This window comes from Megascapheus bottae, chromosome X, assembly GCF_031878675.1.
Source record: "Megascapheus bottae isolate mThoBot1 chromosome X, mThoBot2.hap1, whole genome shotgun sequence".
Lineage (NCBI taxonomy): Eukaryota > Metazoa > Chordata > Mammalia > Rodentia > Geomyidae > Megascapheus > Megascapheus bottae.
This window is the reverse complement of record NC_143547.1, coordinates 81,229,940-81,302,028: the sequence shown is the minus strand read 5'-3', so window position 1 is coordinate 81,302,028 and position 72,089 is coordinate 81,229,940. Positions and strand designations below refer to the sequence as shown.

Here is a 72,089-nt window from a genome sequence, read left to right as displayed (position 1 = left end):
AATTCTATAAGCAAGCAAAAGTCCAGTGCAGATGGCACTTGCCACCTAGCTAGGCTATACAGCAAGCTGAGATCTGAGGATTAAGGTTCAAACCCAGTCCAGGCAGACAAGTCCATGAGACTCATCTCCAATTAACCACCAGAAGAAAACGGAAGAAGTGCTGTGGCTCAAAATGGTAAAGCATTAGCCGAAGCAACAAAGCTCACTGACATGACCAACTAAAACAGTAAAATAAAGGCCAGGGGACAAGGAACCTGGCGTAGTGGTGGAGTGCTTGCCTAGCAAGCATGAATATCCAGGTTCAATTACTTGGTACTACATACATAGAAAAAAAGCTGCAACTGGTGCCATGGTTCAAGGGTAGGGCTAGCACCTTGAGAAAGCTCAAGGACAGTACTCAGGCCCCAAGTTCACACCCCAGGACTGGCAGAAGCAAAAAAAAAAAAAGGGCAGGATTTTGGCCTAATGGTAGAGTGCTTGCCTAGCATGCACAAAGACCCTGGTTCCATTCTTAGGTACCATAAGAAAGCCCAAGGGCAGTGCCCAGGCTCTGAGTTCAAGCCCCTGGACTGGAAAAAAAGAAAACAAGATTAGGGTAGAATCCCAGGAAGTTAGACCAATAAAGAGAAGTTGATAATGTACTCATAAAATTCAATGCAGGAGTGTGTGGGGAGGGAAATGGGTACAAAAACATGAGAGGGGGTATCAACATGTGAGAAGTAATGCACCTACTACCTGACGAATGTAACTGTAACCCATCTATACATTATCCAACAATAAAAAGAAAATCAATGCAGGGAGGGAAAAACTGGGAGAAAGCAAGAGAAGGATAACACTGTCCAAAAAGAAATGTATTCTTTACCTAACTTATGTAACTGTGAGCCCTCTGTACATCAGCTTTATAATAACAATTTAAAAATTCAATCCATAAGCCAGGCACTGGTGGTTCACACCTGTAACTCAAGCTACTAAGATCAAGAGGCTAAAATCTGAGGACTGCAGTTCAATGCCAGCCGGGCATGAAATTCTTATCTCCAATTAACCACCAGAAAACTGGTATTGGCACTGTAGCTCAAGTGCTAGAGCGCTAACCTTTAGCTGAAGAGGTCAGGGACAGTGCCCAAGCCCAGAGTTCAAATCCCACGACCAACAAAAAGCAACTTCAGTGCATATCCTACAAAATTACGAAAATTGAGGGGAAGAACTGAGGGAATGGGGGAAAATAATGAAAAGAGTGAACATTGATCAAGCATTGCATTCGTAAATTGTTTTATGAATGGCAGCTCTTTTGTACAGCTACTGAAAGATAATAATTAAGAAACCAAGATAAAAATTTCAACAAATAGAAGCTTTTGCCGGGAGTTTGGCCTAGTGGTAGAGTGCTTGCCTAGCATGCACGAAGACCCAGGTTCGATTCCTTGGTACCACATACATTAAAAAAAAAAAGCAGGAAGTGGTGCTGTGGCTCAAGTGGTAGAGCTCTAGCCTTGAGAAAGTCCAAGGGCAGTGCTCAGGCCTTGAGCTCAAGCCCAGAACTGGCAAAAAAATCAACAAATAGAAGCTTTGATAATATGAACAAATGATAATAAATGTTGAAGCTGGGTGGTGAGTACAGGAGAATTCACTACACTATTTTAATTTTTGAGTGCATTTAGCTGTTTCCTTTTTGAAGACTTTGCTAAACAAAAGTAACTTTTAGATAGGCCTTTGGGATTACTACTAATATGAATTTCCTAGGATTAATAATTGAGCTTTCACTTTATCAAAACTCTTTTATCATAGCTGCTTAACTCTACTCTCCTAAACTCAGTCTGCCTATATTCAAGCTCTTGAGGCAGAGTAATTGGGATCCTACAGAGCCAGAACTTCAAGGGAAGTATAAGAGATAGGAACAGAGAAGCTATTGGACCAGGAGATGAAGGGTTAGCTTTGCCATCCAAAGCCTGTTTTGATGGTATCACCTGCTGTCACTTTTCTACATTCAAAATATAGACTGTGAGGCCGGAGTTTGGCCTAGTGGTAGCGTGCTTACCTAGCTGGAAATGGTGCTGAAGCTCAAGTGGTAGAGCTCTAGCCTTGAGAAAGTCCAAGGACAGTGCTCAGGCCCTGAGCTCAAGCCCAGGACTGGCAAAAAAATATAGACTGTCCTATATTTTCTCTTACCTAAGTTCTGTCAACCATCATCATAAGTAGGCCATGTTCTACCTAGAACAAGCTCAGCTAGATGGGAAACCTATGAGCAAGTGTGACTTCAGTACATTGCTTTACTATAATGAGGGAAATATTTTTCTGGTTCAGATATATCTTGCATACTGGGGCAATTCATGAGCACATTTCTCATTTCTCTTTGTTCCACAGAATGTCTTAGAGGAACTTGGTGGGACTGGGAAGTGGAATTTTGTTTGTTTGGGTTTTGCCAGTCGTAGGGCTTGAATTCAGAGCCTGAACATTGTCCTTGGGCTTTTCTCAAGGCTAGAGCACTACCACTTGAGCCACAGCCCGATTTCCAGCATTTTCTATGTATGTGGTACCGAGGAATCGAATCCGGGTCTTTGTGCATGCTAGGCAAGCACTCTACCACTAGGCCAAACTCCCAGTCCCAGGAAGTGGAATTTTGACATCTTTCTTTATCTTGTTTTTTAAATTTTTTCCTAGAGACTATTTCCAAGGAAAAAGTAATGACTCTTAGAAGAAAACTGTATTCTCCCCATGATAAAGTAAACTAAATTGAAGAAGACATTCCACAAATGACTTTTCTATAAACTCATATGGCACAATAGAGTTTTTCAAGACTTCATAACTATAAGAAAAAAATAGGAAATAAAAAAAGAAAATGGATATACTATCTATTGTTAACACATTCAAAAATAAACCCTTGGAAGCTGGATGACAGTGGTTCACACCTAGCTACTCAGGAGACAGATCTGAGGATCAGAGTTCAAAGCCAGCCCAGGCACTAAAGACTGTGTTGTTCTTAATGTACTATGTTATTTCTTTTCTCTTTTTTTGCCCTTATGGTTAATCTCATAGTGTTACTGTATCTGAATTTGTTACCTGGTATATTGTATATATGTTTATGTCTTCATTTGAAATAGGGAAGAGAAGGTGGAAAACAAGATGATTGGGAGGGGAGGGAAACGGACAAAAACATGAGAAGGGATATCAATATGCGAGAAGTAATGCACCTACTACCTAACAGATGTAACCCCTCTATACATTATCCCGACAATAAAATAAAATTTAAAAAAGACTGTGAGACTCATCTCCAATAAACCACCAGAAAACCAGAAGTGGTGCTGTGGCTCAAGGGGAAGGGCGGTAGCATTGAGCTGAAGAGCTCAGGAACAGCCCCCAGGCCCAGAGTTCAAGTCACATGACCAACAAGAAATAAATAAATAAATAAGCAAAGAAACAAACAAACCCCTGGAGTCACAGATCTCCATGAATTCAACCCGATCCAAAACCTTTCTCTTTTTTTTGCCAGTCCTGGACTTGAACTCAGGGCCTGAGCACTATCCTTGGACTTTCTCAAGGCTAGAGCTCTACCACTTGAGCCACAGCACCACTTCTGGCTTTTTCTATGTATGTGGTACGGAGGAATTGAACCCAGGTCTTTGTGCATGCTAGGCAAGCATTCTACCACTAGGCCAAACTCCCAGTCCCAGATCCAAAACCTTTGTAAGCATTAAAGTAGAACATATTACAAATACATGTCAGAAGGCATAGGAGGAAATCACAGTTAAAAAGAAAAGCATGCCCAACCATCTCAAATTAATCCTACCTCAACAGCACCATCCTGTCTTGTTTCATTTTTACTCTTCTTCCCACTGGATGACTTTCCTTCCTTTTAAGTAAAGAGAAATCTAAAGCTGACAGACTGAAATGAATCTAATGTTCATGACAGAAATTATATTTAAAAAGAAGTTTTAGGGGTACATTAGGCCAAATAACCTTTCATACTGTTTGCAACAATTTTTAGATGATCTATATGCTATTCAGCCAAAAAGCTTACTATGCATCAGATACTATGGTAGGCAATAAAGAAAATAATACTTAGAAATTTTTTCAAAAATGCATTCAACACAATAATAGGACTTGTCATTTACCATATTTTTCACATAACAGAAATAAACCTGGGGGGCCAGGTTGAATCTCTTCTTCCTTCTTTCTCTTCTTCCTTCTCTTCTTCCTTTCTCTCTCTCTTTCTCTCTTTCTCTTCTCTCTCTCTCTCTCTCTCTCTCTCTCTCTCTCTCTCTCTCTCACTCTCACACACACACACACACACACACATGCATACATACACGCACACGCACGCGCACACACACACGCACACATACACTTTTGTTCTGTTTTACTCTGAGCCAAATGATCCAGGCTAGCTATTTCACACAAGCCCTGATTTTGGGGAAAACATTGTATATATTTATTTAACTAAACTGTGAATTGTGGAGGGCAGCATACCCTGGACCAATATAATCATCCTATCCTTTGTTAATGGCACAGAGGCTCACTGGAAGCCTACCCATGCCATGATAATTTCAATAACTTATCTATGCTACTGTTAGCTCAAATATTTGCAACACTATATACTAGTAACTATTGTTTCCAACTGAGCATTGCAAACTTGCATTTTTAATCTAGCTTCAAAAAAGTAATAACAATGAATTATTGTAGCACATAAATAGATCCCACTTGCCATCCCTGTTTTAGACTTCTTTCACAAGTTTCTTCATCTATATGATCTCTTTCATATGGAAAAATCTATTTGTCAGGGTAATAGAAAACATGTGCTATTGTCTCTTTCCTATAGCTAGATAAACCAAGGCCCAAGAATGAATCAAGTTTCTTAAAAGCACCTTAGTCCTAAGTAATTGGCACAATTTTGTCCTTGATAAAACAGATATAATTGTCTGGAACTAGAAAAATAAAATGATACTTTGTTTGCAAAGAGCCAGCAGAAATTTTTCTTTGCCTTTGTACTAGATAGGGAAGCTATTTGAAAGAGACTCAAGGATAGTGCCCATGTCCAACACCCAACAAAAAAATAATGTAGTACACACACACAATGGAATTTCACTCATCCATTAGAAAGAATATAATACCATTTGTAAATAAATGATCCAGAAAGTTTTACGTTAAATGAAATGAGCCCCACAGAGACAAAGGATCCATGTTTCCCTTTTATGAGGAGGCTAGCTTTAGTTTATAAACTTATGAGTAAATACATTGAGTGGTTTGAAATGTACATGAATGTATTAATCAGTATGGTAGATTCAAGGGAGATCTCAAATAGTGCAATTCCCTAGAAAGGCAAAATCAAAGTTCAGCATACTAAAAAACTAGGAAGTAAGTACTTGAAAGGGGTGAGGTACAGTGATGGAGACAAGAGTAGATGAATGAAGAGGAGAGACTGTAGTCAAGAATCCAATGTATACCCTACAAAATTAAAGAGAGTGAGGAAGGGATGGGTAGGGAAGACTACTTTTTTGAGAATGTTGAAAGAAGTGACATTGATCAAGATATATTATTAAACTGCTTTGTTAAATGGGAACTCCTTTGTATTACTACTTAAAATTAGTTTTAAACAAGAAAAAAGTGATAAAACACCTACAATTTTAAATGCCATTTGATGTTCACAAATAATGTGATTTATATGGCCCAGATTTTCCATCTGCACATTGAAAAATATATACCTTTGTAACATAGCTTTCTAGAATCTTTGAATACTTGAAGACACAAGTATAATAACACTTAAGGCTATAAGCCTTAATATTGGGTTCTTAATTCTCACTTTTATCCTGTTTATTTGGTCACCAAGTCTTGCGAATTGAATTAACAGTTACCATTTGCTTAGACTATTTCATCAAGTTCCTTATCTCTCTTTCTACATCTGTTCTCTCTCAACTAACATCCACATTGTCAGCACAGTAATATTTGACACCACAACCTGGCTATGCTATGTGATGCTACGCTTCTAGAAACTCTTTGCTACATGATGAAGTCAAAACTCTCTTAGTATGATGTACAATATTAATGTCTGTCAGGCTCTCATATAATTTTTTGCTGGTTGGTCCTAGGGCTTGAACTCAGGGCCTGAGCATTGTCCTTGAGCTTTCTCAAGGATAAAGCTCTACCACTTGAGCCACAGTGCCACTTCTAGCTTTTTCTGTGTATAAGGTACTAAGGTATCAAACCAAGTGCTTCATACATGCTAGGCAAGCACTCTATCACTAGGCCATCTCATATACATTTTATAAAATGACATTTCACATCATTCCTTCTGATAGCCTATCTCCAATGCAGACAATGCTCTTGTCGGGGGGGGGAGGGGTGATGCGAGGAGGATCATGGGGCTTGAACTCAGCCTGGGCACTGTCCCTGAGCTCGACAGCTCAACACTACCATACTGCCCCTTGAGCCTCAGCCCCACCTCCTATTTTCTAGTGGTTAATTGGAGATGAGTATCAAGTTCTTAGCTCAAAATTTGAATCACTCCAAAACTAATCTCCAAAGAAACAACTATCCCATTAAAAGATGGGCCAAATACATAAAAGAGAGTCTTCTCTGAAGAAAAAATAAGAATGACCTATAGACACATGAAGAAATGCTCAACATCTCTGGCCAGTTAGAATGGCCATGATCAAGAAATCCAATAACAACAGATGCTGGAGGGGATGTGGCCAGGAGGGATTACTACTACACTGTTGGTAGGAGTGCAAACTCATTCAACCACTATGGAAAGCAGTGTGGCAGTTCCTCAAAAGACTAAACATAGAGCTCCCCCATGAGCCAGCAATTCCACTACTTGGCATTTACCCAATCGTCCAGAAACAGGGACATACTAAATCCACTGGCACAAGGATGTTCATTGCAGAACTATTTGCCATAGCAAAGATATGGAACCAACCCAGATGTCCCTCAGTTTATGAGTAGATCAACAAGATGTGGTATTTGTACACAATGGAATTCTATGCTGCTGTCAGAAAGAATGACATTGCCCCACTTGTAAGGAAATGGAAAGACTTAGAAAAAAATCATATTAAGTGAAGTTAGCCAGACTCAAAGGAACATAGGCTCAATGGTTTCCCTCATTTGTCATAATCAGTAGAAATTTTGGCTCTCCTAGCAGAGATTTACAACAGAACAAAACCTAGATACATAAGGCCATCTAGTTTGACGCTAAATGAAAGGACTTCCAGGATATAGAAACAAAAGCCATATATTGAGTGATTGTTGTCCTTAATGTGCTATGTTATCTCTCATCTCTTTTGCTCTCCCTTCGTTATCTCATACTGTTACAGTATTTCACCTTGTTATCTGATATATTGTATATATGCTTACTTGGTTATTTGAAATAGATTAGGAAAAGGGAGGAAACAAGCTGGGGGTGGGGGTGGGGAGAGGGAAATGGGGACCAAGACATGAGAAAGGGTATCAGTGGGTGTGAAGTAATGCACCTTCTATCTGTGAATATAATGTAACCCTTCTATTAATTACAATAAAAATATATGGGGGAAAAAAGAGTCTCAAGTTCTTTAGTACCTGGGCTGGCTTTGAACCTTGATACTCAAATCTCATCCATCTGACTAGCTAGGATTACAGGCGTGAGCCACCACGTCAGGTGGGAGAGGAGGTTTTTACCTAAGGATTTTGAAAATTCAAAATTATCATCTTGAAGGAAAAAAACATTTAGAGCCTTGTATCTACTTGTGGATTTAAAGAAAGAGCTTGACCATCAAAACCTATTTTTCAGTTTTGATGGCAATGAATCTCTCATTGAACTACTTTACTTCTATTTTGATTTAAAGCCTCTGATATTATATGGACGCTCCAAAAGTTAAGAGTCTATTTCCCTCTTTCCCCCTTAATCTGCTATTCCAAATTTATCCCCTCACCAAGGGTTGATTTTCTTTGCCTGTATTTAGATAAACTAACAACCCCATTATGCAATGTACAGCAGAATGCTGGTAATAAAGTAGGACCTTTTCCAAGGTCATTCATATATTCTCGAATAGCTGAGAAAGTACTGAGTGAAAAATAGGTAGATAACTCAATCTGTCATGTGGATCTAAGGAGATTGTACAAATACCTCATTTCCATAACAACATTATACTTGGTGTTCCAACATAACAAATGAATATGCTATGACTGAAGACTAAACAGAGGCTAATGGTAAATGCATTAATTAGGGACCTGTTTACACTTCTCCTGGGAAGGATAGCCATTTGTTACAGCTGGTGTCATGTAAGAATACTGACTGCAGTTGGATCCTCACTCTGGGAATGCATATAAATTTGTGAGAATCTCCCACATTATCATTTTCTGACAAGCATTAATGACACTAATGAAGGCAGAAGAGCTTGATTCAAACACACAAATGATTAGAGTTGATAAAAGATATGTGAAAAGGGCCCTTAATAATGAATTTATTGATGATGAGACAGAAGTTTAAAAGGGGGTATCTAGACACATATTTATAGCACCTCCACCCCCTCCAATCAAAGATAACCCTTCTGTCTCTTTTATTTATCCATTTTTAGTTATATGCCCAATAAAGCAGAATATTCGTGCTCTGGTAAGAGAAATTCAGAAGAGAATAGATCCAATTCTATTAACTTAATGACAATTATGAATGATAATAGTGTCTGAAATCAAAAGATCACCAGCTCTTGTCGTAGGAAATATGTGATGATGGATGCAAATTAGGTTTATGCAGAGCAGAAGGAGCATTTATTAATCATGCTTAAGCCTAGTTACAATCTTACACTTCAGAAAAATATGAGTCTATTATTATCAATTTGCCCCCTATATCACTGACTACTTAGGTGATCACCCACTTGACAAATTATCACATTTTAGTGGGAGAAAGAATATGTATTAACAATGTGCTTTCATTGATTTTTTTATTATGATTAAATGGGTAAATCTTCTATGTCTAACCAAAAGTAAAACCGAATGGCATTTTTTGGGCCAGGCCATGACTTATAACCATTCAACTGTTGGTAAGTATTCTCGAACAACTAGTTTGACCAACTTGTAAATGGGATTTATGGCAAATACAAATACAGAGATCCAAACCAACTAGTAGGAACAAACAAATAAAACAACTGTTTTGTTCAGTGTTTATGGCCAATCACACAAATTAATCTTAAGTAGTTACTTAACTGAAGGAACCCATTACTTTAACACCATAAAAGTTCTCAAATATTGGGTTCTGAGTAGGTATAATTGCATTAAAGTGTAAGCACATTAGTCTACCAAGAAACATTATCAAGACAAGAATACAGAATGACTAGGTATGTATGTAGTTATGTATCCTCGAGTCTAAGAAAAACAGGAGATAGCTGCCATCTTTTAAAACCCTTCAGTAATATCTTAAAACTTTTAAAATTGTATAATATTAAACAACTACAAAATGAAGGCAGAAATACTGTCTTTTTTAAAGAGGAAGAATTGTCATTTAGGGCATTAGGCTTTTTAGGGTCTGTATTAATAGGAATCTGGATTGAATTAGGGGTCAAATGAAGCCATAACACACATGAGGCCTCATACTAACCATGAATTTGGTCTCATCACTAAGAAACAAATAGTTTCTCATTGCTTCTTTGAAGTTTCTATGGTTTTTTTGTTTGTTTGTTTTTGAGTCTGAAAATGTAAAGTGCAATTTTTTTAAAAAATCATATACGTAACACAAATTCTGATTCATTTTAAGCTCTTCCACTGGTCTTTTACAGTAAAGTGTCGGTTTCCAACTGAATCCAGACTAGCTAAAGTTTCACCCAAGTTGGACATGAACCAAACTCTCTTCAACAGGTGAACAACAGCAATCTCTTTTCAGACTTGAATGATGTCATGACATGGCTGACGAGCAACATGGCTGCATTCCCAGGAAATTCAAAATGCCAGTTTCTTCATCTGCAGATAAACTCTGGAATCCACCTCAAATCCATGCAAGTTGTTGGCATCCCCCTGTAGTCTCATGAGCAGGCCCCCATAGGACACGTAAGCAGAGAGGCGTGTTGCTGCTTCAATAGAAGTTTCATCTCCCTCGGTCCTGTACACTTTCCCGTACATGACATATTCAAACTGGTCAGCCCTGGAAGGTCTGTCATCTGTGGGGTTGTATTCACCATCATCCAGGGTACCATCTTCATATAAGGTACTAGCTATGACCAATCAGAACTTGTTACCCAAGTCTACAGGGTAAATCTGAATGTTTACCTCTAAGATGTGGTCCATCTTGAAAGATTCACTCTCACAATGTAGTTAAGATACTCGGTCAAACTTTTTGCCCTTCGGGTCAATGTCTTTCACATCGAAAATGTCCTCAAACAGGAAGCCTGCCATCGTGGGGGGGGGGGTTCCCAAGAGCAGCAGAAGAGAAAGAGATAAGCCCGCGGCCACAACTAGGGACTCAAGCACCCCATCGTGTGGAGAAAAGGAGGAGGGAGGCGGAAAGCCTGAAGTTTCTGTTTTAAGCGTTGTTTTGTTCTGCTAAGATGATAATTGCTCTGTGATCAAATGACCAAGTAGTTCTCCCTCCCTAGAAAACATGCAAGGTGTGGATAGTTTCTAGTTGTTTTGTGTTGCCTTTGTATCACACACAGATCCATACTTTAAAGTCAAAATTAGGAATCTGTCCATTCAGGGTCCTAGCTCCAAGAAGTCACAAATTATCAGGAAGCATCTAGGGTTCAGCTACAATGATGTTGGGCTCAAAAGCAAGATTTCCACTCCAGTAGAAGACCACAGATAGAGGAAAGTTGACCATGTGAGCAAAGAGTAGCTAAGCACAATTCTAACTGCCCAAATTGTTTGCATCACTATTCCTATTTGCAAGTAATCTTATTGTTACGAAAAAGTTACCTGGTAATGGGAAGCTCAATTCATCCACCTACAGAGGCTACATATCATAAACCAAATTTATTAATTTATGTGTTAATTAATTAATGTATTTATTATGGGCCATCCATTATACTCAGTGTTAAAGACACAGCAGCAAACAAAACAGACATAGCTCCTGATTTCACAGGGTTTACTGATTTCACTGGTTTACAGCCAGACTACCAAGAATATAATGCCAGGACAAATCACTCCTCTCTCCTAATACCTCAGTTTCCTCATCTGAAAAGCTGATATAAAACAAATTTATTGTGTTGTAAAGAACCTAGAACAATGTCTGTCACATGGTAAGCTTGTGGGTTTCTTGTTAACTGTTCTATAGTGTCGGCTGATCATTCTAGAAACAACAGTCCATTACATCTCAGACGAGATGAAGTATTTAGGGAGTCTAGTACTTGTAGTTAAAAATACTGGATTTGCACACTGTGGCACATAATTGTAATCTTAGCACTCATGTTGCTGGAGCAGGAGAATCAAGTGTAATTTTTTTAAAAAATCATATACATAACACAAATTCTGATTCATTTTAAGCTCTTCCACTGGTCTTTTACAGTAAAGTGTCGGTTTCCAACTGAATCCAGACTAGCCTGTACTACATATTGAAATCCTACCTAAAAAAAAGTTTGAGTATTGGCTTTACAACTTCATAGCTTTACGATCTTGCACAAGTTAATCAAAACAGCTATTTGGGGTCTTCAGGACACTACAATTTCACCACTTTGTGTTTAGAGCAGATTTATTTACTTATTTATTCATTCATTTATTTAGTCAAGTATGTGGCTTGAACTCTGGGACTGGGCCCTATCCCTGAGCTGTTTAGCTCAGGGCTAGCACTCTACCACTTGAGCCACAGTGCCACTTCGAGTTTTCTGGTGGTTAATTGGAAATAAGAGTCTCCTGGATTTTTGTGCCCAGGTTGGCTTTGAACTGTGATCCTTAAATCTCAGCCTCCTGAGTAGCTAAGATTATAGGCGTGAGCCACCAGTGCCCAGCAGTAAATTTAGTTTTCATTCATTCTACTCAGCTTCCAGTCTACAGCCATACCACCCTGAACGCACCCAATCTCATCTACTCAGGTTCCATGCTTCTGGGATCTAGACTCCTGTCATTAAACAATTTCATTCAGAAATTATCTCTTTAAATTCATCTGTCCCTCATCTCCCTCTAGTTCTTCCTTTAGGGACTCATTTTAAACACATATGAACTATTACTCCCCCTTAAATGTCTCTTACCCTCTCTTCAAGGGTCTCAAATAGTGATTTAAATGACAAACTAAAATATCAATATTTAGGACCCCAGTAACTTTGATTACAAATCCCTGTCAATTAACCTAGCCAAACAGACAATTCATGCAAATACTCTGGATATTATTTTTAATTTTACTGATGAACTAAGTGGCATTATGTTGTTTTAATGTCCTCAAGGTGACCACAAAAATAATATTCATCCATGCATTTCTGAAGTTATCCTCAGATCAAAAGATACTCTTCATTTTAGAGAAAATATGAGATTCTAAGCAAAATGGGGATGTTTTCATCAAGACTACTGAATTGGGCTGGCAATATGGCTCAAACCTAATAATTACAAGATCCTAATTTCAAATTCAGAAAGCAATAAACAAAGAATTACTAGCAATCACATTAGAAAATATTCACTAATACACTGAGAAACACAATCATACTGATGTCATATGCTACAAAACAGGACTAACATGGTATCTTTTCAGCTAGTTATCTACTTCCAAAACAGATAAAAAAACCTCTTAAAATATTTTGAATATTTCAAATTTATTACAAAAAGATTCATTAAAAGCAGCACCAAAAGTTTTAATAATATGTCTCACAATACATAGGACTCTGAAGCATGTTTGTGGGGTGGGAAACTGGGAGAAAAACATGGGAAAGGGTATTAATGTTTAAGAAGTAATGTACCCATTACCTGATGAATACAACTGTAACCCCTCTATACATCACCCTGACAATAAAACAAAATTTTGGGGGGTTGTGTATGGCGTTTTTTTAATTTTTATTGTCAGGGTAATTAGAGATGGGTCTCAGTTACATTTGTCAGGTAATGGGTATATTAATTCTCGAACTAAAATACAATTTTAAAATTTAAAAAAATCACATAGCCTTTGTCTTTGAAGTATTTACAGTCACTTTGGGGAGAAAAAAGCAAGCCACATGAAAAAAAAAGAACAAGAGGGAAATATTTTTATTAGTATTTGCTATGTGCTAGGCATGTTTATGTGTAATCTTCACTATGTTCCCATAAGATGAACTTTCTATTCATTCATTCATTCATTCATTTACTTATTCACTTAAATGATGGAAGTATGCCCAAGGTCATACCAATAGCTTTATAACAAGCTCAGACTCAGATCTGAATTCTAGAACTGTTCAATAAGACTACATTCCAAAAACTTTAATTACATCACCCAAATTTGAGTAATTTGAGTAAGTAAGTAGTGTTGACAAATGGGACAGTACAGTATACAGCTGAATTCATGGAATTTATAGCAAGACTGATCTCAGTTCAAACACCAACTGTATGACTTTGTGCAAACTATTTGAGCTCCATGAACCTTCCTCATCTGCACAATAATTCCAGTAAGGAAATTTACTTAAACTGATTTATGTAGTGTTCCCATGGTAAACAATAAACAGCAAGTATTAGTACAATGCTGATTTGGAATTTATTTGTAACTCTAAAAGTAATCTTTCCACTTCTCCGTGTGTGTGTGTGTGTGTGTGTGTGTGTGTGTGTGTGTGTGTGTGTGTGTGTGTGTGTTTGCCAATCCTGGGGCTTGAACTCAGGGCCAGGGCACTGTTGCTTAGCTTTTTCCTCATGACAACACTCTATCATTTGAGCCACCAGCTCCACTTCTGACTTTTTTTGTGCCATGTTTAATTGGAGATAAAAGTTTCATGGACTTTCTACTAGGTTTCCTTGAGAACCAAATGGCTTTCAAACATGCTTAGATTTACATCTATGCTCTGAGTCTGTCTTCCTTCTAGGTAGATTCATCTGGTATACTCTATCTAGAAACTAGAAAATTAATCTCTTGGCAACTTTTCAGATCTTCCTAAGAGTGCTTTCCTCTGCAGAAATCTTATCTTCAAACTTCCTATATTTAACACTCATTTATATGAGGTTTCTATAGCTTAAAAATAGAGGCTCCTCCTTAAATCTCTCCTGAGACCTCCTATAGAAGCTACATAGGATTCTCTAGTGTTCTGCCAAAACAAAGATACTAAAAAGTGAGATATAGTGGAAGGAATTACACATATCAAGCAGACAGGAATGGATATGCATATGAAAAGTAGGATTATATTAAGGTAAATGCTTAGCTCTGAAAATTTTAACTCCCCATCTGTATAAATATCCTCATTGGGTAGGTATTTCATATCATTAGGTCTCTAAAACTGGAATGATAATCTCTTCCTCAAATACTTATTGGTAAAATTAGATACAATTTTTAAATTTCTGTAAAAGCTATGTATTATTTACCAAAACAATACTTGGGAAATCACGATCATGTCTCAGGGTAAAGTGATAGTCTTCAAGCTGGCCCCAGTGATAAAGGAAGAATCTGTAGCTATAGCATTTAAACACAAACTCTTTTACATTGTATTTTATTGTTGGGGTGATGTATAGAGGGGTTACAGTTACATTCATTAGATTGTGGGTACATTACTTCTTGAACATTGATATCCCCTTCCATTTTTTTCTCCCACTTTCCCTCCACACACCCCTGCCCAATCATCTTGTTTTTCCCTTCCCTTCACTATTTCAAATAATCACAAACTCTATACAAGTGGAAATTTCCTGCTCAGCCACTGCCTCCTGAATTCTATGTCTGAAATCAGACTACATTGAGCTCAATAAAGCTGTCTAGGTTTTCAAAGGAATATAGGCTCAGTGGTTTCCCTCATTTGTCATAATCACTAGAAACCTTGGGCTCTCCTAGCAGAGATTTACAATAGAGCAAAACCTAGATACATAAGGCCATATAATATGACGCTAAATGAAAGGACCTCCAGGATATAGAAACAAAAGCTATATAATGAGTGATTGTTGCCTTAATGTACTATGTTATCTCTCATCTCTTTTGCTGTCCTTGGTTACCTCATATTGTTACAGAATTTCACCTGGTTATCTGATATATTGTGTATATGCATATTTGGTTATTTGAAGTCAGATAGGGAAGGGAGTAAAACAAGATGAGGGGCGGGGGTGGGGGGAGGGAAATGGGAACCAAGACATAAGAAAGGTTATCAATGTTTGTGAAGTAATGCACCTTCTATCTGGTGAATATAATGTAACCCTTCTATTAATTACAATAAAAATATATGAAAAAGCTATCTAGGTTAGTTGATCTTTTGGAACAATTTTTTCCATTTGAAGTAACTGATCAACTGGAGGCTAAATAAAGTAGAGATTACACAAACTTAAATAGATGACTTTATGACAGTACTTATGAAAACCTTAAAATAAATGAGTTTATAAATGGGCTTTGTAGAATAGAACATCATATAATATACTTCACAACAAAATACTCCTTTTCATTAGAACATTTTGTGTAACACCTACAAAGCACAATTTGGAAAGTGCTACTTCAAAGAAATGCATAGTACAGACTAGTTTTATTATTACCATATATTAAAATGTCCTCCATTTCTATTCTACTTAATCTTAACAGAGCATGAGAGATCTCCAGAATGCTTCAGAATGTGCCATTAGAGAGCTTTCTAGAGTATCACATGGTCTTCCCTTAACTGAATTTAAATACCAGCTACAGCTGTACTACAACAAACTTAAAGCTGAAATATTTCAATTAAAAATAGAACACATAGGCATAGTGGTGCATGTCTACAACTTAAACAATGGGAAGAACTGAGACAGGAGCATAAAAAAATGGAAATTCAAACTTCATGAAGTAACTAAGAGATTCTTCACAAAGGACATCTTCTAGAATAATAACCTTATGTTTCCTCTCAATCATAGTACTTGAGTTTGGAATGTATTCTAGCATGGAGCTTTTTTTGCCAGTCCTGGGCTTGAGCTCAGGGCATGGACTTTCTCAAGGCTAGACCTCTACCACTTGAGCCTCTGCACCACTTCCAGCTTTTATTTTTTTATGTATGTGGTACCGAGGAATTGAACCCAGGTCTTCATGCATGCTAGGCAAGCACTCTACCACTAGGCCAAACTCCCAGCCCCAATGGAGCTATTTTTGTAACCGATTTCTTTGTCTGATCTTGTTATCTGGCATTCTAAAAAATGCTTAATGTCACTTAAGCAAACAGACATTCTCAACCTGACTATATTCGAAGTGTGGGGAACTATTTTTCCTTAAAAGACAGTGTTTAATTCCTCAACAAAACTGCCCACTTCAAAAGCACCAAGGAGGGGGGAGGGCCGGGAGCATGGCCTAGTGGTAGATTGCTTGCCTAGCATGCAGGAAGCTCTGGGTTTGATTCCTCGGTACCACATACACAGAAAAAGCTGGAAGTGATGCTGTGGCTCAAGTGATAGAGTACTAGCCTTGAGAAAGCCCAAGGACAATGCCCAGGCCCTGAGTTCAAAGCTCCAGGAATGGCAAAAAAATCAAGATTGCTGGATCAATGCTACCTATACATATACATGACTCCGTAAATCCTATGTTCCATACCTTTGATGGCCCTTGTGCTTCAAATTCCAAGTCTTAATCATCCTTATAATCCCTGAATTCCCTAGGAAGACTTCCCTTACCTTTCTGTCCCACATTACTTCTCTTTCCTCCTCTTCTACAATTCCTATAATCTGAATCATTTGATTTAGCACTATATATTTTAGTGATAGTAGGATTCAAATCCATCACTTGCTAGGCAAGTGCTTTACCACTAGATCCATACCTCTAGCCATTTTTGTTTTTAGTTATGTTTCAGGTAGAATCTCATGGGTTTTTTTTTGGGGGGGTGGGTCCTGGAACTGACATCAGACCGTAATAGTTTTACCTTTCTCTCCTGTATAGCTGGGATTACAGATGTATATCACCACTCCTACCCTGTTCTTTGAGGTAGTATCTAAATATTTTCGCTTAGGATAGACTTAAAACAAGATTGTCCTATTTCTTATTCTCCTTCAAAATAGCAAGACTAGCACACCACATTTTTCTCTATGCCATTTTAATTAGCATATGTTACTTGTATAAAGGCATTTTTCCATATATTTTATTGTAATTAATATAAGGGTTACATTATATTCACCAGATAGTAGGTGTATTACTTCACAAACATTGATACCCTTTTTCAGTCTTTGTCCCCATTTCCCTATATAAAGGTATTTCATTGAGATTTTTCATACATGCATGTAATATACTTCAGTCAAATTCACTCTCTATTACACTGTTCTGTCTCCCTTTCCAAGTATACTAGTTCCTCTTCCAAACAGTTCACCTTTTGCATTCATGTCACATGTGTAGCTGTGTGTGCACATGTGTGTTTTTAGATTCCTCATATAAGAGGAAGACATGGTTTTCCCAGTTTATTTTGATTAACATGATTATCTCCAGTTCTACCCATTTCTCTTGCAAATGACATAATTTCATTGTATATATATATATATATGTATATATATATCACATTTTCTTTATCCATCCATCTGCTGTTGGCCACCAAGGATTATTCTATCATGAATAGAACTGTAATAAACATGAATGTATAGATATTTCTACTGTATGCTCACATACATTCTTTTAGATAGATGCCTAATAATGGTAAAATATGATTCTTCATTTTTTGAGGAACTCCTTTATCAATTTCCCTAGTGACTGCACTAATTTACTTTCTGACCAACAGTGTTTTAATAATTTCCTTTTCCCAACATCTTCAACAGAATTTAGTTATTCGTTTACTTGATGATAATCATTCTGACTAGAGTCACATGAAATATCAATGTCTTCACAATTTTTATTTTCCAAGCTGGGCACTCACGAATCATGCCTGTAATCCTAGCTACTCAGAAGGATAACATCGGATGATTGTGATTCAAAGCCAGCCTGGGCACTAGAGTCTGTGAGACTGTTATCCCAATTAACCACCAGAAAACTGGAAGTGATGCTGTGGTTCAAGTGGTAGAGCACTATCCTTGAACTGAGGAGCTCAGGGACAGCACCCAGGCCCAGATTTCAAGTCCCACAACTGACACAAAAATTATTTCCCTTATAACTAAGGCTCATAAACTTTCATTTATATTCTTATTGTATGCTAGGTTTTCTAACTCTTCAACTAGCTCTTGATCTTAGGAGCAGGTATATATTTCATATTGTTTTCAAGTACCTCCTTATTCCATGAATACCCAGGGTATTTATTGTTTGAATGTGAATGGTACCTACATTGAACACAATCTAAGAGGCACATCACAGAAATTCATGAAACATAAAATAATCCGTAATAGGAAAACTAAACTGTCATATTAAGAATGTAGTAGTTCAAGCCCGGTGCAGTGACTCAGTCTGTAATCTTAGCTACTCTGGAGGGTGAGATCTGAGGATCACCATTGAAAGCCAGCCCAGGCTCTAAAGTCCAAGTGACTCTTATCTCCAGTTAATCCCTAGAAAACCAGAAGTGGGGCTGTGTCTCCATGAGTAGGGTGGTAGCCTTGAGCTGAAGAGCTCAGGAACAGTGCCCAGGCCCAGAGTTCAAGAGTGAGAGAGAGCGAGAGAGAGCGAGTGAGAGAGAATGTAGTTGTTCAGCCAGAGTGAAAAGAGAAGTAATCTGTTTAAGACTGCTGCCTTTAGACCCAAAGAATCACACTTTCCTTTCCTTCAGCAAATGAGAATACAAAAAAGGACTCAGCCTGGGAATGTTGAAGAAATGCTTGATATCATGAGTAACCTGTCAACCAACTCTAGAATCCACATTACTTTGGGATCATCACCTTAAGAAATAAGGTAAAAATAAGGTAGGGAAATGTCATTTTCCTTTCCTCCTGACATGGATTCTGAATGGCCAACGCAAGAGAAAGACTCTGATCCTCTTCTCTAAAGATAGTTGCTTTTTCAGGGCAAGACCAAGTCCTCTTTCTTTCTGAAAGGCCACATTTTGATGTAGAATTTTAAATATCAAGGGATTTTGGGTGATCTAGCTACTAAGAACTTCCATAAATTATAGCATTTTGATGCAAGAAAGTCTGACTCTACACAGTGTCATTTCCAAAACTGATAAAGGACCCATACATCAGCAGTGCTATTTTGACACTCCATTATGAGTCATAAAATTTCCATTCAACACCCACTCCCTGAGCCCAGGGTATTATTTATTCCACGGGTTTGGAAAGAGGTCTCAACTAAGTACAGAATAATCTGCTTCTGAAAACCAGTTAAGAAAAGGGCAAGTTTCTTGTCATCCTCAGAAACTGATATGCAAAAAATAAATCTGACTAAGAACATGTGGGTGGGAAGGTACATGGGAAAAAGGATTTAAGAAAAACTTCTCCCATGTTACCCACTCAGAAGTAATTGCTATGCTGTGTCTTATTTTTTCTTGCTATCTTGTTTTTGCTTACAGCAGATAAAACCTTAGTGGCAATGATCTTAATCTTTTTAGTCAGCTTTCCAAGCTCATGGTCAGAAGATGAAGGAAGAGCCTGTTCCTGTCTTCATGCAGGAAACCAAAGTTCAAGAAAATTGGCTCCAGGAGCAGATAAAAATGGGCCTGGTCCCTGGAGGCTCCTATGGACACATCTGGAACACTTCCAGATATGAGATAGGGAAGGCATAGAGTAAGGAATCTAGTTGGATCCAAGCATGTTCCCTAACATCATAGATCTAGAAGATGGAGATTAAAGATATTTATAGAAATAAAGAAGGACTTACTTTCACCTAGCCAAACCCAAGGTATGCAGTCCAAAGTTAAGAAGTTAGTCCTAGCTGGATGCTGGTTGCTCATGCCTATATTCCTAGCTATCAGGATGATAAGATCTGAGGGTCATGGTTAGAAGCCAGTCTGGGCAAGAAAGTATATGAGACTCTTATCTCCAATAAATTACTCATAAAAAGCCAGAAGTGTTGCTATGATTCAAGGGGTAGAACACTAGCCTTGAGCCCTAAAAGGCTCACAGACGATACCCAGACCCTGAGTTCAAGCCCTAGGACCAGAAAAAAAATTAGTCTTTTCATTTGTTTTTTTTTCCTGTATTTGGCATGTTTTTAAAAAGGCAAATACTCATAATTCATACTAATATTTAATGTAAATTAATCTGCCAAATTTCATTGTGTGAAGTGTGGGGAAGGAAAGAAGGGGAGGAGGATTGTAAAAATTCATCCTTTTCTATTTCTTAAAATGAATTTACCTGGGGCCAGTAGTGTGGCCTAGTAGTAAAGTGCTTGTCTAGCATACACAAAGCCCTAGGTTCGATTCCTCGGTACCACATACACAGAAAAAGCTAGAAGTGGTGCTATGGCTCAAGTGGTAGAGTGCTAGCCTTGAGAACATCCAAGAACAGTGCTTAGGCCCACAGTTCAAGCCCCAGGACTGGGAAAAAAAATAAATGCACCATCATCTCTGCCAACTTATGAACACTGGAATGGATGTCAAAAATTTTGACCACCTTATTTTCTGGTCAATGAACCTAACAAACAGCTTTGAGTCCTTATATACTGGAGGAATGGACACTGATATAAGGAACTCTAATTAAAAAGCTACACAATGCCATCTTTTCCTTCTGTCTGAGCTACTATGTCTATTTTATTTCATCAGCCTAGAATTCCAGTTAATTGATTCATCACAATTCCCTGTACCAAAAAAAAAACAGGATTCTTCCTGATTTTCACGTAACTCACATACTGTACCCACTTCCCAAACAGGCCTTCTTTATCTATCACATCTGCCTAGCACAATGACAATTTCTCTTTTTGTTAACACTAGTGAGACTGGTTCAACTGAGCCTTTTTATTTATACATTTAATGTTTTCCTTCCCCTGAACCTCCAAGTCAAATTTTTCAGAGTATGAATCATATGTGTTTTGTTCACAGTTGGTTCTAGAACAATGTCCAGTTCATAAATAGCACTCAGTACATACTGTTTGAATAAATGCATGAATGGATAAATAATACTTGAGCCTTCTCTCCACTCCAACCATAAATGGACACCCTTTTGATGTGTTTTATTCTTTATTCTCTTTTTCTTTTTGTCAATTGTGGGGCTTGAACTCTGGACCTGGGTGCTGTCCCTATGCTCTTCAGCTCAAGCCTAGTACTCTTCCTTTTTGAGCCACAGTATCACTTCTGGTTTCTTGGTGGTTAATTGGAAATAAGAGTCTGATGGAGTTTCATGCCCCAGCTGGCTTTGAACCATGATCATCAGATCTCAGTCTCCTGATTAGCTAGGATTACAGGCATAAGCCACCTGATCTAGGATATTTTTTAAATTATCTTTAAGTAGTCCAAAGGAGTTGCCATTTGTCAAAGCAGTTTATGAATACAACGTAATTGGTCAATATAACCCCTTTCAACATTCTTATTCATACCTTCTCTACCCACTCCTTCCCTCACTGTTCTTAATTTTGTAGGATATACAGTGAATTCTTGACTACATTCTCCCACTTTTCTTCTCCTCACTCATTTACCTCTTTCCCCTTGACCCCACCCCCATCACTTTCAAATGCCCACTTCCTGGTGTTTATTTTAAAATACTGTTCAGTCAGCTGCCAGTGGCCCATGCCTCTAATTCTAGATACTCAGGAAGCTGTGAGCTGAGGATCACAGTTAAAACCAGCCTGGGCAGGTAAGTCCATGAAACTATTATCTCCAATTAAGCACCAAAATAACCAGAAGTGGAGCTGTGGCTCAAGTGGTAGAATGCTAGCCATAAGTACAAAAGCTTAGAGACAACACCTAGGCTCTGAGTTCAAGCCCCACGACCAGCAAAATCATGATGATGATGATCATCATCATCATGATCATCATGATCATGATCATCATCATCATCATCATCATCATCAAAGATTGCTCAAGAGCAGATGTATAGCTCAATGGTACAGCACTTGCCTAATAAGCACAAATCCCTGTGTTCAACAAGCAGAACAACCAAAATAAAAAATACCAATATTAACAAAAACATTGTTCAAGATGGCCATCCTCAAAATACTTACCAAAAGCCAGTTCATTGACAGTGGAAAGAGCAAATACCCTGATATCAAGCTCCTGAGTCATGAATACTGCCAGCTTCAGTATGACCTCCAAGGGAACACAGATTAAAGTAAATTGTACTTATTTCCAACAACCTCAACTATAATACATAACAGGAAAAGGAAGTAATATATCACAACACTGGGTATCAAATTAATATAAGTATAGTGATGTTATTTCAGAGCACTAGTTTTGGATGGAACTCATGTTCAGTTTTATAAATTCAATGGTGCTACATAAAACTCTTCCAATACATACTTCCAAAAACAATCTGATAGTGCTAAGACCAAGACCAAGAGTATAAAGGGAAGATTCAGAAACCAGTAGTATGTCAAAAAGAAGGCTGTAGACTAGGAAATGGGTTCATAACTGTTCAGGGAAATTATAAGAGATCAAGTAGCACAAGTGAACCTAAAATCAAAGCAGAAAAATTGAACACAAAAGTATATGCTCTCTACAAAAACCATTGAGAAAAAAAAGAAAGCAAGCTGAAAGTGGCAGGCTCAGCACACTCAGATTCATAGAATAATTCCTATCCAAACCAAGAAGTTTCTTAGGTGTTCTTTGCAGCAAAAATACCTTATATGAAAAAAAATATATTAAGTGAAGTAACCCCGACTCAAAGAAAAGTAGGTTGCATTGTTTCCCTCATTTATAACTAGAATACATCTATGATATTCTTTTTTGGGGGGGTCATGGGGCTTGAACTCAGCCTGGGCATTGTCCCTGAGCTCTTCAGATCAAGGCTTCTGCCCTACCCTTGAGCCAAGCCCCACTTCCCATTTTCTAGAGGTTAACTGGACATAAGAGTCTCAGGTACTTTTGTGTTAGGCTGGCTTTGAACCTTGATCCTCAGATCTCATACTTCTGAGTAGCTAGGATTATAGGTGTGAGCCTCCACACCTGACTCATCTATGATATTCTTAACAATGGATATCAATTACCCAATTGCTAAGATCATAGGACCATGTATAATGAATCATATCGACATGAACTCCAGGAAATGCAAACAAGAGGTTCTTATTAAATCCTTTTGTTTGTTTGTTTCTTATAGTTTTCTATACTTGTGTCTTGTATATAAGTGTATTCAATCTGTGAAATGGAAAGGGAATCACACAAACAGCAGGACAAAGGATGAACCAATGCAACTTAGCCACCCACTTGACACTACATTGTTAATGACCTGTACAACTACGAGAGGAGGAGACTAGGGAGGGGTAAATCAGGAGAAAATGAAGGATGGGGTAACCGTGTTTAAAACAAATGTTCTGGGAGCTGGGAGTTTGGCCTAGTGGTAGAGTGCTTGCCTAGCATGCACGAAGACAGGGGTTCAATTCCTCAGTACCACATACATAAAAAAAAAAGCCACAAATGGTGTTGAGGCTCAAGTGGTAGATCTCTAGCCTTGAGAACGTCCAAGGAAAGTTCTCAGGCCCTGAGCTCAAGCCAGGGACTAGCAAAAAAAAATGTACTAGGGCCGGGAGTTTGGCCTAGTGGTAGAGTGCTTGCCTAGAGTGCATGAAGACCTAGGTTTGATTCCTCATTACCACATACATAGAAAAGTCAGAAATGGTACTGTAGCTCAAATGGTAGAGCTCTAGCCCTGAGGAAAGTCCAAGGACAGTACTCAGGCCCTGAGTTCAAGCCCCAGGACTGGCAAAAAAAATATACTAATTACCTTACTTATGTTTAACTGTAATCCCACTCTCATCTTTTCAATGAAGATTTTTTATTTTAATTTTAAGTGTTTTATATGAGGAAAAAAAGGAAATGAGTCAGACTAATTTGAGTAGGAAGTAAAATGGCCAGAGTCAAAAATAATAGGGCTAGATGCCCTATTGCAGATGAATAGATACAGAAAATGTGGTATATATACACAATGGAATGCTACATAGCCAACAGACAAGATAAAATAATGGCATTCACAGGGAAGTGGATGAATCTAGAGCGAATCATGTTGAGGGAGACAAGTCAAGACCCAAGGAACAAAAGGCGCATGGTATCCTTAACATGTGGCTATTAAATCCAAAGAGTACAAGAGCGAGGACTCAATATCTGCATACCCAATGCTATGGACATGGTAATGGAAATATAAACATAACTATATAGATATAAAAACCTATGACTCTATAGACATAATGTTTTATTTCATAAATTAATATGTTTCTATGACATATAAACCCTTAGCCTAATTTTTATTAAGTTCTAAATACTAAGTCCCAGTGACTATAAATAGAGATTCCCTTCTTGAACACTCGTTTGTTAAACCTGTCATTTAAAATATGATGTAAAAATCAACGTTAATAAATTCTTTAAAAAATAATAATAGGGCTGATTCTGTAAATAGTATCATTTCACTCTATCTAAACTCAGCCTAGAGAAATAGAGGAATGCTCCTCAGAAGTATTTAGCATGTAGAAACCATAGCTACCATTAGTCAAGCCATGACTGAGTATCAAAAGAAAAGGGCCGGGCTGGAAGTTTGGCCTAGTGGTAGAGTGCCTGCCTGGCATGAACGAAGACCTAAGTTCAATTCCTCAGTATCACATATAAAGCCAGAAGTGGTGCTGTGGCTCAAGTTGTAGAGCTCTAGCCTTGAGAAAGTCCAAGGACAGTGCTGAGGCCCTGAGTTCAAGCCCCAAGACTGCCAAAAACAAAAAAGAAAAGAAAAAGATAAAAAGGCCCTCTATAGGGCCATCTCTCAATCTTCATGACTGCACCTATATTTCTACAAAGAGCACAGAAAAAGCTTCAAGCACAGCCTGTGTCTTGGTGTAAGGCTAATGATCCTTCTGGATCATGAGAATACTGGAAGCCTATAAGGAGCTTCTATAAGGTCATCTACCTCCTGTCTCCATATATCCCCTGAGAGAATGCCATGAAAGTGTCTCCTTGCCTTCCGAGTTCTAATAAAGTACAGAGCTTTCTGCTATGCCTTCCCAGAAAATGAAACTGCTTTCATGTATAATGTATAATATACAAATGTGAGTTTAAATTTATAAAATATGAATAAAATTTATAAATCTAAATGTACATAAATGTGCGTGTGTGTGTGTGCGCACATTTATGTACATTTATGCACTAGGCAGAATATACCGTTACAAAGAATAAAACTGCTTATCAGCAACCTAGGATAAGCTTCTCAACAACAGAATATCCCACAAGGCAGTCTCTTTTGTCTCCCTGTCATCCTTTTAATGTGTGGACAAGGACCACAGAGAGCTGGTACTTTAGGATCATTCTTTTTTTCACTATCTAAGTAATACACTGTCTAATTCTAGAAATGGCTCAATGTATCTTTCCCAGCTGAATCACTGGGGCCTTGGCCTTGCTTGTCTTCTCCTGTATGAGTGGGAGTGACAGTCCTCAGGCAGAAAGGCACCATTCTAATTTGCACCACAATGCCATGTAAAGTATTTCCCTAATAGGCAATTTGAGTTAAAATGCTCCAATCTTGGGGCTGAGGTATAGCTCAATGATAGAGTGATGCCTAGCATTCATAAGGCCCTGACATCAAGTCCCAACAGTAGGAAAAACATTTAGACACATATTAAACCCATCTAACAAAACCCTAATAGACTCCAAAGCCATTACTACAACCCAACCCAGACAGTTCCTTGCTGACACTTTACCTACTTTAAACCTATAAGTCATTTGCTATAGGGAGCAAGATATGCCAATAATTTGGTCTAATGGGACTCTTAGCTACTGTCTTTATAAACTTATTAGACTTCGGTCTGACCATATACTCACTTAAGGCAAGTCTCTACTTCATTTGTCACAGCTTAATAAGGACATAAGCTATAAAGCAAAGATTTCCAGAAAGGCTCTCCTCCATTCTATATCAAGTATTCCACCAAGTATTAACATTTCTGATCTACTTACGTCTTCTGATTTCTTACACTCTGGTGGTGCTCAGCAAAGTCCCTCTGCCAAGACTATGTAAGTCCTTCACTGAAGCACAGTGCCCAAAACTGAGCACTCAGAAGTTACTTGTATAGCATAGTCCCTCATGCCCTTCACTTTTCAAGGAGAAAGTCAAACTTAAACACAAAATGAGTATAATATAATATACAATATATAGTACTATATAATAAAAATGTATTAACAAAGTGTTATAGAGGTAAAGAAGGAATATTTGCTTCAAAATATGAGGATTAAGAATGAATTATGGTGAATATGGCATTTGAACTGAGCCTAGTGGAAAAAAATAGATATAAAGCCAGACGTGGTGGCTCACGCATGTAATCCTAACTACTCAGGAGGTGAGATCTGAGGATCAAGGTTCAAAGCTAGCCCGGGCACTAAAAAATCCATGAAACTCTTATCTCCAATTAAGCACCAGAAAACAGAAAGTGGCACTGTGACTCAAGGGGTAGGACAGGATCATTGAGCTGAAGAGCTAAAGGTCAACACCCAGGTCCAGAGTTCAAGTCCTATGATTGACCAACAAAAAAAAGTCAATAACCAGAAAAGAGAGTATAATTGAGAAAATGGAAATAAACAAGAAAAAAAAAACCAAAGACCCTGGAACATAAATAGTTGTGGTAATAATAGTTCTTTACTTATAATTAATTGGCTTGAAATTGCCATATCTATAAAATTTAGAAAAGATGATACAAGGAAAAAATTTTAAAAGAAAAATCTTTGAAATTTAAAATACAATGGCTAAAACAAGAAGAAATATAGTAGACCTAAGTTAATAAATGAAAAGATAACCCAGTCACTAGAAATCTTGAACATTCTTGCCTGTAATCCTACCTACTCAGGAGGCTGAGATTTGAGGATCCCAGTTTGAAGCCAGCCCAGGCAGAAAAGTCCATGAGATTATTATCTACAATTAATCAGGAAAAAGCCAGAAATGGAGCTGTGGCTCAAGTGACAGAGCACTATCCTTGAGAAGCCTAAGGAGAGTGCCCATCCCTGAGTCCAAGGCCCAGGACTGGCAAAAAAATAAAACAGAGCTGGATATAGTAGCACATATTTGTAATCCTATATACTTGGGAAGCAGAGGTAGGAGGATCATAGTCCAGGGCCAGCTCTGGAGAAAATACAAGACGCTATCTAAAAAAGAACTCAAGTAAAAAGGGCTGGGGCGCTTAGCTCAAGTGGCAGAACATCTGCCAACAAGTGTAAGACCCTGAGTTTAAAGCCCAGGATCACAAAAAAAGGAAACTGAGGCTCAGTGAAATTAAAGAACTTGTCTCACAGCAGATTAGAAGTAAGAGGATGAACAGAGTAGAAGCAACAAGAAGTTAAAGGTGTCAGACTAGGTGTTGATGGCATATAGAAATAGGGTCCTTCAGGGGTTATGGAGAATAACTTGGAAAGTGATAAGGGGACAGAAAATGACAATGAGAATAAAGGGTCTTTCTTTCCCAGAGTAGGAATGGTGTAAAGAAAAGGCACAGGGTGGTTAAAACAGTGAAGTAGTGACAAATATATACCAGATCCAAGAGGACCTTGAAACTAATACTAAGTCTGTCTTCAAGAGCAAACTGCTAATGTCTCATGACTCATTCTCCAGGACAAGGCTAGCATTTGGCCAGCAGCCACTATGGATGTTAAAGCAGGGCACGGTTCCACAGCAGTATGTGCTATCACATCCCAACCACCTCTACTAGTCTCCACGAAGTGTGACCGAAGTCTAAAAGCTGCCTTTCACTGTTTATTATTAAGACATTTTGTTCCTTTTAAGCTGGGGCAGACAGGATGAAAGGAAACAAAGAAGGAAATGTCATAATTCCAAATCAAATGCCCTCTTATTGCACTTGTGCTGCCTGATTATAAAAGGCAACTGGGAAGCTGGGTGCTAGTGATTCATACCTATAATCCTAGCTACTCAGGAGACTGAGATCTGAGGGTTGTGGATAGAAGCCAGTCTGAGCAGAGAAGTCCCCAGGAGACTCTAATCTTCAATTAACCACTCAAAAATCCAGAAGTGGAGCTATGGCTCAAAGTAGAGCGCTAACCTTGACTAAAAGAGCTCAGAGAAAGTGCCCAGGCCCTGAGTTCAAGACCCATGAATGAAATAAAAAAGGCAACTGTGACTACCCTCCCTTGACTATTGTTCTTTGGTGGTTGCTCCTCTGGTTTATATTTGAAAAGGCCTAATCAGCCCAGCTTTTCAATCTCATTGATTTTATCCCCAGCCTTAATTAGAATGTGGTACACATTCCTTCCTAATCCAGGATGGTGATAAGAAAGCACCAAATTAAGAATTCATCTTCCCTAGAAAAGGGTGAACTTCTCTGAGTACAACAGACACAATTGGAACCTAATTGCTTGGCCTCTTGAAGCCTTTGGTAAAGTGCAAAAAGAAAGAGGACTGAAAGAAATGGTTTAGTTTAGCCACAGTGTAGCCATTTTCCTTTTTAAAATGACACATCAAGTTACTGTCATTTATGGAAAATAGCAATCTCATCTGAAATAAGAGCAGCATCCTATATCAAAAGAGAGAGAGAGAGAGAGAGAGAGAGAGAGAGAGAGAGAGAGAGAGAGAGAGAGAGAGAGGAAAAAGAAATGCCATAAATACCTTGTTTCTAGGGCTATTGAACCTGGACCCCAAAGAGCCCTTGCTCCTTATTAGACTTGATTAATATTACAGAAATGGGAGGACAGGAAGGCTGGTCTGGAAAAATAAAAGCATCTTTGTGAAGAAAAACAAGTATGTGGCCTTCAGAGAGCTAAGCACATGTTTAATTTTGTGTTTTAAAATTCTCAGCAGACTGCAGATCTATAAAGGGAATCACTGACAGTGAAGATAACGGAGACTGTACCCATAGCATCAGGCTGATTTTTGCAACATGAGGCGAGAAGTGAGAAAGCAAAATCTTTGCTTCACTTACACAAACTCCCTCTCCTTTACAGACCAACTGCTAGCTGAACCAGGGCCAGATGACAATGCAGCAGGCTCAGTAAATAACATTGTGCTTGTCAAACACTGACATCTACTGGCTAATTCTAAAATCTAGTTGTATTTCAGAAAGTGAATTATGAAAGATTTTTCTCCTTCATCCCTTTGGAAAATAATAAACAGAAAGTTAAATTTTGCTTCTGTAAAATATCATTCTTTAATTCATACCATTTTCTTTAACAAAAAAAAAGTTATAAAGTCAGGTGGCGGTGGTTCACACCTGTAATCCTAGCTACTCAAGAGTAGAGATTTGAGGATTATGGTTGAAGCCATCCTAGGCAGAAAAGTCCAGGAGACTCTCATCTCCACTTAACCACCAAAAACTGGAAGTGGAGCTGTGGCTCAAGTGATATACTACTAGCACTGTACAAATAGCTCAAGGATAGTGCTATACCCTGACTTCAAGCCCCAGGACAAGCATAAAATGTATAGTTTGTTATTAGATAGGGTGTGGGGTGAATAGTGGGAGGAAACAGGAAGTGAAGTGGGAAGTTGCTGGGCAAAATATTTATCTCCTAGACAAATAAAGTACTAACCAGTCCAAAACATGACCAGTTATATTATCCCAATATATCTTCAACAATTCTTTGAGATGTGAAGATCAGTACCATTCTATTTTATAGGAAAAAGATACAACGGCCCGGAAAAATCTAGCTAATAAATCCAAGGTTGCAGAGGAGAAGTGGATCTGGTTAGGAAAAGAAGGTTTTCCAATTTATAAACCAGGAGTCTTATCACTGAGGCACATTTCCCTTTGTGGAAAGAAATAAACTGCTATCACTGGTGAATGAAGAGGAAAAAGGCAAATAGAGACACATAAACACACACACTCTTTTTGCTGTGTACCATTAAAGCCCTGACAGTAACTAATGAGCAGTGGGAGAAAGCTGCTGTGCATGATAGCTGCACTTCATTTTAGTACATCAAGAAAGACTTGGCCGAAGGTAATAAACCCATTAGGTATTATTAACCGTCCCCTCCAGTTTACCACAACCACCGACCACGATGAAGTGCAAAAATTAATCTTTAAAGACACACTGAACTGTCATTTCCAGAGACTAAGGGCCAGTTACCTCGAACAAGGGCAAACCTTTGCCTGTTGTTGATGTTACTAAGCTTCTTAACTATCATCAGGTTATGGGGCTTGAACTCTGGGCCTAGGCGCTGTTCCTCCTGAGCTCTTCAGCTCAAGGCTACTGCCCTACTCCCTGAGCCGCAGGGCCACTTGCTGTTTTCTAATGATTAACTGGAAATAAGAGTCTCATGGACTTTGGTGCCCAGGCTGGCTTTGAATGGCAATCCTCAAATCTCAGCCTCCTGAGTAGCTAGGATTACAGGTGTGAGTCCCCACACCAGGCTAACCACCATGCGGGGCTACATCCACTTTATAATAACAATTTTAAAAAAAATAACATTTAAATTTTTAATTTGAGGTACACAGGAAACATTGGAAAAGAAAGGCACTGCATAGGGCAGAGAAAATGGATCATAAACTTAATTTCTCCTTTTAGAAATTAAAAACCTTTACCAAAGGTGTCATAATTTTACATTTGGATTTGTCTTTCCTCTAGAAGAATTGGCTGGTAAAAAAAAAGAATTGGCTGGTGTTTTAAAAGAGATATCAGACAATGAGGTTGCAATGTAAGGTTGGAGGTTAAAACATAAATGAGCACATTATAGATGCTCTCTTGAATATTGCCAAGAGATTCCCACAGAGGTCATGGGGCTTATGCTTCAAAAGCCTATGACCAAACTTTAACTATTGCCACTTTACTATAAGTGAGAAAGAATTCAAGCATGCTGTGTGTCAAGATGATAAAGGAGTTCGGACAGGCAAGTCAATCAGGCAGTAGGAGAGCACTACCTCCGAGAGTTCAAGTACTTCTGTCCTAAAGCAGCTCCAGCTCTAGAAAACCAAGGTATCTATTCCTGGTATTCACTCAAAGGTCTCAAAGTAAGCTGGGCATGGTGGCTCACACCTATAATCCTAGCTACCCGGGAGGCTGAGATCTGAGAATCGCAGTTCAAAGCCAGCATGGGCACAAAAGTCTGTGAGATTCTTATCTCAAATTAACCACCAGAAAACTGGAAGTGGTGCTGTGGCTCAAGTGGTAGAGCACTAGCCTTGAACTGAAGAGCTCAGGGACAGCACCCAGTGTTCAAGTCCCACAACTGTCAAAAAGAAAAAAGATTTCAAAGTAATCTTACTATAGAAATACTTAAACACCCTTTTCATTGTAACACTATTCACAATAGCCAAGCTATAGAACAAGCCCAGGTGCTCTAAAACTCATGAATTGTATATTTACACACACACACACACACACAGACACACACACGCAATGTGGGATTTGTGTGTATATGTCTATGTGCATGTGCATGCAAATGTATTTGCATATGCACGCTGGTCCTGGGGTATGAACTCAGGGCATAGACACTGTTTCTATGCTTTTTCATTTAAAGTTAGTGTTCTATCACTTGAGCCACAGATCCATTTCTGGCTTTTGGTAGTTACTTTGAGACGAGAGGCTTATGAACTTTCCTACATGGGTTCATTTTGAACTATGATCCTCAGATCTCAGCCTCTTGAGTAACTAGAATTACAAGTATCAGCCACCAGCATCTGACTACACAGTCATATTAAACTATAACTTTTCCTGGAAAACAGATGGAACTGGAAACCATAGTACTAAGTCAGTCCCACAAAGACAAGTATCATATATTTTCTTTCATCTGTCTAAGTTAAGGGAGGAAGAGAAGGGAAATGAAAGTAAAATGACAGCTATTAAGATTATGTAGGCTGGGGGCTGGGAGTTTGGCCTAGTGGTAGAGTGTTTGTCTGGCATGCACGAAGACCCAGGTTTGATTCCTCAGTACCACATAAACAGAAAAAGCTGGAAGTGGTGCTATGGCTCAAGTGGTAGAGCTCTAGCCTTGAGAAAGCCCAAGGACAGTGCTCAGGCCCTGAGTTCAAGCCCCAGGACTGGGGAATATATATATATATGTATATATATATATATATATGATTTTGGAGGAGCCAGGTGCGGTGGCTCATACCTGTAATCCTAGCTACTCAGGAGGCTGAGATCTGAGGATCAAGGTTCAAAGCCAGTCCCAGCACCAAAGAATGTGAGACTCTTCCCTCCAATTAACCACTAGAAAATGGGAAGTGGGGCTATGGCTCAAAGGGTAGAGAGTAGCCTTGACCTGAAGAGCTCAGGGACAATGCCCAGGCCCAGAGTTAAAGCCCCATAACTGACAAAAAAAATTATGGAGGGGCTACAAGTCTCATAACTGTAATCCTACCTACTCAAAAGGCTGAGATCTGAGGATCACAATTCAAAGCCAGCCCAGGCATGGAAGTCCATGAGATTCTTATCTACAATAAATTACTTAAAAAGACAGAAGATGTGCTGTGGCTCAAGTGGTAGAGAACTAGCCTTGAGCAAAGGAATCTCAGGAACAGCACCCAGATCCAGAGCTCAAGTGTCAGGACTGGCACAACTAGCACAACGATGTTCATTGCAGCACTATTTACCATTGCAAAGATATGGAACCAACCCAGATGCTCCTCAGTTGATCAACAAGATGTGGTATTTATACACAATGGAATTCTATGCTGCTGTCAGAAAGAATGACATCGCCCCATTATTGTTAGGAAATGGAAAGACTTAGAAAAAATCATATTAAGTGAAGCCAGACTCAAAGGAACTTAGGCTCAATGGTTTCCCTCATTTGTCATATTAGTATAAACCTTGGGCTCTCCTAGCAGAGATTTGCAATAGAGAAAAACCTAGATACATAAGGCCATATAGTATGATGCTAAATGAAAGGACCTCTAGGATATAGAAACAAAAGCCATATAATGAGCGATTGTTGTCCTTAATGTACTATGTTATCTCTCATCTCTTTTGCTATCCCTTGATTATCTCATATTGTTACAGTATCTTACTTTGTTATCTGATATATTGGATATATTTGTATTTGGTTATTTGAAATTGAATAGGGAAGGGGGGAAAACAAGATGAGGGATGGGGGGAGGGAGGAGGGAAATGGGGACCAAGACATGAGAAAGGGTATCAATGTACGTGAATTAATGTACCTTATATCTGGCAAATATAATGTAACCCTTCTATTAATTACAATAAAAATATATGAAAAAAAGAATATGGAGGTAGTAATCAGAAAGAGTAGAGAGTGTATTGTATTCATTTATGTAAATATAATGAAGGCATTTACTTTGTACGATTAATATATTCTATAAAATAGACAAAACAGGCGCCTGGAGTTTGGCCTAGTGGTAGAGTGCTTGCCTAGCATGCACAAAGACCTGGGTTTTATTCCTTATTAACACATATAAATAAAAAGCTAGAAGTGGTGCTGTGGCTCAAGTGGTAGATTCCTGGCCTTGAGAAAGCCCAAGGACAGTGCTCAGTCCCTAATTTCAAGCCCTAGTACTGGCAAAATAAATAAATAAATAAAACAATAATGCAGTGTATTTTCAAAGCTAAAACAAGATTATAAATTTTCTCATCACAAAAAATTATAAATGTTGGCAGTGATGGATATGCTAATTACCCTGATTGGATCATTATCAATAAATACACATCAGAACATCACATTAGACCCCATTAACGTGTTGAATAATTATGTGTTAAACAAAAATAAACATGCTCTTAGTTCTTTCTTTTCTCCAATCCTGTGGCTTGAGCTCAGGGCCCGAGCACTGTCTTTGGGCTTTATCAAGGCTAGAGCTCTGCAACTTGAGCCACAGTATCACTTTCAGCTTGTTCTATGTATGTGGTACCTAGGAATCAAACTTGGGTCTTTGTGCATGCTAGACAAGCCCTCTACCACTAGGTCACACTCCAGATCCACATTCCTTATTTTTTATTATATAGAGTTTCAAGTTTTTGCCCAGGGTCAGTCTCAGACTGAGATCTTCCAACCTATACCTACTGTATAGTTTGTGGTTACAGGATGCCCTACCAAAACTAGCTTATTGATTAAGATGGAATGTCACTGATATTTTGCCTGGACTAGCCTCCAATTTTTTAATTATTTTATTGTAAAGGTGATGTACAGAAGGGTTACAGTTATATAAATATGGTAATGAGTATATTTCTGTCGAAAATTGTTACCCTCTCCCTTTTTTAATCCCACTTCCCCTCCATTCTCCTCCCCCACAAACTATAAAGTTAATTTCCAAAATAGTATCTAGTGAGTATCACTGTTACATTGTTTCATCCTTTGTCCCAACTTTTTTTTGTGATTCCCCTTCCCTTCACCATATCGGATAAACATATATAAGACAAAGGTAACCAAAATCAGAAACAGTGACCACAGGTAATGAACCAGATGGAAAAAAATGAAAGAAAAAAGAAATAATTGCAAAGAGCACACTAAAAACAAAACATAAACAAAAACTTCTTGTTTGGGAGCTAAGAGTTTGGCGTAGTGGTAGAGTGCTTGCCTAGCATGCATGAAGATCTGGGTCGATTCCTGGGTACCACATACATAGAAAAAGCTGGAAGTGGTGCTGAGGCTCAAGTGGTAAAGCTCTAGCCTTGAGAAAGCCCAAGGATAGTATCCAGGCCCAGGCAGGACTGGCAATAAAAAAAAAACTTGTTTCCATATCATGGAGTTCATTTCCATTAGTATCGTTTTATGTGGTCATATGTACATAGCTATTGTGTCCTCCAATTTTAATCCTCCCAATCTCAGCCTCTGGAGTAACTGGGATTATAAGTGTGGATCATCATAATGCCTAAGTTCTACTGTCCTAATCCTTTAAGCAGCAAATGAAAGTGAAATTTTGTACATTTCTATAGCAATTTTTTGCCACTCTTACAGATCTTGTCTCAATTAGGGGCCTTACCGTAACTGTGATTCCTTAAGAGATCTTTCTCTTAACAATAGTAGCAATTGACACTAACATAGCAGGCACCACTCAGTGTGGGTCCTTCAATCTTAATATCTCCACTTTACAGATATATAAAGTGAGATACATTCAGTCATTTAACCAAGATTGTGCATTATTTAAGTGATGGGACTAGAATTGAAATCAGATCTATCTAGTTTTCAGTACTCACTAACCACTTAACCTTATGGTCTATACCATTTACATTATCTGTCATCAAAATTTGTAGCCTTCTTTCCTGACAATCTTTTTTAGACATGCCTACTGAAACAAAAGCTCCATTTTTTTCATTTTACTTTCTTTGAAATTTTTGAAGATGTCATTTCTTTTTTCTGCTCAGAAAAGAAAAATCGGATCAAGCAGCACTAGAGCCAGGCACACTAAAGGATCATGTCTGTAATCCTAGCTACTCAGGAGGCTAACATCTGAGGACTGCAGTTCAAAGCCAGCCCAGGCACCAAAGTCCATGAGACTCTTATTTCCAATTAACCACCAGAAAACTGAAAGTGGCACTGTGGCTTAAGTGGTAGAGGGCTAGCCTTGAGCACAAGAGGCTCAGGGATAGCACTGAGATCCCAAGTTCAAGCCCCACAATCAACAAGAAAAACATTAGTGCCTGTGCATACAGAGGAACTGGAGCTGGAAGGGCTCCAACTATAAGGTAAATTGTAGTCAATGTGGCTGTTTATGTCAGGTTACTAGCATAATCTGTAATTCATTGAGCCACATAAAACTACAGGGGAAAAGCAACATATTAATCATTAGAAACAGCACTTCTCTGGTTTTCATCCAAACCTCTCATTACAATATCTTTAGGTCTTATTTTTCATAACCACAAGCCTACTCATAGAGAAATATTCTTTGACTTCTCAGAAGAAAAGGTAATAATGGTAAAGAAACACATGAGGAAATGCTCATCATCCCCAGCCATAAAAGAAATACAAATCAATACAACTCATATCACCCCACTAAGAATGGCCATCATTGTGAATTCAAACAACAAATGTTGGCAAGGATAGGTGGGGAAAGGAACTCTATTGCACTGTTGGTGGGAATGTAATCTAGCAAAACCACTCTGGACAGCAGTCTGGAGGTTCCTCAAAAAAATTGAAGATAGATCTTCCACATAATCTAGCCATACCACTCCTGGGAATCTACCCAGAATACCACAACGCCAGGGTATCATAAAGACACTTACTTGCACATGCATGTTCATTACTGAAATATTTACAATAGCCAAGTTGTGGAAACAGCCAGATGCCCTACAATAGATAAGTGGATCCAAAAAATGTGATTCCTATATACAATAGAATTTTACAGAGCCAGTGGAGCTGTGGCTCAAGGGTAGGGCAGTAGCCTTGAGCTGAAGAGTTCAGGGACAACTCCCAGGCCCAGAGTTCAAGTCCCATGACCGATAAAAAAAATTACAGAGCCATTAAAAAGAATAATATTGCCTAATTTTCAGAGAAATGGATGAACTTATAACAAATCATGTTAAGTGTGGTAAGTCAAGCTCAGAGGGACAGATGACCCATGATTTCTCACATATGTAGAAACTAGATCTAAAATACACCAGGATGTAACAAATTACACAGACTTCTAGGCATTCACACACAGTGAAACCAAAAGAAGATACTCTTTTCTTTTTGTCAGTCATGGGGCTTGAACTTATCCTAGGCACTGTCCCTGAGCTCTTCAGCTCAAGGCTAGGGCTCTACCACTTGAGCCACAGCACCACTTCCAGTTTTCTGCTGCATAATGGTCTCATGGACTTTCATGCCCAGGCTGGCTTTGAACCAAGATCCTCAGATCTGAGCCTCCTGAGTAGCTAGGATTACAGGTGGGAGCCACCTGTGCCTGGCTCTATATCCCTTTTTTTAAGGGGGGGGGATATTTTAACTTTAACTGACAAAATAAAGATCAAGGAAAGGTGCAAAAAAGTAGTATTCCCTGATTTATGGACTTTATAGATCTCCACTACCTACAGCAGCCACTTGACAAACATCTCATCGCTGCTCTCAGTGCTCACTTTGAAAGATGAGAACATTAATATTTCTACCAAGGATATTGCTTCTTTCTGTTCCCAAAACCTCCGAGGCCGCATCATACCACTGATACTGGTAGGAGCAGTTTTGCACTGCTCCTAAACTCAAATGGCTCCAGCTATTAATACTGAGCCAATAACGGTGCTGTAACCCTCCAAATGCCAACACTGATTTCTGTTCCACAGGTGCCAAAGGTAGTTTCCCTGTGCTCTAATATGCAGTTGGATAGGCTTAAAAGCCATGCTGCCTTCTCTCTCTTCCAATGTCTCAGAAACATCTAAATAAACTAGTGTTTCCCCTACATATCTACACAGAGATACTTATATGTGTATATATATTATATAAAATGTGTATGTATATATACATGTGTGTATGTATGTATGTGTGCATATATATATATAGTGTGTGTGTGTGTGTGTGTGTGTGTGTGTGTGTGTGTGTGTACGCAGGCACTCTGGTTTTGGGGCTTGAACTCTGGTCTGGGTGCTATCCCTGAGCCTCTTTTGTTCAAAGCTTGTGTTCTAGCATTTGAGCCACAGCTGTACTTCCAGTTTTTATGCTGTCTAATTGGAGAAAAGAGTCTAATACATTTTCCTGTCTGCGCTGGCTTGAACCATGGTTTTGAGATCTCAGCCTCCTGAGTAGCTAAGATTACTAAGGTATGAGCCATTAGTCCCAGGCCTTACTTATATATTCAGTTTATTTTCAGTATCTCCTTCTGTGAGATTGTGACACAAATCCCTGAGGAAATGGACCAGTGGAGCACATTGGAATGGTAGGTAGTAAGGCTAATCAACCTAATCACAACTAATCTTCTGCTTAGCATGTGTGCATGGATGTCTTTCTCGGGAGACTTCTTAGTCTTAGTGGGGAAGTAGAATGAGAAGCATCTTTCCAGCAACCATACCCATAGGTATCTGAATCCTACTGGAGGACTTAGCTTAGGATTTCACTTGCCTCTCTTCCACCAAAAAATAAAATCTTTATTCCCAGCACACAGGTCTTACATATCAATTCCAATTCAAAAGACTGCAGGAAAATTCACTGGACTAGATAGCAAATAATAAACATTTAAATTCTAGCTCTATCATTTATCAGCCACATCAGACCAGGGTAAACATGAAATAATCAGTTTCCTACCTACTCCCAGGGTATGTATTGAGCTTTCTTCCAAAAGATAAAAGACTCAGTTTTGGCCTGTTGAAGAAACAATGAATAGTCACAGATTTTACTAGCTCATAATATACAAACTAGCTACACTTTTCTTTTCTTTTTTGTTGGTTGTAGGACTTGAACTCTAGGCCTGGGCATTGTCCCTGGGCTCTTCAGCTCAAGGCAATCGTCCTACCCCTACACTTCTCTTTTTTTGCCAGTCCTGGGCCTACCACTTAAACCACAGCACCATTTCTTGATTTTTGCTATGCATGTGGTACCGAGGAATCAAACCCAGATCTTTGTGCATGCTAGGGAAGCACTCTACCACTAGGCTAAACTCCAAGCCCTACACTTCTCTAAGAAAATGCGCAAGCCAGGCACCAGTGGCTTATGCCTATAATCCTAACTACTCAGGAGACTGGGTTTTCCTAGCTACTTGGGAAGCATAGATCTCAAAACCACAGTTCAAAGGCAGTCTAGGCACAAAAGCCATGAGACTTTTATCTCCAATGAACCACCAGAAAACCAGAAGTGGCACTGTGGCTCGTGTGGTAGAGCACTAGTCTTGAGCTGAAGAGCTCAGGGACAGTGCCCAGGCCCAGAGTTCAAGGCCCATGACCAACAAAAAAAAAGAAAGAAAGAAAATATTCACAGCCTCTATCTTTTAAGATTCTGTCCTCTCCCTTTCGTATTCCCATTTTCCTTCTCCTCCTCCTCCTCCCCACTATGAAATTCCCATGGCATTCTGTTACTCTCGTGGAGCACACAAAGGCCTTTATAGTGTGACAAGCTTTCGCTCATTTATTATCATGTTCCCATTAGTTGCTGAAGTGAAGACATGCTGTTTCTATTTTATCTGTGTCCTCAGCACAGGACAAAGGGTAGTACAGATGCTTTAAAAATAACATTTTATTAAATGATTAAATTCAGGTTCTTTGCCAGCATACAGTATGGACCTGGCATACTCTACTATTGATTACTTTACAAACAGCTAAAGCTGAGGGTGTGGTGCTACTTTCCTGCATACAGTGTGCTAGTAGCACTTGGGAGAGTGAGGCAAAAGAGTGAATAGTTCAAGGCTAGCCTTGGCTACATATTGGACCCTCTCTAATAAAACCAAAAGGATTAACAGATTTGTTCTCCATAACAGCAGCACTGTCAGCAAATGCAGGACACTGAGAACTGCAACTGGCTGGCCTCCATTTTTTTGCCTCTACATTTGATACAAGGATGCTACTTGTTCTTTGGTTTTGGTAAACACAAGGGACTAAAAGTACATGTTCTGAAGACAAATTTTCTATAGACCTTTATTCTTCCTCTGATGAGCTGTGAGCCATTGGGCTGGCTCTGGGCCTGGGCACTGTCCCTGAGCTCTTCAGCTAAGAGTACTGCCTTAGCCCTTGAGCCATAGCCCCACTTATCATTTTCTAGTGGTTAATTGGAGATAAGAGTCTCACAGACTTTAGTGCCTGGGCTGGCTTTGAACGGTGATCCTCTGACCTCAGACTCCTGAGTAACTAGGATTATAGGTGTGAGTCACCACATCCAGCTCCCAGACTTTTTTAGTTACATTTTTGGCATATTTCCTCCAGGGCTTGCCTCAGACCACATCTTCCTAACTATTGCTACACTAAAGCTGAAATTATAAGCATGTACTATCACACCTGTGTACCAGGCCTCAATTTCTTCAGCTATAACTCCAGAATAACCAGAACCCACATGTTGCAGTGGGTGTTGTGTGTGTGTGTGTGTGTGTGTGTGTGACTTTTACACATACAGAAGTGTGCTTCTAAGTACCTGTGAAGCAAAAATTGCTCAGAGCATTAACAATGATCATCATTATTGACTTTTTACTAAAATTTACTGAAATCCAAGCATTTTAGTCCTTGGCACATGACTCTGGGCCCTTGAAGTGCTTTCAGTTATGCAACATAAAAGCAGTTAGTTACAGAGGTTGCTGGGAATACTTATGTAGAGACATTTACTAGGTGCTTGATGCATGGAACCCAGAACTAAAAGAAAATGACCTGATTTCTACCTCGGAGACCTGTGGCTGCAAGAACAAACCAGAGGCTGGGCCTGACTGTATGGATTCCAGCACTGATTTCAGAGCCTAGCACCATGGCTTTCATCAACTGTGATTTGTGTCACTGTACCTATTTTTCTAATTTGTAGTCTGGGGTTCATTTTAATACACTGGGGAGTTTTAGGCAGCCCTCCTTACTCTAGGATGCCAAGTCCTTTATGTGAAATGGTGTGATACTTGCATGTAACCTACACATGTCCTCCCATGTACTTTAAACTGACTCTGGATTACCTATAATATCTAGCACAGTGTATATGTGATATACTATATATCGTTATACTGCATAGTTTAAGTAGTAGTAATAATAGTCTGTATATGTTCAGCACAGAACAAAAAAGAAAATATTAGTTGAATTCTTACTAATTGGCCTTTCCTGATATGTTAGCTCATCCACACAACAACTCTGCAAGATAAGCAGGATTAAGCCCATTTTAAAAATGAAGAAAATAGGCTGAGAGTTTGCCCTAGTGGTAGAGTGCTTGTCTAGCATACACAAAGACCCAGGTTCAATTCCTCAATTCCATATTCATAAAAAAAGCCAGAAGTGATGCTGTGGCTCAAGTGGTAGAGATGTAGTCTTGAGAAAGCCCAAGCCTTGAGTACAAGCCCCCAGACTGGCAAAAAAATGAAGAAAATAGATACTTGGTGAGGATGATAGATTTATTCAAATCACATATCAAATGTTGTACATCTGGGATTCAAATCCAGTTCAGTTTTTACTCCAGAATTTGTGATTTTTGCTCATGTTAATAAATAGTTGTAATACAAGACAGAAAGCCATTCATTCCACAAGGCCATAGATGAATGGCAATGGAATCAAATGATGTGCATCTGAAAGTGTTTATAAACAGCCACACTGACACAATTGTAAGGTTTATTGTCATTAGGGTAAGTGCTCTATAAAATATGCTGACTGTAAAATTCCATCTGTAAATAGGAACTAACCAAGCTTTGTAGAAATAAAGAAAGAATGGAATATTTAATTCCAGTTGTAATAGTTTATAAGAAAGCAACTGGTACCTCAAATGCAAGCATCATTCTAAATAGCCCAGCATGTGTATTTGTGCACTAGTAACCTGGATCAAGAGCCCCTAGAGCTCAATGGTACCACCTGAGCAGAAGGAAAATGAATTTAACACATTGCAAGATGCTGGATAGGCCTCCTGAGAAGACACATTTAAATGGGTATTAGGATTACTTGGTGAAGCATAGCCTTGTTTAGGATATATTTTCCACTGTGACTGCAATGAGCAAGACTATGGACCTAGCAGGATATGAGGAGGTGGATTTTGAATGAAGACTGATTCACAGGCTCTTTGTTGTGAGTTCAGGGTCTAATAATTATGGCTTGCATGTATTGTGTAGCACTATTTCTCAAGCATAGTTCAAATACATCTCAAGGTCACCTACTGTGATGAAGCCAGTTTTATATATGTGATGTGATGTGGTGTGTGTGTGTGTGTGTGTGTGTGTGTGTGTGTGTGTGTGTGTGTGTGCCAGTACTGGGACATGAACTGTGGGCCTCATGATCTTTAATAGCTTTTAGCTCCAGGTTGATGCTCTACCACTTAAGTTAATCCTCCACTTTGGCCTTTTGCTGGTTAATCAGAGATAAGGGTCTCATGGAGTTTCCTACCTGCACTGGTTTCAAACTGCAATCTTCAGATCTCAGCCTCTTGAGTACCTAGTATTACAGGCATGAGTCACCAAGACCCAATTATTTATGTGATTTAAGAACATAAGGGTATTTTTGGTAGTACTGGAATTTGAACTCAAGGCCGTATTTTTTCCAGATAGGTTTTCTTCTACATGAGCCATGCCTCCAGCTCTTGTCACTTTTACTATTTTGGGATAAGATCTTGTTTTTTGCTGAGGTCTGCCTGGATCATGATCCTAATATTTGTGCTTCTTGCTTTAGCTGAGAAAAAAACAGCACAACTAGTTTTTCTGTTGAAAGGGGGGGTCTCATGAACTTTTTGCCCTCTCCCCAAAAAAATTAAAGCAAAAGAGATTAGGAGTGTTATTCAAGTAGTATAACAGCCTAGCAAGTACAAGCCATTGAGTATATATACCAGTACTACCACTAAAAAATAAGTCTGCTACCACATTGGAAAAGGTAATAAATTCAAGAATCAGAAAGAAAGCATGTGTTTGAGGAAACAGAAAAGGTTTGTTTTGATTTGAATATTACACAATAAACAAATATATCCAAAGATCACATGAAGAAAAAAGATCACATGGTACCACATAGGAATACATGTTTTATGTGTTAATTAAAAAATAAAAGAGAAAGCCAGGCTCATGCCTGTAATCATAGCTGCTCAGGAGACTGAAATCTGAGGCTTGCAGTTCAAAACCACCCAGGGACTAAATTCTGTGAAACTCTTATGTTCAATTTAATCACTAGAAAACTGGAAGTGGTGCTGTGGCTCAAGAGATAGAGTGGAAGATTTAAGCTGAAGAGCACAGGGAGAACGCCCAGGTCCAGAATTCAAGTCCCACAACCAACAAAAATAAATAAAAGAGAAATATCAAGAAGGGTTTAGAATATAAAGATTAAGTAAGTACTTAAAGTTTGTTATAATAAGTTTTGAATATTAGTGTTACAACTAGTAAGGAATGTACTTATGTTGCTTTAGAGGTTTTGTTTGTTTTGATAGTAAAAGGATTATATCCTTTGATGAATGTTTAGCCCTCTTAAGTTCTCTTAAGTTCACTTTGTTATAAAATTTTAATCAATGATCATATTAATTTTACAGATGAGAAGTTAAAAACACTCAAGCTCATCGCACGGCCACTGTGTTGCTTCGTGCGCGCCTTCTTTCCCTCTACTTGGAAAGGGAAATACTTCAGCTCCGGAAATGAGCCAGCAGAAAACAACTGGGGGTCGCAATGTTTCGGCACCTTATGTACAAAATAAAGTCTACCGGACCCATCACTGTGGCCGAGTACATGAAGGAAGTGTTGACAAACCCCGACAAGGGATATTATATTCACCATGACATGCTAGGAGAAAAAGGAGATTTCATAACTTCACCTGAAATAAGCCAGACCTTTGGTGAACTAGTAGGGATATGGTTCATTAGTGAATGGATGTCCTCTGGAAAAAGTTCAGCTTTTCAACTAGTAGAACTAGGCCCAGGTCGGGGTACACTGACAGGAAACATTTTGAGGGTGTTTAGTCAGCTTGGATCTGTGCTGAAAAGCTGTGACATCTCAGTACACCTGGTAGTCAAAAATTAAGTGAATTTCAGGCACTGACACTGACTGATGAGAAGATATCATTAGAGAGAAATGCAGAATCCTTTGTGTATATGAAAGGTGTGACCAAGTCTGGGATTCCAGTTTCCTGGTACCGTGATCTGAAGGATGTTCCAAAAGGATATAGCTTTTATCTTGCAAATGAATTTTTTGATGTTCTTCCCATACATAAATTTCAGAAAACACCACATGGATGGAGAGAAGTATTTATTGATCTTGATCCACAAGTTTCTGATAAACTGAGATTTGTCTTGGCACCTGGTTCCACTCCAGCAGAAGCCTTCATACAAAAGTGGTGAAACAAGAGATCACGTTGAAGTATGTCCAGAGGCTGGGGTTATTATTCAAGAACTTTCTCAGCACATCGCACTCACTGGAGGTGCTGCACTGATTGCTGACTATGGTCATGATGGAACAAAGACAACTTCAGAGGGCTTTGTGGCCACAAGCTTCATGATGTGTTAACTGCCCCTGGAACAGCAGACCTAACAGCTGATGTGGATTTCAGTTATTTGTGCAGAATGGCACAAGGAAAAGCAGCTGCACTGGGGCCAATACAACAACAAACATTTTTTTTTAATATGGGCATTGATGTCTGACTGAAGGTTGTTTTAGATAAAGCAGAGGAGCCCTCAGTGAGGCAGCAGTTACTTCACAGGTATGATATGTTAATGAATTCTAAAAAGATGGGAGAAAGGTTTAAATTCTTTGCCTTGCTACCTCATCAGAGACTTCAGGGTAGAGGTCATCAGATGGGCACACATCAGTCAAAATCCTCTGCATCATCACCTGTAGCTAGATTTGGTGAACTAACTTGGAGGTGACAGTTCTGGAATTTTCACTTCCCAGCCTACTCAAGAAATTACAGGCAACATTTTAGACACGGAAGATAATGTCCGACTTCAAAGAATTTTAGCTCTCTACAATCAAGAAAAAGCCCCCCCCTTTCCCCACTATATGGGACCGTGAACTTGGGGCATTTGTGCTGCTTACACAGCTTGCTGTTTCATGGCTGGTGATCTTTTACTTGAGCCCTACCTCCAAGCAGATTTTTGCTGGTTAACGGAGTCTGCTTAGGCTGGCTTTGAACCATGATCCTTCCAGGTCTCAAGTGTCCTGAGTAGGTTTGATTACAGGTGTGAACCACTGGCACCCTGCAAAAATAGCCCATTTTATAAAGAATACAATCAAAATTGTAGTGTTTTTTTTCTTTATTGACGTTGATTTTTACATCATATTTTAAATGACAGGTTTAACAAACGAGTGTTCAAGAAGGGAATCTCTATTTACAGTCACTGGGACTTAGTATTTAGAACTTAATCAAAATTAGGCTAAGGGTTTGTATGTCATAGAAACATATTAATTTTAGAAAATAAAACATTATGTCTATAGAGTCATAGGTTTTTATATCTATATAGTTATGTTTATATTTCCACTACCATGTCCATAGCATTGGGTATGCAGATATTGGGTCCTCGCTCTTGTACTCTTTGGATTTAATAGCCACATATTAAGGATACTATGCGCCTTTTGTTCCTTAGGTCTTGACTTGTCTCACTCAACATGAAAATTGTAGAGTTTTTAAGGTTGTAACAGTACAAACATGTTCTCAACTTAGTTATTAAATTATGAATTTGAGTCTCCTTTAATAAAACTAGAGCTGTTTTTGCCTTATTAAAAAATACTCAAAATCAATAACAACAATGCAACATTAGAATCAAAATCCACCTTACTTCAAAATTTCTGTTCTTTCTATTAAACTAGTTTGTCCTGACACATTCAGAAAATTACTGTGGTTTGTTACAGTTGCTGTGTATATTTTAGTTTGGATCAACATCTCTGTACCTCTCTTTTAATTAAACACACACACACACACACACACACACACACATTTTTCTTACTGTTCACAACCAGTCATAGAATTTATCTTCTCAAAAAACTGGCAATAGTTAATTATTTAAAACTTTTACAGAATTATTTTATAAGTAGTAGTAAGATTTTTTTGTAAATAAGTAATACATTGTTCCAGGGGTACCTCGGATGCCAAGGGTACTTTTTAATTATCCTTCAAGTAGTTGTACCAAGGAGTTTCAATTCAACATTTCAGTTTATAAGTATAACACATATTGATCAATGTCACTCACCAGGGGTTTTTTAAATGCTTTTCTAAAAGTAGGAATACTAGTCCCAATTTCTTTTTATATTTCTACTTACTAGCAACCTCTGCATATGAAGGAAGCTAGATTTTCAGCATTAAAAAGTCATACATTAAGAGTTTAGTGTATAATCAGATAGTCATCAAAATTGGAAGATAAAATGGGAGTTTTGGGGGAGCAACTTACACTCCATTTCAAATTCATCTCTTACACAGAACATGTTTTGTAGGCATACCTCCAATCACCATAGAGCATCCAGTGCACACACAGGAAGAACTATCTTAATTAGAAACTGAGTTGAATACATTTTCCAAGACATAGGAGACCGTTGCACTGAAGAAACATATATCCAAGTGAGCCCATACTGCCAGATGGAGTCATTTCCTATCCAGATTTGACAGAATGAGTTCTGTGCTGCATCAGGATTTTCATGGGCATATGAAAAATATCTGTACTATACTCACCTGTGGCTTGGCTAGTAGACTATTTTGGATCTTGGGCATGATGATAATTGCCAAGACAGGATTTATGAGTTAGGCTAGAAACATCTGTCTGTATGACATATTTCCAGTTTTGTTTTAGGGACAGATATACATATACATATGACAGTTCATATCCCAATATTTCTGAAAGAACATGAAAAACATAGTAGCTACCTTTAGGGAGAGGGACTGGATTATTGGAAAACTGGAGAACTACAATAAATGAGAAAGGAAGACTTATTTTCCACTGTGTGATCTTTTGAATAATTGTAATTTATTTACTATCTAATCTTTTGGATAATTTTAACTTATTTCCTAGTTATATATAAATTTGATTAACATTTATTTGAAATAATTTCAACAAACAAAAACCAGGAGTTCTATTTTTTTTGCCAGCCCTGGCCTTGGGCTCAGGGCCTGAGCACTGCTGTCCTTGGACTTTCTCAAGGCTAAAGCTCTACCACTTGAGCCTCAGCACCCCTTCTGGCTTTTTTCTATGTATGCGTACCAAGGAATTGAACCCGGGTCTTTGTACATGCTAGGCAAGCACTCTACCACTAGGCCAAACTCCCAGCCCCAGGAGTTCTTAAATAGGTGTGCATATTAGAATATCCTTAGAGAGCGTTTGTCAAAATACACAGGTATATTTCAATCTTAATAGCTGGAGCTCTGAAGTCAGATTACATGGATTTTTGGTACTTCTCTTTTTATATAATTAAAGATAATTGTTTTCAACTCTTAAATATACCAAATATTTTGATATTTCTACAACTGGGCAAGACATAAAGCAAGGGATTTTTAATCACTCTAAGCCTCTATTTCCTCCTCTGCAAACAATAGCTGTGTCCAAAGCCTGCTTTACTAACTGAAAGGTGTTTTGGAGTGTTAGTCATTTCTGAGACCTGATAACAATAAGAATAAATAATGCCATTTTGTCTATGTATTTAAAATTAACAAGCAATAATGAATGTGACTTGTTTCCATGAGACCTCAGTTGTTCGCATCAACCTTATTGACTCTACTTTGTTTCACAATGTGTCTTTTCACTTAAAGAGAGTCTTCTTGAAGAAGAAATAAGAATGGCCTATAGACTCATGAGGAAATGCTCGACATCTCTGGCCATAAAAGAAATGCAAATCAAAACTACTCTAAGATTCCACCTCACTCCACTTAGAAAGGCCATGATCAAGAAATCTAATAACAACAGATGCTAGAGAGGGTGTGGCCAGGAGGGATCACTACTACACTGTTGGTGGGAATGCAAACTTGTTTAACCACTATGGAAAGCAGTATGGCAGATCCTCCAAAAACTAAACATAGAGCTCCCCTATGACCCAGCAATTCCACTTTTGGCATTTACCCACTCGTCAAGAAACAAGGACATACTAAACCCACTAGCACAATGATGTTCATTGTAGCACTATTTACCACAGCAAGGATATGGAAACAGCCCAGATGGCCCTCAGTTTATGAGTAGATCAACAAGATGTGGTATTTATACACAATGGAATTCTATGCTGCTGTCAGAAAGAATGACATCCCCCAACTTGTAAGGAAATGATAAGACTTAGAAAAAAATCATATTAAGTGAAGTAAGCCAGACTCAAAGGAACATAGGCTCAATGCTTTCCCTCATTTGTCATAATCAATAGAAACCTTGGGCTCTCCTAGCAGAGATTTACAATAAAACAAAACCTAGATACATAAGGCCGTATAGTATGACACTAAACGAAAGGACCTCCAGTATATTGAAACAAAAGCCATATAATGAGGGATTGTTGTCCTTAATATACTGTTAACTCTCACCTCTTTTGCTGCCCCTTGGTTATCTCATATTGTTAGAGTATTTAAATCACCTTTATATCTGATATATTGTATATATGCTTATTTGGTTATTTGAAATAGGATAGGGAAGGGGGGAAAACAAGATGAGGGGTGGGGGTGAGGAGAAGGAAATGGGGACCAAGACAAGAAAAGGTATCAATGTTTGTGAAGTAATGCACCTTCTATCTGGTGAATATAATGTAACCCTTCCATTAATTACAATAAAAAATATATGGAAGAAAAAGTGTCTTTTCCCCACTCCAAAAGGCTTTGCATAGCTGGGAGCTGGTGGCTCACATCTGTAATCCTAGCTACTCAGGAAGCTGATATCTGAGGATCAAGATTCAAAGCCAGCCCTGACAGGGAAGTCCATGAGATACTTGTCTCCAATTAACAACCATAATACTGGAGGTGGCGCTGTGGCTCAAAGTGGTAGAATACTAGTCTCAAACTAGTGTTCAAGCCCCAGAACCGGCAAAAATATGCTTTTTTTTTTTTTTACTAAATAGGTGCTTCATGTGTAAAACTTATAGAAACATGTCCTCCCCTAAATTAGTATGTGCTTTAATAGAACAAGTATCTAAATGTTGCTGCTAAGAACAAAGGAAGAAGTGAAATTCCTCACTCTCAGAGCTGCCTAAATGAAAAAGAAAAAAACTTAGTCACTTTGAAGGCTATAATTACATATGCTGATTGCAGCCATAATGACCCATAAAGTTTGGAATTTCACACTGTGCCAGAGCCTCCAGGTACAGAGCATTCTTGGATCTAATTTTATTCGAACCAAAAACTTCAAGAAGATAACCTCCAGCAAACCTTTCCACACTACTCTGTCCCCTCCACACACTCTGCTCTTAAGGAAATATAGACAGAACCTTGCAAATCAACCACTTCAATTCGACCTCTTGCTTGTATATAAATGCAAAAACCCTCAAGCTCAAAAAGTGTAAGTTATCTGTAAAGCCTGACTGCAATATGATTTTTTTTTTTTTGCCAGTCATGGGGCTTGAACTCTGGGCCTAGGCACAGCCCTTAAGCTCTTCATCTCAAGTCTATCAATTGAGCCACAATGCTGCTTCTGTTATTCTGATGGTTAATTGCAGGTAAGTCTCTCAGACTTTCATGCCAGGTCTGGCTTTGAACCGCAATCCTCAGATATCAGCCTTCTGGGTAGCTAGGATTACAGGTGTGAGCCACCAGCGCCCAGCTTACAGTATGAAATTTTGATGTCTTACTTTCAATTAAATTTTGCTTTAAGAAAAATATAATAAGAACTTCCAGAAAATATGAAAATACTTTGGACGTATATGTATGAATTGCAAGTTGAGGAGTTAGCATAATTGGTCTTTTTTCCCATTTGTCATTCATCTTTTAAAAAGTTAAGTCTTTGAGCCTGGCGTAGTGGCTCTAGAAAACGGGAACTAGGGCTTGGCTCAAGGGTAGAGCAGTAGCCTTGAGCTGAAGAGCTCAAGGACAGCACCCAGGCCTAGTTCAAGCCCCATGACCCACAAAACAAAAAAAGTTAAGTCTTCTTCTAGATGGGGAAAAAAGGAGAAGTATGAGAAATATTTTTTAGCTTTAATCCTTTTTCATTAGACTTTTGGAATTATAATTTGAAAATCAGTTTTAATTGTTGCATTTTCATAGGCATAGACATATATGGTCTACCTGCAGTTGACCAGAAAATTTTTCTTAGGTCATTTTCTTTAAAACAGGCATTGCTATAAATGCTTATTAGATGCATAAGAAATGCAGTTTTTTTTCCGGCCGGGAGTTTGGCCTAGTGGTTAAAGTGCTTGCCTAACATGCATGAAGACCCGGGTTCGATTCCTCGGTACCACATACATAGAAAAAAGCCGGAAGTGGTTCTGAGGCTCAAGTGGTAGAGCTCTAGCCTTGAGAAAACCCAAGGACAGTGCTCAGGCCCTGAGCTCAAGCCCAGGACTGGCAAAAAAAAAAAAAAAGAAATGCAGTTTTTTGCCCGCACATGTCCCTAGTTAATCTTAGACAAGAATTGCCTACCATTTTACTTGTTGTTGTTGTTGTTGTTGTTGTTGTTGTTTCTGTTTCCTTTTTGGGGGAATAGCATGGGAGATTGAACCTAGGGCCTTAGTGCTTACAAGGAAGGCTCTCCACCACTTGGGCTATGACTCTAGCAGTGTTTTACCTTAATTTAAAGGTACAGTCACAATTAATGCTCAGGTGGGCCTAGGCTACAGTGTTCCAGCTTGAGCTTCCCCCATAGCTAGAAGCTAAGATAACAGTCACCAATCACCAGGCCTATCACTGAGTGAAATAGAGTCCTCAGAATTTATATACCATAGTCTAGCCTGGAGCCTGTATTCTCTGATCTCCATCTCACAAGTAGCCAGGATTACAAGTAGCTCACCTACCATGCTAAATCTCACATTCACTTTTTAATATATATTCATGTCAGTCATTCAATAACCCTCTCAAAGGTTTTGTTCATTTCCTACAGGAAATACTATGAACCCCAAAATGATAAAAGAAATAATTTGTATTCACAGGTTTCCACAGCCTGTGTAAAGTTCACAATGAAAACTGTCTTCAGGCGGAATGATGTTTTTCCCTAAGCTCACTGTCCAATTCCTTCTAAGGCTAGAAGCTAGTGTCCTCTAACTAAAGATAATAATCTATTCGCCCATAGATGTAAATTTGTCACACTTTAAGGTCATGATTAATCATTTCCTATCCCTTTGGGCATTTTTCCCAATAACTAAATTATTTTTATGAGCTGAAACACAGAACTTTTTTACAGCCTACAGTACAAAATATCCTGATAATTGCCCTTTTAAATCTCCTTTTAGAAATTGTTTTTATTCATACATCCAAGTCTTTGTATGATACCTTGTTTTGGTTTTGGTTTTGGTTTTGTTTCTGTTTGTCTGGGGACTTGAACTCAGGGCCTGTCCATTTTCTCGAGGTTAATTGGTGATAAGACTCTCAGGTCCTTTTGTGCCCGGCAGGGCTTTGAACCTTGATCCTCAGATCTAAGCCTCCTGATTAGCTAGGATACAGGCATGAGCCACTTACACCCAGCTACTTCTGGCTTTTTCTGTGTATGTGGTATCAAGGAATCAAACCCAGGGCCTTATGCATGCTAGGCGAGCACTCTACCACTATGTTACACTCCAACCCCAATGATACATTTTTTGCATGTGTGTGCCAGTCCTGAGACTTGAACTCAGGACCTGAACACTCTCCTTGAGCTTCTTTTGCTCAAGGTTTATCCTCTACCATTTGAGGCACAGCTCCACTTCTGTATATTTGATGGCTAACTGGAGATAAGAGTCTTATGGACCTTCCTGCCCAGGCTGATATGGAACTATGATCCTCAGATCTCAGCCTCTTGAGTACCTAGGATTATAGTCATGAGCCACCGGCTTCCTGCTTGTATGGCAGCCTTTATTCTTTTACAGTTCATAATCATTTGACTTAAATGGCAATTGGCAGTTCACATCATTGCTATTTTTTAAACAGAAGTACTTATTTTTGTAGTGCCAAAGATTAAATGCAGGATCTCAAACAAGTTTAACAAGCACCCTAACACTGAGCTATGTCCAAAAAGTATGGAGTTGTTATTTTGAAAGACAGATTTATTAAGCAAATCAACAGTGTAAGTTATATGTGGAGCTTCATTAGTAATGTACATAGATCTTTCTAGTTTAAAATTCATTATTCACAACATTTCTCATTTTATGCTCAAAACTACCCTATGAAACAGGTATTATTATTATCCCTGCTTTTTAGCTCAGTAAGCTAAGGTGATTTACTCAACATTACACAGATTGAGCTGCAAATGGAGATATATTTCATTATTATTTAGTATCTATTGACCAGGTATCATATTAATTATTTCACCAGCATTATCTATTGGAATGGAAGTTGTTGGCATCAGAGCATGAACTCAGGGCCTTCATCTCTTGCTTGGCTTTTTCATTCACAGCTAGCATTCTGCCACCTGAGCTATGCTTTGAGTTCAGCTTTTTCACTGGTTACTCAGACTTATTAAGTTCATGGACTTTTCTACCTAAGATGGCTTCAAATTTCAATCCTCTCCGAAAACAAGAGCTTTATCTTGAGTGATTATTGTTCTTAATGTACTGTGTTACTTCTCTTCTCCTTTGTTAATCTCATATTGTTACTGTATCTGACTTTGTTACCTGGTATATTGTATATATGTTTATTTGAAATAGGAAAGGGAAGGGGTTAAAATAAGATGATTAGGAGGGGGTGGAGGGAAAGAAATGGGGACAAAAACATAAGAAGGGGTATCAATGTGTGAAAAGTATTGCATCTACTATCTGGCAAATATAACTGTAACCCCCTATACATTAACTCGATAATAAAAAATAAAATGAAAAAAATTTTCAATCCTCTGATCTCACCCTCCCAAGAAGCTAGGATTACAAATAAATGCCTCCAGTGCTCAGCTACAGAATCATGCTTAATTTGCATAGTCAATTACAGATTAGGAATTATCATTCTCATTTTACATATGGAAAAAATCCTGATGTCTCAGAACTATAGCAACTTAACCAAAATTATACAACTAATAAATGTACAAACTATGCAGCTAATAAATCTCGGAGTAAATTTAAACTGGCTTTAAAAAGTTATAGTTTAGAACTTTGAGAAATATAGTTTGATAAATAATCATGATAAATAATAGCTGCTACTTGCTAATTATTAAAACTTTTAGAGGTGTTCTATTGGAATATTATTGATAATGTACATAACCATGAGTAATAAAAATTACTTTGTTCATCACTTCATATTTTTTCACTTCTCCAAAATCTTTCCAACCGACTGAGTTATCAGTACTTCGTTGCAGATTTGGCATTTCAAAGGCATAGGAAGCATATCCAAATGTATAATTTGAAAAACCTTATTAAAATTGCTTTGATTTGTTTTAGTCATGGCATTCAATTCCTTTTGAAATTTGAATTTTTTTGGATAATGTTCAGATTTCATACACATCAACAGTTACAAAAGTTATTTTACTATAGTTGATTTTTTCCACTATAGATATACACATCTTTGTGCTTAGAAATTCCCAACAATGCCAGGCACTAGTGGATCATACCTGTAATCCTAGCTATTCAGGAGGCTGCAATCTGGGGATCACAGTTCAAAGCCTTAGATAGAAAAGTTCGAGAGACTGTTATCTCCTATTAATCACTGAAAAGGCCAGAAGTAGAGCTGTGACTCAAGTGGTAGAGTGCTAACCTTGGGCAAAAGGAGCTCAGGGATGGCATCCACGCCAAGAGTTCAAGCCCCAGGATCATTTTTATAATTCCAATAGTTGTTATGGGATGGTACAGACACACATCTACAATTAAATTATCTTATGGTTCACAGCATTGGAAAACATGATACTCTCCCTGGAGCTAACAAACTGACTGAAGAAATAAAATTCTCAAACAAGAACTGAGAGAACAATTAAAACAGTAAGTTGTACCCAGTGGTCAACTATTCTAGTGGCTCATCAAAATTGTCTTTGAAAAATCAAGGGCCTGGGCAGCATCCAATGATTTCTATCCAAGAAACCTAGGGAACCTAGCTTGGATTTCACTCAGAAAAAAAAATTAATGCTGGGCCGGGAGTTTGGCCTAGTGGTTAAAGTGCTTGCCTAGCATGCATGAAGACCCGGGTTCGATTCCTCGGTACCACATACATAGAAAAAAGCCGGAAGTGGTGCTGAGGCTCAAGTGGTAGAGCTCTAGCCTTGAGAAAGTCCAAGGACAGTGCTCAGGCCCTGAGCTCAAGCCCAGGACTGGCAAAAAAAAAATTAATGCTGTGGATGGAAGAGAGAGCAAGATTTTGAATCAAAGTCTAAAGACAGTGTGGCAGGAAATGAGCAAACAGGAAAGGTTTGTCCATCCAATGAGCAGAGAGGAAAGAAAGCTAAGAAAGATCATGACAGTGATTCTCAAATCTCAGTCTCCTGAGTAGCTAGGACTATAGAAATGAGCTACCAACACCCAGTTTTTGGCCAAATTTCAAATGACCTGCTTCACCAAAGTTCAAGTTGTTCCTCTACTTGAATGCACTTTGTCTCCTTTTACTGCAAGCATGTTAAATTTCTAACAAATAACTCATACTTCAAACTGTTTCAGTATATTGCTTCCAAATAATCCAACTTATAGACCCAAACCAGGCCAGTTCAGAGGCAGGTACAAGTGTGCTTGCAGAAGAAAAAGGTAAGTGACTTTTGGGGCTATTAGTTATGTTTGTCACTTCCTAAAGAAGCTTAATTTTGTCTAGAGGCATGGCTCAGTGATAAGAGCACCTGTCTGGAAATGTGACAGTCTTAAGTTCAAATCCCACTAACACCAAAAGAAGGAGGAGGAGGAGAAGTTTGCTTTACTCTGCCTTTAAGTCTCTGGCATTGAACACTACACAGATTTGTCTAGGGCCCTGGTGATAACAGAAAAGCAAGAAGGTAGTCAAATATTTTGTCCCTAGAGAGAAGGGGTTACTAATTGAATTATGATGCACCACTGTACTGGAATAATCCACAGCTGACATGACAGAATGGCTAAAATATATTTTTTTTCAAATCTTAGAAACCAACTTTGAGGAAAATGATTTTTTTTTTTAAATTTCGGACATGACCACATTTCTTTTTGCCAGTCCTGGGCTTGGGCTCAGAGCCTGAACACTGTCCTTGGACTTTCTCAAGACTAGAGCCTACCACTTGAGCCTCAGCACCACTTCTGGCTTTTTCTAGGCAAGCACTCTACCACTAGGCCAAACTCCCAGCCCCACTTCTGGCTTTTTCTATGTATGTGGTATCAAGGAATCGAACCTGGGTCTTCATGCATCCTAGGCAAGTACTCTACCACTAGGCCAAACTCCTGGCCCCACATGACCACATTTTTAAGATAACACAATACGTCTTATTTTCAATAAATTAGAATTATCAGAATTTGAAATATTGTGATACTTTCGTCTTAGTTTATATACCGCATTTGAAATACTGCAAGGTCACCAAAAATCATTTCAAAGCTAGATGGCCAAGTGAATTGTAAGCTATGTTTATGCTATTGCCACATGGTGGCACCACTTTAGCTGATAAACAGGAAATGGGGCATTCCTCTGTCCAGACTTGCCTGGATTTATGCGCACTTTTAATTGTGTGAAGCCCACAGGAACATAGTCCTCACATAAAACCCAGCTGCCCTGAAAACTGGTAGGAAAACATCTGGAAGAATGCGTGCAAAAAATAACAATGGTTATTTCTGGTGAGTGGAAATTTGGAGGATGCCTATTACCTGTCCATGTTATACATTTACACATTTTTTTGTTGGTTGTAGGGCTTGAACACTGGCCTGCGCGCTGTCCCTGAGCTCTTCAGCTCAAGGCTACCACCCTACCCCTTGAGCCATAGTCCCACTTCCAGTTTTCTAGTGATTTCATTAGAGATAAGAGTCTCACGGTCTTTAGTGCCTGGGCTGGCCTGGATCGCAGCCTCCTGAGTAGCTAGGATTACAGACGTGAGCCACCTCACCTGGAAACATTTACAATTTTATTTTGTTTGTCTTCAGAAAGAAAGAAACCCCATAGACTACAGAAGATGAAATTCAATTGAGATTGTTAACCTCTCCAAAAATGCTGGATTTTAAATCATGTCTTCCTTCTTCCTAACTCTGATTTTTTTTATCTCTCAGCCTCCAACCCTTACTTCCAGTGAGCTTTTGTTGTACTGAGCATACATGGTTGGGCTTGAATCGCAGCCTTCTTCACTTTCCTCGCAAGTCTTTTTGCCTCCATTTGTCCATGTCTCATCTTCACTTGTTTGACTCTTCTCCATCTGTAACCTTTCTTTTCATTTTGCTTTTTGGAATCCCCTCATCTCATCACAATTATAACTTTTAGTTTTATATGACTGAGAGAAAACAATCACTGAATAGCACTGAAGACCTGCAGCATGGCTTTAAGACCTTGACCATTTTACACAACCTATTTTCAAAGGTGAATTAATAAAGATTGATTTGTATGTACTTCCCTTTATCAGATTCCTTAAAGCTAATCTTCCCACTGCAAAAATTTTCCATTTTAACTGTGGCTGTCAGGGATAAAGATGTTATGACTGTCGAGTGCTCTTTGCTTCCTTCCGGTCACCCAAAAGCAATTTTCAAAATAGGAGTGAAGATTACATTAAAATTGTATAAAAGGACATTACCTCAGCTGGTGCTCAGCAGGGGTGTAAGGTGCTCTTTGTTCCTAGGTATAATTGCCAAGGCTAACCTGAAATGTTAAAAGCTCAGTCAGTTAAGAAGGGAGAACATTTGCTTTAACCACAATTTTCATTACCATTGGTTCACTCATTAAGTTTTATTGATTCTATCTCTTCTTTATATTCATAAATGAGTTTATTTGCAAATTTCATAAAAATACATGTTAACCAAAAAAATCTTCCATACAATAATAAATCTAAAAACCACTTGGAAGGACATCTCCATTAAAGGATTTTCCCAGGACAGAAACAGATGTAATCTAACATAACATTATCTTAATTGGCAGAGATCCAATAATCAAAAGCTACAAGTTACTCCCTGACTCAAGTTTACAGTTAACTCCACAAAGAAAAGAACAAACCTTGGGAAAAACTGAATGAGTTGTAAGATTAACAACAACACTATGAAGAGCTGCACTAACTACTTTAAAAAATTAATAATGGAGCCAAGAGTGGTGGCTCATGCCTGTAATCCTAGCTACTTAGGCGGATGAGACCTGAGGATTGCGGTTCAAAGCCAGCCCCGGCACTAAAGACCAAAAGACTCTTAACTCCAGTTAACCACTAGGAAACCAGAAGTGTTGCTGTTGCTCAAGGGGTAGGGAAGTAGCCTTGTGAAGAGCTCAGGGACAGTGCCCAGACCCAGAGTTCAAGCCCCATAACACACACAAAAAATAATAATACTGGATGATGCTCCATGATATGGACATGGTACGGGAAATATAAACACAACTACATAGATATAAGAACTTATGACTCTATAGACATAATGTTTTATTACGTAGATTAATATGTATCTATGATATACAAACCCTTAGCCTAATTTTGATTATGTTCTAAAATCTAAGTGCCAGTGATTGTACATACAGATTCCCTTCTTGAATACTTGTTTGTTAAACACGTCATTTGAAATATGATGAAAAAAATCAATGTTAATAAATTCTTAAATATCAAGGTTTGCTCTATTGCAAATCTCTGCTAGGAGAGCCCAAGGTTTCTACTGATTATGACAAATTAGGGAAACCATTGAGCCTAAGTTCCTTTGAGTCTGGCTTACTTCACTTAATATGATTTTTTTCTAAGTCTTTCCATTTCCTAACAAATGGGGTGATGTCGTTCTTTCTGACAGCCACATAGAATTCCAAACCTTGACACATAAGGCCATATAGTATGACGCTAAATGAAAGGACCTCTAGGATATAGAAACAAAAGCCATGTAATGAATGATTGTTGTCCTTAATGTACTATGTTATCTCTCATCTCCTTTGCTGTCTCTTGGTTATCTCATATTGTTACAGTATCTCACTTTGTTATCTGATATATCGGATATATTTGTATTTGGTTATTTGAAATTGGATAGGGAGGGGGGAAAAACATGATGAGGGGTGGGGGTAGGGGGAAGGGAAATGGGGACCAAGACATGTGAAAGGGTATCAATGTGTGTGAATTAATGCACCTTCTAACTGGCAAATATCATGTAACCCTTCTATTAATTACAATAAAAATATATGAAAAAAATAAATAAATTCTTTAAAAAATAATGGATGATGCTGGTGGGAATAACATGTTTCTTTTTTCTAGATCCCTTATAATTGAAACATTCCAGTTAGTGCATGCATATCAGCTAGAAAGTTGGTTATTCTGACCTGTCATAGAATGAGGACATAATAGAAGGTTTTGATATGCACAATTTTTTACTACTACATAAACAAGTGTGGTCTACTTAGGAAAACTAACAGGACCCTAAATTATACATACTTTAATGACAAAATACTCTACCACTTGTGAATTTAAAACATTCGATTTAAATTTTCTGACAATAACAAAGTTATTTTAAATGTACACAGTATTTTCTATAGCTTACTTTTTAGGAACTATAAGTTATACTGTTATGACTTGTATGTTTACCCTTGAAAAAGCAGCATTCTATCACAGTGATGTGTAGTCAAACCTAATAGAGACAAACCTAATAGAGACAAAGCTGGAAGTGTCACTGTGTCTCAAGTGGTAGCCTTGAGCAAAAGAAGCTCAGGGACAGTGCTCAGTGACTGAGTTCAAGCCTAAGGACTGGCAAAAAAAAAAAACAATTAAAAGAAGAAGTTATCACAAATTTTATTTCAAAAGTACCCTGTACAGATTTATTTATCAATTCCAGCATGAAAATGGTGGACTACTCAACAAGTCACTAACATATAGAAACATGTGTGATGAAAATCAAGAAATGTCACCCATGCTTTCAGGCAATTAACAACTTGTCACTCTTGAGCCACAATGTTCATATCACTGAGGTCCATGAACAATCACTTTTCAGATTTATTCTAAATGAAAGAACAATTTACGCACACATTCACTATGTCATAAACAATTTCTTAAAGCAAAGCCTTTTTCAATACTACAAAATTTTATAAAAACTGACTTTCATTTAAGCTCACTTCTCTCTCTCCACATAAAGCCACTGGGTGTCTTTGTGCATGATGGTGACTAACTTGCTGTGACTGGCACATATTACTATCTTCAAATAAACTACCAGATACATCTCACTAGCTACTTGACATGAATCAATGACTATACTCTGTAACTTAAAGTCTAAGAGATCCCCTATTACCAAGAGATGCTTCCAGATGAACAGCCCAATCAATTTCTGGTAAGGACGAATTTCTTCAACTATTGTCCTGTAGCAATGAACTCTTTTCACCCATCCAGTAGAGGGAGCTTTTTAACTGTCAGTCTCAGGGTCAAGCTTTTTGGGGTACAGGGAGTATGAGCAAAGAAAAAGCAGCAAGGGTGAACTCAATAGACCAAGGGGCTTTATTCTGGAGGAAAGCCTTGGAAGGGAAAACTAGTATCCTTCAGCCTGGCTGAAGGGGAAATGGTATGTGCCCCTTACAGGGCAGGTCCCTTTAAATAAGAGGCAGAAAAAGCAAAGTCAGGCAGGCCAGATGGAAGCAGGGAGCAATGGAGGCAGGGTGGAAAAGCACTGTTATTTTGACTGAGGAGTTTCAAGGTCTCAACAGCATGTGTGTGGGCCTGGGGTGTCAGTGCCAGAGGTGGCCCTGGTCTCAGGCTCTCTTCCAGGACCACAGGGTGTGTGTGTTCCTCAGGAAGGGAGGGGAGATGATTCAGCGAGGCAGGCAGCAAGGACAGTTCTAAGATATAGCTGTGGGCAGGGGAAGATAAGTGCTTTCAGTTTAAGTCATTTTCCATCAGGAAGAAGACCACAAATGAATTTATAGTCTTCTTCATTCCAACCATTTTCTTTTACTCAAAAGTAAACAAATCATCAAACAAAAGAACCATGCTCCTCTATTTACCAATCAAATCATTCTATGCTCCTTGGAATTCAGACTAGTCTCTCAACTCAGAGGTTTCCAAGGGGAGAGTCTGTTCAAAATTGAAATAACATTTAAAGTGGTGATTCCCAAATAATTCTGATCCACATAAGGGTGAAGTAGAAATAGCACCATTTGTGAGTTTGAAGTCTCCCTGGATGAATTATCTCCCCGGTCCAAAGCCTGTACTCCTTAAAGTTCCGTGACCATTAGTGCCTCTCTCCACATCAGTAACTCCCTAATGGAAGTGTTAAGAAGCTTTTATAAGGATAAAGGATAAAGCAAGAATTCCCCTAATCATTCTCACTCCTTTCTAAAACCCCTAAATATTTCATGTATATGTGGCTGATATATAAATCAGATACAAGTGTCAAGAGAACTACAATTGCATTAACCCTGAAGAATATCCCCAAGTTGGGGTGTGACTTACATAGCAGAGCACATACCTAGCAAATATGAGACTCTGATTTCAACCTACTATAGAAAATTGAAAATGGGGGCTGGGAGTTTGGCCTAGTGGTAGAGTGCTTGCCTAGAAATGCACGAAGACCCGGGTTCGATTCCTCGGTACCACATACATAGAAAAAAGCCAGAAATGGTGCTCAGGCTCCAGTGGTAGAGCTCTAGCCTTGAGAAAGTCCAAGGACAGTGCTCATGCCCTGAGTTCAATCCCAGGACTGGCAAAAAATAAATAAATAAATAAATAGATAGATAGATAGATAAATAAATTAAATTTAAAAAAAGAAAATTGAAAATGGAAAGTATTGTGTCTTCAGATGACTTATATGATGGATGATAAGGTCCTCTCTGTACTATAGAATCTATGATGAACAAAACACTGATGGTTGAAGCTGAGTCCTCAGCATCAGATGGCCTGCCTTAGATATTTACTAGTTGTGACACCTCAAACACGCTTTTAATTTCTCAGAACTTCAAAGTCCTTAACTTTGTGGTATGAATATAAATCAAATCTTTGCTATAAAGACTGAATAAAATCAAGGCTATTAAAATAAAACACCTAACATGAAACTTGAAACATAATAAGCAAGCAGTAAAAACTATTATTTTCATACTCAGAAATAAAAGCTAATACAAAGAAAAGGGAAAATCAGGTGGAAGGCATAGGTTACATTCCAATTACTAGAATGCTAAATTGTCCACACTCCCAGTCCCTGAGGGGTCCCATTAAGTCCATGTGTATAATACTGATTTTTCTAGACAATGATCATTTTACTCATAAAAAATCAGTACCTTGTGCTGCTATTTCACAGGTGACCACTATAATAAGATATCTACTCATATGACTGCAGAACCCTTTATGTCTTTCTCTGTCAAATGCATGAAGAAACCTAGGTCAATAGCCTGGCCCAGTGGCTCATGCCTGTAATCCTAGCTACTCAGGAGGCTGAAATCTGATAATTAAGGTTCAAAGCCATTCCTGGCACAAAAGGACCTTATCTCCAATTAACCTCTAGAAAATGGGAAGTGGGGCTTGGGCTCTTAAGTAAGGCAATAGCCTTGAGCTAATGAGCTCTAGGACACCATTCAGGCCCAGGGGTAGGGTGGTAGTCTTGAGCTAAAATGCTCAGGTACAGCACCCATCAAGCCCCATGACCCACAAAAAAGAAAGAAGAAAGAAACAAAGAAACAAACAAACCTAGGTCACTACCAAAAAATGTGTCTAACCTTATATCTAAAATATATCTAGAGCTAAAAATATTGAATCTCTCAAAAACAAATACTCAAAGAAACAACCATCCCCTTAAAAGATGGGCTAAAGGCTGGGAGTTTGGCCTAGTGGTATAGTGCTTGCCTAGCAAGCACCAAGACCCAAGTTCGATTCCTTGGTATCACATACATAGAAAAAAAAGCCAGAAGTGGTGCTGAGGCTCAAGTGGTAGAGCTCTAGCCTTGAGAAAGTCCAAGGACAGTATTAAGGCCCTGAGCTCAAGCCCAGGACTGGCAAAAAAAAAAGATGGGCTAAAGGCTTAGAGAGACTTCTCTGAAGAGGACATAAGAATGGTGAATAGAGACATGAAGAAATACTTGACATTTCTGACAATAAAAAATGCAAATCAAAACAACTTTGAGATTCTACCTCACTCCAGTTAGAATGGCCATTATCAAGAACTCTAATAAATAACAGATGCTGGCAGGGATATGGCCATGAAGGATCACTACTACACTGTTGGCTGGACTGTAAACTCATTCAACCACTCTGGAAAGCAGTATGGTGGTTCCTCAAAAGACTAAACATAGAGCCCCTCTATGGCCCAGCAATTCCACTCCTTGGCATTTATCCAAATGTCTATAAACAAGGACATACTAAAGCCACTAGCACAACAATATTCATTGCAGCACTATTTACCATAGCTAAGATATGGAATTAACCAAGATGCCTCTCAGTAGATGAATGGATCAAGAACATGTGGTATTTATACACAATGGAATTCTATGCTGCCATCAGAAAGAATGACATCTCCACATTTGTAAGAAAATGGAAAGACTTGGGAAAAATCATATTAACTGAAGTAAGCCAGACCCAAAGGAACATAGGCTCAATGGTTTCCCTCATTTGTAATAATTAGTACACATCTAGGACTCTCCTAGCAGAGGACTACAATACTGTAAACCTAGATATATAAGGTCCCATAGGATGAGACTTAATGAAAGGATCTCTAGGATATGGAAACAAGAGGTTTATCTTGTGATTGTTGTTCCTAATGTACTATGTTATTTCTCTTCTCTTTTTTTGCCCTTATGATTAATCTCATGTTGTTACTATATCTGACTTTGTTACTTGGTATATTATATATACATTTATTTGTTTATTTGAAATAGGGAAGGGAAGGGGGAAACAAAATGATTGGGAGGGGTGAGGGAGGGAAACAGGGACAAACAAATGAGAAGGGGTATCAGTGTGTGACAATGTGTGAGAAGTAATGCACCTAGGGTTCTCCTTGCAGAGGATCACAATAGCTGAAAAGCTATGTACATATGGCCATATAGGATGAGACTAAATGAAATGAACTCTAGGATATGGAAACAAGAGGTTTATCTGTGTGATTGTTGTTTTTAATGTACTATGTGAAGTTATTTCTTTTCTCTTTTTTCCCAGGTTCAATTCCTCAGTGCCACATACATAGAAAAAGCCATAAGTGGTGCTGTGGCTGAAGTGGTAGTGCACTAGCCTTGAGAAAGCCCAAGGAAAGAGTTCAGGCCCTTAGTTCAAGCTCCAGGACTGGTAAAAAATTACCCCCAAAAAAGGAAAGAAATAGAGTACCAGCATTGGAAAAACAAGTTGAGTGAGTGTGAAGCCCTGAATCCAAATTCAGTACTGGCACAGGAAAAAAAATGTCCAGTACACAACACAATAGTATATTTAAGATCATCAGTTTTAATTTTGTTGTTGTATAGCTCAAGGATAAATTAATAGCAAATGATCTTGTTATAAACTAGTCTTTATAATTTATTTTTTTTAATTTTTTTTCATGTGGTACTAATAAATTGAACCCAGGGCTCTATGCATGCTGGGCCAGCACTCTACCACTAAGCCACATTCCTAGCTACAATTTATTTTAATTTAACCAATAGAACTTCAGTAATTTACATGTTTGTGTAAATAGTTACTGCAATGCCAGTGGATTTTGATTAAAACTTAAATTTGTAAATTGAAAAGACAGAAGAACCCTGCCTATAAATTATGTATGGATCTAAGATCTGACTTTTAATTATAAGGGTTGCAAATTTATATTTTGTCACCCTGAACATAAATGAATCTTCTTGAGAGATCAATTCCTATTCACTTAACTCATTAGCAATCTATACTTTGTATAATCCTGCAGCTACAGAGCTGACTCACTGATGTGATTAACTTACTGGAACTATTGCCTTCACCAGAGGGAGAGCCACACAGGCACGGAATAGTGGATGTATACATTTTAATTAGGGGAAGGAACATGAGAAGGGACCAGAAGGAAGCTGAAGGGGGGCATTGTTCACACAGGCACTTCTCAGAGAGTTGTGCCACATCATAAACATCTATAACCACCATGGGAAGCCTCTGCTTTCTCAGGCTTTTAACACTGTTTTATAACAAGTATTTAGTGGTACCAACCACCTACTGGTTAGAATAAAAATCAAAATGAATCAAATTAAGAAAAATCAGAGCCGGGCATGGTGGCTCACACCTGTAATCCTAGCTAGTCAGGAGGCTGAGATCTAAGGATTGAGGTTCAAACCAGCCCTGACACTAAAGACCTTGAGACTCTTATCTCCAATTAACCACCAGAAAACCAAAGTGGTGCTGTAGCTCAAGGAGTAGGGCAGTAGCCTTGAGCTGAACAGCACAGGGACAATGCCCTGGCCCAGAATTCAAGCCCCACAGCTGACAAAAAAGAAAGAAAAAATAAATAAAAAGCAGGGGCACACACAAAGCCCTGGGTTCAATTCCTCCATACCACATATACAGAAAAAAGCCAGAAGTGGTGCTGTGGCTCAAAAGGTAAAGCACTATCCTTGAGAAAGCTCAAGGACAGTGACCAGGCCCTAAGTTGAAGCCCCAGGACTTGCAAAAAAAAATCTGGTGAAGTTTTGTTAGTCATTGGTGGCTCATACCTATAATCCTAGCTACTTAGGATGCTAAGATCTGAGGATGGTGGTTCAAAGTCAGCCTGCCACAAAAGTCTGTGATACTCTTATCTCCAATTAACCAATAGAAAGCCAGAAATAGCACAGTGGCTTATGTGGTAGAGCATACTCTTGAACCAAAGAACTCAGAGACAATGCCCACGCCCAGAGTTCAAGCCTCACAGCTGACAAAAAAGAAAGAAAGAAAGAAAGAAAGAAAGAAAGAAAGAAAGAAAATAATCAGTTTGTATTTCCTATTTAATAGGGAAAACAGAAAAAATATATACTTGGACAAGAAATTTAATAATCATTACCATTTTTAATTGAATGACCATTATCTCATCTAATCATCCCCAATGGCATTGTGGAAATTAATATTATTATTCCAGACCACAAGGAAGAAACTAAGGTTCAAAGAGATTAAGTAGCTTACCCAAGAGAATTGGGAAGTAGCAGAGGCAAGATTAGATCTTTCCAAAAGCTATGCATTGACCTAATTAATCCTTAAACTTTCTTATACATTAGGGTTACCCAGAGGAGCTATTGACTTTTGGGACAACCCTGGATCTGTGATTCAGATTTGAAGCATGTGAGAAATGCCCCAATAATATGCATGTTACAAGCCCCACTCCAGTATACTTCTAGTACAAGTGGTTCTTCATGGGAATTCACAGCTCTTTTCTTTGTGTGATGTTCTAGAGCAAGGAACTTTCCTCCTTCTTTTCCCAACACACTCAGACTAAACTAAAGGAAGCATCATATTCTCTGTTGCTGTTTGATCCTCTTCTACTTTCTTCAGTGGCTTGGTGAATTCAAAGGCCCTTCACAGTATACTCTGATCAGGACAAACTACATATACGATTTTGAGCAAGGCATTTATATCAGCTAGCTTATATCACAAGACAGATGGAGTTCTCTTCCACCACAGACTCACAAACTAAGGGGAGATGACAAGCACCTCTGTTGCCCATTTTCCCTTGAATACTTTCAAAAAGAAAATATTGCCAGGCATGGTGGCTCACGCCTGTAATACTAGCTACCCAGGAGGCTAAGGATGGTGGTTCAAAGCCAGTCTAGGCACTAAAGGCCATGAGACTCTTATCTGCAGTCAACCACTAGAAAACTGGAAGTGGTGCTATAGCTCAAGGGGTAGGGCAGTAGCCTTGAGCTGAAGAGCTCAGGGACAGCGCCCAGGCCCAGAGTTCAAGCACCATGACCGACAAAAAAAAAATAAAAGAAAAAGAAAAGAAAATATCTATGTAGTCCAAGGAGAAACAAAAGCAAACAATGGCTCCCAGAGAACTCCTACATGTGCAGTGAGAGCAGAAACTTCACCAGCTGCTGGAAGCCAGGCTCTACAATAGCTTGTTAGCAAGGGTGTCATTTATTTGGTCCTCCGTCATCACCTGTTCTTACCCTCAGCTCCTCTTCCTTGCCTTTCAGCTATTCCAACACTCCTACTTAGCCTGGCCAGTTCACTAGGGAAAGTTGAGGAAAGATGTGTCTTTGCTTGGTGGTTTGGTGAGGGTCTTTATGATTAAGTATTTCATTAAAGAAATAGCTCAGGCAAAACTTTACAAGAGGGAATAGGAGATACACTAGGTCTCCTTGGCACAGGTTGAAACTTTCTTAATAAGGACCCAGAAACACAACAAATCAGAGAGAGTCTGGATAAGTGGGACTGCATTAAACTGCAGAGCCTCTGTATGGTAAAGTACATAGCTAGCAAACTAACGAGAAAGCCCACAGAGTGGGAGAAGATCTTCACTAACCATACAACAGACAAAGGCCTCATATCTAAAATATATCAACAGCTAAAAAATATTGAATCACTCCAAAATTAATCTCCAAAGAAACTACCATCACATTAAAAGATAGGCCAAAGACTTACAGGGTTTTCTCTGAAGAAGAAATAAGAATGGCCTATAGACTCATGAAGAAATGCTCGACATCTCTGGACATAACAGAAACGCAAATAGAAACAACTCTAAGATTCCACCTCACTCCAGTTATGATGGCCATGATCAAGAAATCTAATAACAGATTTTGGAGGGCATATGGCCAAGAGGGATCACTACTACATCGTTGGTGGGAGTGCAAACACCTTCAACCACTATGGAAAGCTGTATGACAGTTCCTCAAAAGACTAAACATACAGCTCCCCTATGACCCAGCAATTCCATTACTTGACATTTACCCAATTGTTCAGAAACAGGGACATACTAAATCCACTGGCACAACGATGTTCAATTGCGGCACTATTTACCATAGCAAAGATATGGAACCAAACCAGATGCCCCTCAGTTGATGAGTGGATCAACAAGATGTGGTATTTATACAAAATGGAATTCTATGCTGCTGTCAGAAAGAATGGCATCACCCCATTTGTAAGGAAATGGAAAGACTTAGAAAAAATCATATTAAGTGAAGTAAGCCAGACTCAAAGGAACATAGGCTCAATGGTTTCCTTCATTTGTCATAATCAGTAGAAACCTTGGGCTCTCCTAGCAGAGATCTACAATAGAGCAAAACCTAGATACATAAGGCCATATGATATGATGCTAAATGAAAGGACCTCAGGATATAGAAACAAAAGCCATATAATGAGTGATTGTTGTCCTTAATGTACTATGTTATCTCTCATCTCTTTGGCTGTCCCTTGGTTATCTCATATTGTTACAGTATTTTACCTTGTTATCTGATATATTGTATATATGCTTATTTGAAACAGGATAGGGAATGGGGGAAAACAAGATGAGGGGTGGAGTGGGTGGGAGGGAAATGGGGACCAAGACATGAGAAAAGGTATCTGTGTTTGTGAAGTAATGCACCTTCTATCTGGTGAATATAATGTAATCCTTCTATTAATTACAATAAAAATATATGAAAAAAAGAAATGGTTCATGCAGGAAGCTGCTCACTCTTACTCTTCAGAAGATATGAAACCATTTGCTAGATCTCAAAAACAGCACAGAGAATTCAAATTCCACCCTGCCATTTTGTGCAAAAGTTACTTTAATATTCCTGAGTCTTGTGCATAAAAGGGGATATCTATGATTCTCATGTGTGATAAGGATTATATTAAAAATAAATAGTAAGGTGACTTATACATTGAGCTTAGTAATAATCGCAGAAATAAGTAGGTGCCTTCATTGAATGCTTCTCACATGTCAAGTACTATTGTAATCACTGCATTCAGATTTCTTTGTAAATTAGTCACCCACTGAAATAAATACTTTGTTTTTTTTTATTTTTTTTTTGCCAGTCCTGGGCTTGAGCTCAGGGCCTGAGCACTGTCTTTGGACTTTCTCAAGGCTAGAGCTCTACCACTTGAGCCTCAGCAACACTTCTGGCTTTTTTCTATGTATGTGGTACCGAGGAATTGAACCTGGGTCTTCATGCATGCTAGGCAAGCACTTTAACCACTAGGCCAAACTCCCGGCCCTGAAATAAATACTTTGTATTGTGCTTATTTTACGGATAAGGAAGGAGGTTCAAAGAGATGCAAAAATTCATCTAAGGTACAAAACAAGTCAGAATCGGCTGAAATTCAAAATGAGGTCCAAAGTACAACATGTGCTATCGATGCTATTGTCTTTGTTGTTTATTAAGTGCCTGCTCTATATGATATACAGGAGAGAACCCGAGAGAATAATTTCATGACAGTTGTCTACAAGAAGTTTATGGTCTAGACCATGTATAGAAGCATGTAATGTACCTTCTTTGTGGTGAATATAATGTAACCCTTCTATTAATTACAATAAAAAATATATAAAAAAAGAAGCATGATCTCCACATTAAAGAGAGTCTAATAAAAAGGCATTCTTGGCCAGGAGCCAGTAGCTCACTAATACTAATACTAATACTAATACTAGGTATTCAGGAGGCTGAGATCTGAGAAGCATTGTTCAAAGCCTGCCCAATCGTGAAAGTTCGTGAGACTCTTAATATCCTTCAGTTAACCATCAGAAAGCTGGAAGTGGTGTTGTGGCCCAAAGTGGTAGAGCACTAGCTTTGAGCATAAAAAGCTCAGGGATAGTACCCTGGTCCTGAGTTCATGCTCCACAACAGACCCCTCCCCCAAAAGAAAATCCTGCTCTGCCAGGTGCTCATCAAATAGTTCAGATGTGTAGAGAGAAAGAAAGAAGTCCCCAGAGGTTGGGAGTGGCATGATCCTGTGCTGAATGAATGCCTCCTGGACGCTGTAGACTTGTCCTCATTGCAGAAGAGCTTTAGATTTGTACTGCATGGACTCTTGTTGAGTTGCAGATTGGGATAAGTCCTCTAGTCTGTATGAACTTTACTTTTTCAAATGAGGGTAATTACCTACACTTAACGCTTTCTCTAGAGTATCACTGTTAGAATTCCTTAACATGGGGCCAGGAGTTTGGCGTAGTGGTAGAGTGCTTTCCTAGCATGCACCAAGACCCAGATTTGAATCCGTGTTACCTCACACATAGAAAAAGCCAGAAGTGGTGCTGTGGTGCTGTTACTCAAGTGGTAAAGCTCTAAGTCTTGAGAAAGCTCAAGGACACTGCCCAGCCCAGGCCCCGAGTTCCCAGGAATGGCCAAAAAAAAAAAAAAACCACAATTACTTTAGAAAGCATCTGTAATGGGTGTGGCATATATTCAGCCTTCAACAAAATGAGAGCATTTTTAATTCTTTTTTATTATTTTTTGTGGGCCATGAGGCTTGAACTCAGCCTGGATGCTATCCCTGAGCTGTTCAGCTCAAGGCAACTGCCCTACCCCTGGGCCTGGGCACTGTCCCTGAGCTCTTCAACTCAAAGCTACCACCCTACCCTTGAGCCAAGCCCCACTTCGCATTTTCTAGAGGTGAATTGGAGATAACAATCTCAGGTCCTTTGTGTCCAGGTTGCCTTTGAACCTTGAGCCTCAGATCTCAGCCTCCTGAGTAGCTAGGATTACAGATGAGAGCCACCACGCCTAGCTGATTATTATTTTACTGATCCCTCATTTCTTGTATGTTCTCACTCAAATGCAGAACTCCTGGGGCGGAGCACAGTCTGCAGCTGCAAGGAAGGGAAAAGGAGAACAGGGAGATAGAATGGTGAATATGGGGGCCAAGAGTTTTACCTAGTGGTAGAGTGCTTGCCTAGCATGCATGAAGACCCGGGTTCGATTCCTTCGTACCACATACATAGAAAAAAACCGGAAATGGTGCCGAGGCTCAAGTGGTAGAGCTCTAGCCTTGAGAAGTACCAAGGACAGTGCTCAGGCCCTGAGCTCAAGCCCAGGACTGGCCAAGACGGGAGGGGGTGGGGAATGGTTAATATATAGGATTTCAGTACGGACAGCAGGTAGCAGAATAGACTGTGGTCTAATGAGTACATAGCTAGAGAAGAAGGCAAAGGGTTCCCAGCTCAGCAGGAATGGCTACCCCAGGCAGCCTTGCTATATCTACAAACCATCTTCCCCTCGATCCACTTGGGGAGATTAATCAGGGTTTGGAGATTTATGGGCTCCTAGAAGAAAAAGAAAACTGACGGGAGCCGAGTGGAAGAAATGCCCACATATACTGAGCACTGTTTCTGTGCCAAATACAAGGGTCAATACTTTCAAGTACTTTATTGATCATATATACAATGTGACAAGTCCTGATTTTGGCACTGAGAACACATTGACCAGAAAAGAGATCTCTGCACTGCATTCTGGTGATGGGCAGAAGACCATAATGAAAAGGATAAATAACTAAAGTACTGAGCATGTTAGTTGTGATACCTGCTGAGACAAAAATAAAACAGTATTTTCAGGGAACACTGGGATATTATTTCAATGTTAGATAGGCTGTAGAAGTTATGGCTGAAAAAGTAATAATTAAGACTTGGAAGTCATTTAATACTCCAAGCTACTGCATTAAATAGATACCGTCACCCCCATTTTGTACATTACAGTTGGAGTTAATGGGAGAGAATATTTAGAGAAGGACATGACTCAGGGCTATGTCTGCAACAAGTAGTCTTGGGAGACAGGGAAAGGGCATCCCTTGAGTCTGAGGATAGACATGCTGCTGTTCACAAAATGATGGCTTCTCCAGTGTCATCGCTCCCAGTTGTGCCTATTACATACTGTATGAATCTGTGCTGCTCTGGGCTCAATGCTGTCACTCATTAGACAAGTATTTTATTTTATTTCACTCATTAGCCAAGTATTTATCATCCCTGTGAGACTTAAGGGAATTGATGGAAACAGGCTGACACTCATGCCAATTGGTGCTACTGTCTGTGATGCAGTTCTGTGCTATCTCTCAACAAAACCATTACACAGTAACAAGTTATTAGGTTGTAAGTAGAGTAAAGTCAAACCCCAAATCCAAAAGAAGATGCAGCCTATTAATGATCTGTGATGTGCCACATACATATTTAGGCACTGAATATATACAGTAGTGAACATATTATCCGACAAAAGTTATTTCTCATAGAATGTATTTTATCGGGTCGCTCAAGGGTATGAATGAACAAGATAATCAGAGCTTATGGCTGGCATTTATTGTGAAAGATATAGCGGGGGTAAATGTCCTTATCTGTAAAATGGGGGCAATATCCATACAAGCTGTATCAGGATTGTGGTGAATGCCCTCCTTCTGGAAAGTCTTCAATAAAATATAGTCCTTTAACATAGGCTCAATGGTTTTCCTCATTTGTCATAATCAGTAGAAACCTTGGGCTCTCCTAGCAGAGATTTACAATAGAGCAAAACCTAGATACATAAGGCCATATAGTATGATGCTAAATGAAAGGACCTCCAGGATATTGAAACAAAAGCCATGTAATGAGTGATTGTTGTCCTTAATGTACTGTGATATCTCTCATCTCTTTTGCTGTCCCTTGGTTATCTCATATTGTTTCAATATTTCACCTTGTTATCTGATATTATATATATATGCTTATTTGGTTATTTGAAATAGGATGGGTAAGGGGAGAAAACAAGATGAGGGGTGGGGGTGGGGGAAGGGAAATGGGGACCAAGACATGAGAAAGGGATCAATGCTTGTGAAGTAATGCATCTTCTATCTGGTGAATATAATGTAACCCTTCTATTGATTACAATAAAAATATATGGAAAAATAAAGAAAATTTAGTCCTTTTGTGTTATTCTTCCTTTTTTTCTCCCTTGGAAATGTGGAAAGAATGTGGCTCCCTGGTGTGCTTTGGAAGTGATGAGGGAAGACTGAGGAGCTGGAAGGAGAAGCTCCTGCAGTTTTTGAAAGTGTAGAACTCCTCAAGTTCAGCAAGAAATCCTTACCTAAACAACATGATCCTTGTCACCTAAATTTCTCTGATGAACGCCTTTGCATGAGGAATTTGAAATGTTACAAATACAAAGCAACTGGGACTGCAGCCTGCCTGCAGCCTTGGTGCACTTACCTCATGGCAAAGTGTCCCCAGAAAATACTTTTGTAAGTGATTCTGGATCCAGGAGCTTCCTTCCTGTCTCTTCTTGCAGTTGCTACTCAGAATCGGCCTTTCCAGGATTAGTCAGGGTGAGCTGGGTAATTTAAGTTTGCCAGTGCAAAATGTATTGAACCCTTGCAAGACTCAGCTCTTCCTCTCCTACTTGCTCCATCCAAATTCAAGCTGCTTCCTTTCACCCTTAGCCTGTCCTTACACCCCTTTCCAATTTCTCTCCAGCACCTGTGTCCCCATGAAGCTCATCAAAAGACCCCACTCCAGTTTAAATGCAGTACACAGTAACAAATAGCACTTACTGCTATGCAAGGGGCTGACATTGTATTTTCCTTTCAAGGACCCATTTTGTGGCATGAATGCATCCCTTCCCTTCAATAATTCATCCAGACATCACTCTAATAGTGCTATGCTCCTAATGAGCAAGTAGTTGGCCTCCAATTACTCTGACCCAATTGCTGCTGCCAGCATATGTATGTTCAAGTGATGGCTGGCTATCAAGTGGCTAACTCATAATAAT

General features: G+C 38.8%; 2 pseudogenes; one reads left to right on the top strand and one right to left on the bottom strand.

Moving 5' to 3' along the window:
- Positions 1 to 9,894: 9,894 nt before the first annotated feature.
- LOC150041455 (DNA-directed RNA polymerases I, II, and III subunit RPABC3 pseudogene) lies at positions 9,895 to 10,347 on the bottom strand (annotated as a pseudogene).
- A 14,439-nt stretch (positions 10,348 to 24,786) lies between these two features.
- On the top strand, positions 24,787 to 44,283 carry LOC150041454 (protein arginine methyltransferase NDUFAF7, mitochondrial pseudogene; annotated as a pseudogene).
- Positions 44,284 to 72,089: the final 27,806 nt, after the last annotated feature.